The sequence below is a fragment of the Notothenia rossii genome (genome assembly GCF_949606895.1).
Source record: "Notothenia rossii genome assembly, chromosome: 3".
Classification (NCBI taxonomy): domain Eukaryota; kingdom Metazoa; phylum Chordata; class Actinopteri; order Perciformes; family Nototheniidae; genus Notothenia; species Notothenia rossii.
In genome coordinates this window covers 31,699,897-31,769,956 of record NC_136901.1, presented here as the reverse complement: position 1 = coordinate 31,769,956, position 70,060 = coordinate 31,699,897, and the positions used below count along the sequence as shown (strand labels likewise).

General features: G+C 42.9%; 3 protein-coding genes, 2 long non-coding RNA genes and 1 pseudogene across 7 annotated transcripts; 4 read left to right on the top strand and 2 right to left on the bottom strand.

Moving 5' to 3' along the window:
• The first annotated feature begins 1,954 nt into the window (after window positions 1–1,954).
• Window positions 1,955–4,928, top strand: LOC307034425 (uncharacterized protein). Its single transcript, XM_079673272.1, has 7 exons — window positions 1,955–2,396; window positions 2,506–2,570; window positions 2,718–2,896; window positions 3,294–3,538; window positions 3,729–3,793; window positions 3,883–4,031; window positions 4,122–4,928. Exons 1-7 carry the CDS (start codon window positions 2,313–2,315, stop codon window positions 4,205–4,207), a joined length of 873 nt encoding a protein of 290 aa, XP_079529398.1. The 5' UTR covers window positions 1,955–2,312; the 3' UTR covers window positions 4,208–4,928.
• A 2,178-nt stretch (window positions 4,929–7,106) lies between these two features.
• LOC307034394 (claudin domain-containing protein 1-like) lies at window positions 7,107–9,254 on the top strand (annotated as a pseudogene). The gene is made up of 3 exons (XR_013810620.1): window positions 7,107–7,315; window positions 8,706–8,813; window positions 9,010–9,254. The product of XR_013810620.1 is annotated as a claudin domain-containing protein 1-like (transcript).
• A 7,688-nt stretch (window positions 9,255–16,942) lies between these two features.
• On the bottom strand, window positions 16,943–19,060 carry LOC307033274. Its single transcript, XR_013806444.1, has 2 exons — window positions 18,947–19,060; window positions 16,943–17,261 (listed from the first exon to the last, which is right to left on the bottom strand). It is a non-coding gene; the product is annotated as an uncharacterized lncRNA (long non-coding RNA).
• Window positions 19,061–24,964: 5,904 nt separating this feature from the next.
• On the top strand, window positions 24,965–31,238 carry LOC307031937 (uncharacterized protein; the record flags this gene model as incomplete). Of its 2 annotated transcripts, XR_013806120.1 has the most annotated exons (3): window positions 29,591–29,705; window positions 29,919–30,922; window positions 31,119–31,238. XR_013806120.1 is itself a non-coding variant. In XM_079669526.1 (2 exons), exons 1-2 carry the CDS (start codon window positions 25,041–25,043, stop codon window positions 30,765–30,767), a joined length of 915 nt encoding a protein of 304 aa, XP_079525652.1. In that variant the 5' UTR covers window positions 24,965–25,040. The 2 variants fall into 2 exon arrangements, 1 of the variants encoding a protein (XP_079525652.1); XM_079669526.1 differs by lacking the exons at window positions 29,591–29,705; window positions 31,119–31,238 and adding an exon at window positions 24,965–25,106 and having other exon boundaries at window positions 29,919–30,767.
• A 1,216-nt stretch (window positions 31,239–32,454) lies between these two features.
• LOC307031936 lies at window positions 32,455–34,168 on the top strand. Its single transcript, XR_013806119.1, has 2 exons — window positions 32,455–32,556; window positions 32,940–34,168. It is a non-coding gene; the product is annotated as an uncharacterized lncRNA (long non-coding RNA).
• A 13,665-nt stretch (window positions 34,169–47,833) lies between these two features.
• On the bottom strand, window positions 47,834–52,013 carry LOC307032257 (uncharacterized protein). The gene is made up of 7 exons (XM_079670111.1): window positions 50,391–52,013; window positions 50,217–50,281; window positions 49,891–50,069; window positions 49,271–49,515; window positions 49,011–49,075; window positions 48,772–48,920; window positions 47,834–48,678 (listed from the first exon to the last, which is right to left on the bottom strand). Exons 1-7 carry the CDS (start codon window positions 50,472–50,474, stop codon window positions 48,593–48,595), a joined length of 873 nt encoding a protein of 290 aa, XP_079526237.1. The 5' UTR covers window positions 50,475–52,013; the 3' UTR covers window positions 47,834–48,592.
• Between the last annotated feature and the right edge of the window lie 18,047 nt (window positions 52,014–70,060).

Here is a 70,060-nt window from a genome sequence, read left to right as displayed (position 1 = left end):
CAGCACCCACAACTGCTGCACCTACAACTGCAGCACCCACAACTGCAGCACCCACAACTGCTGCACCTACAACTGCTGCAACCACGACTGCAGCACCCACAACTGCTGCACCTACAACTGCAGCACCTACAACTGCTGCACCTACAACTGCTGCACCTACAACTGCAGCACCTACAACTGCTGCACCTACAACTGCTTCACCCACAACTGCTTCACCCACAACGGCAGCACCTACAACTGCTGCACCTACAACTGCTGCAGCTACAACTGCAGCACCTACAACTGCTGCACCTAAAACTGCTGCACCTACAACTGCTGCACCCACAACTGCTGCACCCACAACTGCAGCACCTACAACTGCTGCACCCACAACTGCTCTACCCACAACTGCTTCACCTACAACTGCTGCACCCACGACTGCTTCACCTTCAACTGCTGCACCTTCAACTGCTGCACCCATAACTGCAGCACCAACAACTGCAGCACCTACAACTGCTGCACCCACAACTGCTGCACCTACAACTGCTACACCCACAACTGCAGCACCCACAACTGCAGCACCTACAACTGCTGCACCTACAACTGCTTCACCCACACCTGCTGCACCTACAACTGCTGCACCCACAACTGCTGCACCTACAACTGCTGCACCCACAACTGCTGCACCTAAAACTGCTGCACCTACAACTGCTGCACTTACAACTGCTGCACCCACAACTGCAGCACCCACAACTGCAGCACCAACAACTGCTGCACCTACAACTGCTGCACCCACAACTGCAGCACCCACAACTGCAGCACCCACAACTGCAGCACCAACAACTTCTTCACCTACAACTGCTGCACCTACAACTGCTGCACCCACAACTGCAGCACCCACAACTGCAGCACCAACAACTGCTGCACCCACAACTGCTGCAACCACAACTGCTGCACCCACGACTGCTGCACCCACAACTGCAGCACCTACAACTGCTGCACCCACAACTGCAGCACCCACGACTGCAGCATCAACGACTGCTGCACCCACGACTGCCGCACCCACAACTGCTGCACCTACAACTGCTGCACCCACGACTGCTACACCCACAACTGCAGCACCTACAACTGCAACACCCACAACTGCAGCACCCACAACTGCAGCATCCACACCTGCTGCACCCACGACTGCTGCACCTACAACTGCTTCACCTACAACTGCTGCACCTTCAACTGCATCACCTACAACTGCTGCACCTACAACTGCTGCACCCACAACTGCTGCACCTACAAATGCTGCAACCACAACTGCTGCACCCACAACTGCTGCACCCACAACTGCTGCACCTACAACTGCTGCACCTACAACTGCTTCACCTACAACTGCTGCACCCACAACTGCTGCACCCACATCTGCAGCACCTATAACTGCTGCAACCACAACTGCTGCACCCACAACTGCTGCACCCACAACTGCTGCACCTACAACTGCTGCACCTACAACTGCTACACCCACAACTGCTGCACATACAACTGCTTCACCTACAACTGCTGCACCCACAACTGCTTCACCTACAACTGCTTCACCCACAACTGCTGCACCCACAACTTCTGCACCTACAACTGCTGCACCCACAACTGCTGCACCCACAACTGCTTCACCCACAACTGCTGCAACCACAACTGCTTCACCTACAACTGCTGCACATACAACTGCTGCACCTACAACTGTTGAACCCACAACTGCTTCACCTACAAGTGCTGCACCTACAAGTGCTGCAACCACGACTGCTGCACCTACAACTGCTGCACCCACAACTGCAGCACCAACAACTGCTGCACCTACAACTGCTGCACCCACAACGGCTGCACCCACAACTGCTGCACCCACAACTGCTTCACCTAAAACTGCTGCACCTACAACTGCTGCACCTACAACTGCTTCACCTACAACTGCTTCACCTACAACTGCTGCACATACAACTGCTGCACCCACAACTGCTGCACCTACAACTGCTGTACCTATAACTGCTGCAACCACAACTGCTGCACCCTTAACTGTTGGCCCGTCAACTGCTGCACCCACAACTGCTGCACCCACAACTGCTGCACCCATAACTGTTGGCCCGTCAATTGCTGGCCCATCAACTGCTGCACCCATAACTGCTGGCCCATCAACTGCTGCACCCACAACTGCTGGCCCATCAACTGCTGCACCCATAACTTCTGGCCCATCAACTGCTAAACCTACAACTGCAGCACCTACGACTGCAGCACCCTCAACTGCAGCACCTACGACTGCTGCTGCTCCAACATACGTCATCACAGCAGCCATGGAGGGCGAACCATTTATTGATGCTTATAATGACAACACAAGCCAGGAATACATAGAGTTAGAAAAACGACTTCTATCAACGGTGAATGTTTTTTTGTTATATCACCTCGATTTGAGTATCTCTGAATTTGTATTTTAAGTATATTTTGACAAAAGTGACTAAAAGTCTTTCAATGTTGCTTTTTTTGCAGTGTTCTAAGATATACAAACCCGAATTTGGAAACAGATTTTCCCACTGCAAGCTGAAAAAGCTCAGGTAAAAAAGGTTTCACTTCAATTGGGTCTCAAAAAGACAAATGCTTTAGTGTTGATAGTGACACATGTAAATCAGACGACACAAGGCAACAGACAGAGTCTTTCATATCATAATTGTTCTCTTTTTTCGTTTGACGTTATAAAACAGCGCTTTAGCAGCAAGGGCGACCGGAACTGAAGCAGAAATGGGAGTTGTGTTCAACAGCACTACTCCTCTTGCAGATCTCCCACAGAATAGTGAAGTGGTTCAAACCTTAGTAGAAGCTGTGAATAATACCAACAGTACCTTCGACGTGAGCATAAGTCCTGATTCAGTCAAAGTTGAATGTAAGTAAAGACAACACAATGTTTCTCTCCAATAAGTTTCTAAACCATTTTGAATAACATTTACTGTGCATGCTTGGTTTATAAATAATTTACTAACAAAAGTATGTAGCTAAAGAACAAATGTAGGTAAAGACAAAATTAATGAACACTACTTTAATAATTTTCAGTTACAGTTGTGTCTTGTTTAATGTCATATCTTGTAAATAAATAGTTATTTGTTGCAAGAATACTTTTTCCTATGAAATTTCAGAACAAATATATTTTTGTAAGCCCTTCATCATTGATCTTATTTCTGTAAAACTGGCACCAGGGTTTTACCAAAAAAAAAAAAACATAAATCCTCTTGGTTTGGGCATTGATAAATATTAACATAATGTTTATATGTCTGTTTTTACAGCAGGTCCAGTCCCAGCTACAACTACAGCACCTACAACTGCTAAACCTAAAACTGCAGCACCTACAACTGCTAAACCTAAAACTACAGCACCTACAACGGCAAGACCTGCGACTGCAGCACCTACTACTATAGCCCTTATAACAAAAAGGGTGACTTTCAGATCTGTTCAAGACACATTTACGAGTGACTTGCTGAATCCATCTTCTGCTGCTTATAAAGGTCGAGCTATAACGATAAAGAATCAGGTACGTTTTTTTTGTCCACCCACTCAAAACATGTGAATTATGGGCCTACTCCACAGTTACCACACTAGGATTAGGAATTATTAATTAATGAAAGACCAATAAAGATCAAATCAAATAAATGAGTCAAGCTCTAAATAAAATGCAAAGGTTTATGTGAAAAAATATATGTTTTTGTTTTGTGTTTCTACAGCTTACACCTGTTTTCCAAAAGGCATTCCCTTCGTCCTTCAAATCACTAGATGTTGTTGCATTCAGGTAATTTTTTAAGACCATTCAAGTTTTATAATAAAGACTGGGATCCTATATCTGATATTTCAAACAATATTTGTTTTCTTTTTCTGCAGTAACGGATCAATCATCAACTTCATTGATGTCTCGTTTGGAAGCACATCTGCTCCTAATAGCACTCAGATTGCGAACACTTTGATCAACGCAGCTTCAACAGTCGATGGATTCGACATTGAAGGCAGCTCCATTGGCGTAAATGGCATATGTAAGTAAATACTGAGTGCTACTTAATACAACAATTACATTTTGTTTACATTTAAATTAATGTTTGGTTTACTTTTTTCCTCCTTTGCAGCTTCCAGTGGAGTAAGCCACAAGATCAGTCTTGTCACCGCACCCTGCCTATTTCTGTTTTCATGGCTACTGTTAAACCAGCAATAGTATTATGGCTGTTTTTACACAGTAATCACAACATGGCTGCCAATGCTGGTATGAAAAAGGATTTATTTTTGTTGTTAAAAATCCCAGATTTTTTGAGTGGAAGTCTTCTACAGCTTCTGATGAACTTGCTTTTATAATTAACTTTGCATTGACCGGACCAATCAAGGACAGTGGAATATTTATTTTTGTCGTATTCATGATTAAACTTTAAGCACCTAGTCCATTAAAACATCCATAAAGTTATACACACAAACACACACACACACACACACACACACACACACACACACACACACACACACACACACACACACACACACACACACACACACACACACACACACACACACACACACACACACACAGACACACACACACACACACACACACACACACACCCACACCACACCACACCACACCACACCACACCACACACACACACACCAGATGGCTGTGCCTTGGTGTTCAGTATCTTGCCAAAGGACATGTGGGTCATAGGAGCAGAGGAATGTACTGCTGTTCTTCCGATTACCACACAACCGTTTATAGCTTATCCTTTTATACCTGAAATATATGTAAAAACAATGCACTGTAATTTATTTGTATTTATAGTAAGTGTTTTTATGTTATCATGCGTGGACGTATTCTTTGAGATGTCTTTGTACAATTGCTGTCACAAACTTTACAATGATCAGAATACAAAATATTTAAAGAAACAAAATGGTCTCTTGTGTGATGTTTTGCAGGAAGGACAACATGTTCCGTTATTAAATTCACAAAGAATGCAACCACCTAGCCACTTCTTTTATCATAGGGGCAATACATATCAGTCTTACTGCATTCAAATTGTTACTTAAGTACAAGAACAAAAGTATTAGCATCAAAATATACTTAAAGTACCAAAAGTAAAAGTACTCATTGTGCAGATCGGCCCCTTTCATGTATATGATATGTTTTGATTATAATTATTGATGCATTAAGTGTTATCAAAGCTGGTAAAGATGCAGTTTTAATGAGTTTGTATACTGCAGGGTAGCTTGTGAATTTACTCCAGGTGTGACTAAAGTCTAATTTAAGACTTGATTATATTTCACATCATTACAGTTTTTCTCGATTGCTGACACACGTTTTTTTTTTTAAATGCTCAGTTTCTCAGAACACTAAACACAATTCACAAAACCACACACCCAAAGTGCAAAACACCTAATTTCTCCTGCTAAGTGAAGAACTGCACTCAAAACGACATAAACACTTACCAAATGCAAACTTTTGCACCAAATATAACACACTTCATTCATAATACTGGATGGTTTGACCACCCAACTACTGTACACACTGCTGAGCATAATCTAAAGCACTTTCATATTTTATGTGCTATGCTCTGTATGTAGAGGTTTCTGCAGAGAAAGATTGCTTGAGTATACAGAAATACAGTAAATGAAGAAATACAAATTACTTGTTGAAAAAAACTCATATTTTATTCAAAAATAACATTGTGCAACATGCATCTCAGCACATACTGTAGTTACTATGCTTTGGATCTCTCTACTTTAAGTGTGATGGCATTGTTTGCCAAAACCCAGTTTGTAGCTGCTGCTTCCTGTGCCTCATTGAAAATCCTTGGCCTTCCACCTACACCTCTTCTTTTCTCAGTCCTTCAGATAAACAACAAAGATATAGTGGTTGGTCAGTCTCTGCGTTGCATAAAAGTAAGTTTACCACAGTCAATTGTGCAGGATTGTTGTACAGTTATAGTATGCAACTTGCCAACAATTAAATTACAGTAATGAATATGTTTCACACAACAGATATAAGCACTGATATATCATGAATTATGCAGAGCTAAAAACTGGTAACCAACCTGTTTTCAAGTCTAAGTGTCCGGATTACAGAGGGAACAGTAGATCGGCTTAGATTATGCTGAACCCTCTGTCCAGCCTCTCTCATTGTCAAACCATGGTTGATAACATTTCATTTCATTAGAGAGTACTCTTCCTCCTCCTCTCACTCTCAGCCCAGCCCTTCCTCTTCCTCTTGCTCTTGCTTCCATGTTGGCTTTCATTGTTGCTGAAAGAAAGTACTCACCTCTGGTCTTTTTAAAGTGCTAAAATCCTGATTGATGAGCCAACAATTATGCTATCAGGTGTTTGGTCAGGTGGAACGTGTTTCTTGATTATTGGTCCATGTGTGAGGCATTTTGCATATCAGTGTTTTAAACCCGCTAACACGTGACTTTATGTCAGATTCCTGTGTCTTACGTGGAGAAACGTGTGCAGTGGTTTGCAAAAAGTGCCATGCTGATTTGCACATTGTGTGAAAAGCTGAAAACGTGTTTAGAGTTTTGGAGATTTGAGCCGATGTTTTGCTCTTTGAGTGTCAGTTAAAATAATTGTGCTTTATGTATAATTTTAGTGTGTTAGCAATCGAGAAAAACTGTAATCCAAATCTGCAAAGTAACTAGGTATTAAATAAATGTAGTGGAGAAAAAGTACACTATTCACCACTGAAGTGGAGTAAAAGCACAAAGTAGCATACAATGGAAATAGTCAAGTAACATACGTATCTGTATATACGTATACGTAAGTATCTCAAAATTGTACATGAGTACAGTGCTTGAGTAAATGTACTTAGTTACTTCCTACCTCTGTGAGTACTACATCTCAAAGTCTGTGTTAACTGTCCAATGCAACTGTTCCTTTCACTGACAATACAGCCTTTAGAAGAAAAAAAACATGGGAAAAATAGAAACTCATATCCCACGTGGCAAAGGTGTCATGTCACAGATTGTGTGACAGAATATTTTATTTTTATTTGATATATATCAATCCATTAGTCGACCGAACATAATCTCTTCTTGCTGCCCTGTGGTGAGCAGCTTTTATAACAACTGAGGTCGACATCAACTATTCATTTTGAGCATTCAGTCAATATGATATTCTAATAGTGTTGCTCTTCTTAGTTATTACTGATCAAACAGGCTGTATGAGGAGTTCATGGGTCGGGAGTTTGATGAGAAAACCTACAGCGACACCCTGTTCCGCCTCAATGGGACTGTGGGCCTCTGGTGGCGGTGTGTGATCGTCTCTGCTCACTGGAACAAGGAGCAAGGTATGTCCTCATCTCTCAAGTCAGATGAGTCGTCCTGGTAGTATCTCTGTGAAGTTTCACAAACAAAGATACTCTTTGACTTGAAGCCTCACCTTGTTTCAGGTAGATGCCACTTGTGTTGCTCATTCCCAAACAGGTCGGAGCTGTATCACATTTGGAATTTTGATTACATAAGTAACGTTGTGTAGCCTACCATCACCTTGTGTCACATAATTAAGCTTTAAACAAAATACAAATTGTCTGTCTTTGAGAAATCTTTGAAGGTTTTAGGGAGTTTATTTCTATTAGGGGATTCTCTTTTTATGGTTTTCATGTTGATACCGATACCCAGACAGGTTTGTGACAGCCTACAGAACAAAAAGAAGTTACTAAATTAAAGTTGCTAAATTAAATTAATGAAATATGTCCTCATCTATTTGACAAAATCTTCCCAATTTTCAAATGTTCCCTTGCTCCCTTAACAACATTACTAAAGTCGGGACCTCAGAAGCTTTCTAGCTAACAATGTTGAATGGAAGAAGTCTTCACACTTCCTGGTTCCACTGTCACAAACTGTAAATTAAACTGGATTACATTTATTTTTGAAAGCCAGTGAAAAAGAAAGAAACCCCTGAATAATAATTGTCATGGGCGGTTCTAAGCGGGGGCCAACAGGGGCCAGTGCCCCTGTAACATCCAGCTTGGACTTCTCTGTGGCTTCCCTCCAAGAAGATACATCTATGATAATGCAATGTATTTATTTTATGTAAGTGTTCCAGCAAAAACTGGGCTTGTACCTGGGCCAAAGTGAACTGGGATGGGGTTTCTTTCAGTAATGTAATTTAATAACTTTAAACTAAGTTACTGAAACAAGTTTGTGACTAATACAATACCAAGAAACATTAAGAAATACAATCAAAACACATTTTGGCTTTATAAATAAGGAATGTATTACCCCAAACACCTTTCAATGTTCTGTATCTTGGGCAAAAGTAACAAAAAAAGGGTAACTCAACTAAAATTGAATCTAAGTCATTGACTTAAATTTGACCAGAACCGCCACTGATCATAATTGATCATATAGCAAGATGGATTAGGCAATGGTTCCTTATACTTGGAACATTTAATAATAAAGGCGAAGATTTTGTGTAGTCTGGAAGAATGAAAGTGAACTCTGTGTATGACCCTCGAATTGTATCAAATAATGTCTTGCATTGATCTAATTACCACAGATTTTCTCAATACAGGCCTCCCACATCTCGTATGTGATTGAGTATACTTGGAGTTTCGGTAAAAAAGCTCTGTGTATGTTGTAATCCACCCAGATGCTGTCAGATCTGAATGTTTATGACTTGTATTACACTTTATAATACATGCTCATACTTGCTCTTTGCGTCAAAACCTCTTTCAGATGCCAAGATGATGCTGGAGTGTTGAAGCTTCAGCCTACCTCAGCAGTTCACTCCCAAGTATAAAGAACCAGGCAACCACAACAGTGGAGAGGACATGCTGCACACCTGTGAGTTCATTCTTGGCATGTTCAACTAAATGTTTAGGTCGCCTGAAGCTGTAAAAACTAGAATCACATTCATTCTCGAGTAGTGCGTTTATTCGGACCCATTGGGCATGTTTAATATTACAGTGTCTCCAATCAGGGCTGTTTTTTCTAGAAGCTGAGTGAATTATGACTCATATATTTTTGTGTCTATGTGTAGATTTGTGGAGATGCCAGTTTCTGCTGCCACTGGTGTCCTTGGGTCTGGTGGTGTTGGCGGGCCTGACTGGGTTCTGTGCCTGCCTCTGCCGAAGCCTCACCCCCATCCTTGGCATAGGAGTACTTCACCTGCTGGCTGGTAATACCCATTCAAAGATACCAAACCACTCATTAGTAAATGCTAGCTTTTACCGTATGAATCACCCAATTGGTTAATTTGTGCGGAAGTACATCTGGAATTTGAGAGTTGTTATTATGTGACTGTAATTTGAGATTGAACTGATGTCCAATATTTTGGTTTTGAGGAGTCACAGAGGCCCCAGTTTGAATCCCCTTCCGAAAAAAGATTGGCTCAAAACTGATTTGGTTTGAGTCTAACTAACCAGCAGTGTTGGGTGTAACCAGGGGCGGCGCAAGGGGGTAGCTTGGAGTTGCTATAGCAACTCCAACAATTGGCCTAGCAACGGCTTAGCAACCCCATTGTTTTGTTATGAAAATGTATCTATATATATTTATATGCATTCTCGCGAGATCTATCAGGGGTCGTTGTCAGTTAAAGCGCAAACTGCTACTTGGCTAATGTTGTTAGAATTCTCAGTATGTGAACACAGATCGAACATGGAAAGATTTCTCACAAGTCAGCGTAAACGACCGCGATCCAGCCGGACAACCCTGTGTGTGTGTGTGTGTGTGTGTGTGTGTGTGTGTGTGTGTGTGTGTGTGTGTGTGTGTGTGTGTGTGTGTGTGTGTGTGTGTGTGTGTGTGTGTGTGTGTGTGTGTGTGTGTCTATCTGTCTGTTTGCGGTGTGGTGATGTACTTGTACGCTCAGGGTGTAATGGTATTATACAAAAATATTGTAGGAGCACAGAAACAGTGTTCAAATTCTGCTTTTACAAACGTATTTAGGTTGTGCTTACCTTGCAAAGTAATGTTATAAGTGTCAAAAGAATGTTTTAATGTAAATATTAATGATGATATTTTAGCGTGTCCAAGTTAATAGTTATTTCAGTTATCAGATGTGCACAGTTTAGTACATTTGTAAAGTTATTTAGGCAATATTGTTGGTGGGAGTTAGGGAGAGACCGCCCCTTCCAGGTGTGTGTGTGTGTGTGTTTTCCGGTGTGTGTGGAGGGAGTACGAGACGGTAGGAGTTGTGTTAGAGTGTGGGGAAAAGTCATAATGAGTGTTATAGCCTACTATTGATTGGTTCTGTAAGGCGTGGCTGTTGCCGTCAATACCAGAAAATTAAGAGAACGTTTTCGACATTGAAGGCTCGTGATCTGTGATCTTGAATAGCGGTGAACGCTACAATATGAACAGGCTCGTGCTTGGCCCACTGGTATTGTTTGTTTATTTATTTTGAAAATTAACTAGCAACGCCGTGCGTAAGGGATAATGTGCAGCGACGCGGTCATTATTCCTTATTATTCATTATTCCGGTCATTACACCTTCATGCCGATCTAGATCCCTCCGCTTCGCATCGGGCTCCTGATCAGCCTGTCTGTGTTCTTTTCCCCATAATGACCAAGTCAGTGCACATTATCCCGCTTATTACATGGCCACATTCTCAACAAAGTAACGATATGACTCCCAATATTAATTGAAATGCCTTTGTGGATTTGGAAAATGATTTTATTGATTTAAAAAATTGTTGTATTGATTTAAATTGACATGCATCCGCTAAGAAAAATAGTCCGTTGTTACTGTTTGAACTAACGTAGCAACGGCAGGAACTGCTTCGATAGCGTTTTTGAGGAGCTTTTTGATTACAGATTTGAAAACATCGCTGCTTGCTTTAAGTGAAGCCCCAAGGTCCCCGCCGGCGGGGACCCTGGTTTTTTTTTTCAGGACACTGTGTCTCAGGGTATCTTAATATTTAAGAACCTATTAATGTGTTATACCAGATTAACGGAAATAATCTCAGCTAACTGACGATATAAACAATTTTTACCAAAACAAAACACAAGTCTCATAAGAAGCATCTAAATGACCCCTTAGCGAAAAATGCTAACGGACATTGGCACAGAACTCAAGATAAAAGTACCCTTATTACTTATCGTAGCTGCACATACAAGATCTCCGATTAAAGCTGAGGTTCCACAGATTATTTAGGTATATAGTATCATCACTGAGTGATCCGAACTTGTGACAGGGGAAGCAAAGACAGACATCACAACACGTACCTTTACGTAGCTTCTAGGGAGATCGTCTCACCGTAGCTGTTAATCTGATCAAAAGACATGTTCAATGGCATTAAAACGAGAAAAAACGCGGCTGAATCGGTTAATCCATAGGTTGATAAAGTTCCTGGGCAATAATTGGAATGATTTATAATCCATAATTCCATTTTTATGTAAAAATCGCAGAGCAAAAGTTAGCTGCTAATGGTAGCCACCAGAGTGGCTGCTGCTTCCGGTCTTGGCTATGCGGCAGTATAATACACACACATGACCAAATAAGGACTATGTGGGAGTTCCCCTCGATTCCATTGGCTCTGAACGGTTAGAAAGAGATGTCACATGTCAAAATCCAGCAGGGAGAGCCAGAGATATGAAAAATCCACCCAAATGGCCCCAGAAGAGTTTTTTTTGTGCTAAATCTGTCTAAAAATGTCAAATATCACTTGTTTTGCATCAATCTTGATACAGGGTACTTATTATATGTTGTACTTTGGATTCCTAAAGCTTTTAGTCTACTAACCCATCATCCAAGGTTAGTTTTCACTATAAGTACAAAATATGTTTTGGACGGACACTATAATTTACAGTTTTTTACCATGTTCAATCTGAATTTTCTTTAAAATAAAAAACATCTATATTGAATCTGACTTTTCTACATCCAACTGACAGGTTTATCATTACTTTGAGAAAAAAAGATTATTAATTTAACCCTTTTAGAAGGGAAGATATGGTCATTTGTTCTGGAAATGTCCTTTTCGAGCCTGAAACCTGAAAAACAGGCTCAGGGTTTAACAGGTTTTAAAAGTAGCATAATTCATTATGTCAAACCTTGGAAAGTATCTCGATATCCATGCCCTAATGCCAAAGGATCTGCACACTGAATATGTGTCGCCGTTTGATGTCTATGTCTGGACCGCTGCATAAAAAGGAGTGTTTCTGCCCGTTACTTCTCCGCTGTTTTCTTGTCGCTCTTGTCTTGTCAGTTAGAAAAGCAAACTGCATGCAGTTTGCTTTTCATTAAATCGAACTGACTTCTTTGTGCAGATGTGAGCGTCCTTAACAACGGTCAATATATCCTTGACACCGGTCTGTCTGTTCTGGATTGAGAACGTGTCACGTGTTCTGAATTGACCAATCAGAATCGAGTATTCAACTAAGCCATGTAATAATGTCATATAGCAACTGTTAAACTACTGCAGCAAAAAAATCCTGGCGCCGCCCATTGGTGTAACGCGTTACAAATGTAACGAAGTTACAGTAATATATTACTTTTTGCTGTAACAAAGTAATGTAACGCATTACTAATGAAATGTGGGTAATATACTACCTGTTACAATGTTCAGTAACGCAGTTACAACACATTTTAACACAAAATTAAATGCTGTTTTTGTTTTTTAAGAATGTACTAACATCGCGAGACATTCCGACACCAGAGACAAATTGTGCGGGTAGATTAGTAATCCTGGTGTGTTTACCCATCAGGCTTCGGGTTGGGATCTTCGGGGGTGCATAGGCATGCATTGCACCCCCAGTTGAATGTTATGCACCCTCTATTAAAAAAAGAGAACGGAGCGAAAAATACAAAGAAAAATTGTGTCAGGTGCGCGTGACCTGCTCCGCTGCGCGTGCATCATTTACAAAGTGCTTCCACAGCAGTGACACACATCTGTGGATAATCATTAATACGAAAATGGTTAAAGCAACCATCACTAAACACCAGCAACACTGCATCTGCTGCAGACAGTAGCAACAGGTCAGATGAGGACATCAGGTTACCCTCCGTTGTGGACACTAGCTTACTCCCGCCTGACTCGCCACCCTCGCCTCCGGAGCAGCAGTCTTTGTCGCCCGAAACTACGCGGCCCGCAGGTGCCAGGATACCACGGCAAAACAGAGCCTGCCCAGGTATATCTAAACGAGTACCCGCCAGTACAGTGGGGTAAGGCGGTCATTTTGCAGCTCGTGGCATAAAAATAGACAATGGCTAGAATATTCATGTGAAAATAGTGCCATATTCTGCATTCAAATAATATTTGCCTTGATTTACAATATGTTCTCATTTATTTTATCAGTACAGGTTTGAAGCTTTTGTGCTTTTCTTTGCCATAGTCCACTTTGAACTATATGAAATATTTCAGGATTGCACTTTTAACTCACTTGAAATGTTCTCCCTTGCTTGGTTTCAAAACATAACAAATGCCATAATCTGTTCATTGGGGACCATCAATGCTATTTTTCATTGCTTTTGCCGGCCACTATTGCTCATGTAAACCTACTACTGCTGCACCCCCTGTAATCTCAGATGCACCCTGAGGGGCAACCCCAACAAAAAGCCTTCTGGGGCGCATTGGAAAAGGCGAAGAAAGAGGCAGGAGGAAACACACCAGGAAAACAGAGGTATGTCTGATGACTGTTTTGTGTTTATTGGCATTTCTCAAGCAAATGTTTAAATCTAGCCAGACAGCTAAACGCAAGGAAAACAGGTGTGAGCTGCTAACTACCTGTCGTCATAGCTAGATAGGTAGCTAACTAGCTTTACCTTACCTTTAATACTGATATTATTATTAACGCTATCTATTTTGGAGAAAAAGGGGGAGGAAAACCGAGTATGTCTCATGACTGTTGTGTTTAACAATATTGAAATGTTTCAAGCAAAGTTTTAAAGCTAGCTAGCTATCGTTAGCTAACGATATAGACATGTGCTGTTAGCCAACGATAGCAGCTGACATATAGTATGATAGAAGCTGGCAGATGGCATATGCTTTACCATCTAGCTAGATAGCTATTTTTACTCCACTTGCACTCTGTGGGTTTTCTTGTATTCATTATATATATTTATTATCACTAACCCTTTAAGTGCCAGCACCACCATTTGTACAGTAGAGCACATTTTGTTTCTTGATATCTTGTTGAAAAATAAATAAAAAAGTTTAACTGATTCAGCCAGCTTTACCCTTTGGTTGACATGTTATGCACAAAACAACCTCTAGATGTCACTGTGGTTCGAACAGAAAGCCCTTCAGCCGGGCTGCTAAATCCTAAGAACTGCTACAGGATTTGATTTGTTTTTGATCTGTATTTTTGAAAATTATGTAACTTTTTTAGTTTTTATCTTTTTTTTAGCATATTGTTTATTATATAATAAGTTAGTACTTTTTTAGCATATTGTTTATTATATTATAACTCAGTACTTTTTTAGCATATTGTTGTGTTGTTTGTTTATTATATTGTAACTTAGTACTTTTTTAACGCATTTCAGATATGCAACACTAAGCTGTCTGTGGCTCTTTCCTGCTGTAACGCTGCAAATTTCCCCTCTGTAGGATTAATAAAGGTATTCTGATTCTGAATTATGTTTTGGAAACTTTTTTCCCTATCTTTTATGAATATATCTGGTTGTATATATTGCTAATTTTCCATAAAAGAAACACATGTATTTGAGTTTGTGTTTTATTTGAGTTTGATGCATACAAATACTGTACTGTATATGATGACTATTGAAAATGCACTTTTACCATAAAAGGCCAGCTCGACCAGTTCGTAGAGGCCAAGCGGCAAACTCTGTGGAAGAGCCGGGGAGCCAATACGGAAGTTGCACACACTGCAGTTCATATATTAGCCGATAGGGACTGACTGCAGAAAGGAGCAATTTCCATAGACCCCCATGTTAAAATGCCCAACTTTACAGCAGAAAAAAACATGTTTTTACCCATGGATGCAATAAATATTATTATGAATATAGTTAGATTCCACCTTCATGATTATGGATCTGTGAGTGAATTGTTTTCTAACACGACCCTTTTATTTATATTAGGTCTTAACGTTTTTGCATAAATTAGGTCGTCGTCACATTGAGTGACGGCTCTGTGAAAAGACTGCTGCTGTTAGCTTCTTGTCTCTCTGCTACCTGCTCCTTGAAGCTAGCTACAGGCACTCTGCCTGTTCAGCTCATCCAGGGAACACAACTTGCCCCCGGCCGTGTTTGTTTGTTCTTCATGCTTATATATCTGACTATTGTGACTCGCTCTGCGGTTGAAACAGACGGTGCATGAATGCGGTTTTGCGGTAAGTGAAATTTGAGTACTTATTTATGTGTTAATGATTTTAATCAGCTACGTACTGAATCTTAAGGCTTGGGTTAGCGTGTAAGCGAGTGGTAGCTACATCGGTGCTAACGATGCTAATAGTAGCCTCCAAGTTAAAATCATAGACTATATTTATAAAGGTTAAAACAAAATAGACAAGTGTTAAGTGGGATAATACTGTACAACAAACGGCTTCTGTTTGAGGTTGATAAAATAAGATCATCATTGTAACTTAGAGAGATTATTATTATGTAGGTAGGAGCTGTATGCATTGCTAAGGTTAATTTAAATTGGCTATGTTCAAGTATGTAGACAAGCTAATGTCGAAGTAGTGTATGTGAAATCAACCTCACAATAAGATGTGTGTATATTACAATTATTAATGTCATATTTCAAGATGATTACTTAGATATTACAATATGGTTGGTTGAGCTGGAGTTAATTATTGAGCTTACACATTAACATCACTGTCATCTGAAGAACAAACCCAAACCTTGTTGTTTTTATGAATTGCATTACCAAATTGGTATCAAATAAACAGTAAGCATTGGTAACACAACTTCCAAAGTTACAGTAGAATAAAAAGGACCCTGACTCGGACAATACACAATCCAACATGTTCAACAGAAGATAATCAGTTATATTGTTTGTACACATGGTACTTTACATATATCTGTTTGTTTAAGGTGTCCAGGTGATGCAGACAGGCTGGACCAGAGAGTGAGAGACAGAACTGGACTCCTCACAGCAGTGAACTTCAGCTCAGGTACAAATACTCTTTTTTTCATGCTGTACGAAGAATCAAGAAAGATATTGGTTTAAGTAAATGAAGTATTGACTTGAATACACTGATATACATTCCATTAAACAATACTAGATCACCTACACATCAGTGAAGTTGAGGGTTCTTTCCATGCAAAAAGTTACATTTAGATGTTAACAAGCAATGTGATTTTGTCAGCTTTCTAATGTAATGTATTGAAGGCAAAGATATTTAACACATAGTGAGAACTGCTACTATTTATCTCTCAATATTGTCTGTAAAAAACGTGGTAAAAGTTATTATTTCAGTGAGACAACAGAGCAAGCTTCTACAGTTGCACTACGTTTTGATTACAGTTATTTTGATAATAACATATATTTCAATGTTGATGAACTTCATACTTTTCATTCATAATCTGATTGTCTTTGTAGCTCACTGTTGAAATAAAAAAAAAACATTACAATTACAAAATAATTATATCTACAGCCCCTAAACACACAAACACACCGCTTTCATAAATAACACACTTGTTCTGCAATAACATGTTTTATGTTTCCTGTAATTTTTGTTAGGAAAGGACATGCCTGAAAGACACAACATTTTCTCCTTATCTGAGGGTCAAGAAGAACATCCAAGAGAATCATTAAAAGCTGATATTATGATATTTTAAGACCAGTACACTAAGAAACTACTTTTATTGTAAAAACAGTCAGCTGATCGAATGCACCTATTTCCACATCGACACTCCATCAGCTGATTATTTGTATTTGCCTCGCTTTATGAGCTTCACATCACTTGTGCCTTGTACCACAGAGTTTGCAATGTCACAAATAAATGGGGCCAATCTTCAGTCAGATGTGAATGTGTAATCTAACATTTTCAGTAAGAATAATGGACAAAAGGAGTGCAAATACAAATACAATTTATTGAAATGTGAACCAAAACTTAATCAAACATGTTTTAAATAAAAAGCACATATGGACAGAAGGTGTAAACCTATTAAATGTATAAGTAAACACATTTAGTCAAATAAAGTGACAGACTAGGCCTGTGCAGTTGGTATCAGCTTTGCCCTGCATGGGCTCCTCCATCAGGCCTGGTCCTCCTCGCAGAGGAAAGACCCTCAGTCCTCTCCAAACCAACAGACAGGTGTCCATCACACGGAGGTTTCTCCCTGAAGTCTCTGCAGTTTTCTGGACACCACGCTGTCTCAATCCGTCCACACTGAATATGAGAGGGGGAAAATGAAAATAACAAATGCTTTAGACCAGCGGTTTTCAAAGTGTGAGGCGCGCCTCCACTGGGGGGCGCCAGAGAGCTTCAGGGGAGGCGCAGCGTGAGACACAAAAGAACAAGAAAAAGACGAGTAAAGTGACACTTGCCCACTTGTGGCTGTCTGTGGAGACCGAGTTCCCCCACCTCGCTAAAAAGGCTGTAAAAGTGCTCATTCCCTTCACCTCCACCTACCTGTGTGAGTGCAGGTTTTCCGCATTGACTTTGATCAAAAGCAAGTACCGGTAAAGGCTGCAGCCAGATTATGATCTGCGTTTATTCCTGTGTGCATCAAAGACGCAGACTCATTGTTCCCACTAAAGTAGGGGTGAGTGTAATAAGGAGGCAAAGTTGACGTTCAGTGTGTTACCGGGCGCATATAAGGATTTATCCACCAGGTTGAAAATGTTAAAAAAAATATCTCTTGAGAACACGGCGTGCGGAAATATACGGGTCGTGCTGCAGCTAGATGTGCCTGTCCTCTGTAAGAAGGTGTCGGCGACTGACATGCAAGGAAGAACGGCTGTCCACAGGCTGTTCCAACTTTAACAACTGTATTAACTTCCAGGGTAGTGAATTGAACTTGCAATTGTAATTGGGTGTGTGGTATATTTTCATGCACGGACACGCATGTTCCACAACACACAAACTGAACAACACTCAATTTTCCGATCGCTACCAGTGTCCTTGCGATCTTGTTATAATAAAGTGCACGTTACTGATGCAATATGGTTGAGACCATTCGGGCTTATTCTAGAGGTGCAAGGAATAGTCCAAGTAGTGGGGGAGTTTTATACAATATGTTTAAAACATAAAAATTAATTTTTTTAAAAGGTTATTGTTTAATGTTTTAAGGAGGTGACACTACTCAGCCAATCAAATCAGTGCAGTCAGCACGATAGATTCAAACACACACACACAGAGACGAGACAAGAGGAGAGAAACAGTCGGAGTAATTTCAAATGGCGGAAGGTAGACAGCGAAAACAGAGCATCTAATTACATTTTCTCTTAATGGACCTCTTTGAAATGCAATCGAATACCCCTGCATTATAGCAACAATAATAATAATAATAATAATAATAATAACAGCAATAATAATTGGGAGGGGGGGCGCGGCTGTTCTTATGTTCTCTGAGGGGAGGCTCACCTACCCACACTTTGAAAACCCCTGCTTTAGACAATAAGAAACATAAAGTTGACTGTTGAGTTGCTAAATTTCTTTAGATTGTCAATACTATTACTGTATAACTAATATATCAGGTTAAGAGGCACATTAAAATAAAGATTGATCTTTAAATACATGTTGTCTTTTGAATTGTTTGTCTAAAGTCAAGGATCTAGAACTGGTACTTAGTTTTGATGATACAGTCTGGTTATTATGCTGTTTGGAGGAGGCCTCACAGGTAAGAGCACTAACTAGCTACCATCAATGTATTAAACGTATAATTAAGTGATATCAAAATATAAATAACTAATGGCATGCTAACATATTAATATTTGCTTGATTCCAGTGTTGAATTTAGCACAATTGCATACAAACGTTAAGGGATTTTAAGATTCTGAAGTATTATGCTAAAAAATCAATAACTTAGATTATTATTTTTATATTTGCTGAATAGTTTAATGTCGGCTTACCTTAGAAACTTAAAATGCCACGGCAGTGTGCAGATGGGGAGCATGTTAGCTTAGCTTGGTAGCTTCAGCTAGCTCTGAAACTTTCAGCACGGTGGCAGCAGGTCCCGCCTCGGCTCCGCCTCTTTGCCCTTATTTGGAGCAGGCTGGAGAAGGCGGGAGTTGAACTCTGACGTCACTGTCGAGCCGTTAGTGGCCGACTCCGCCTACTAAGGGCTTCTTGGCAACTCTGCAGAATCCTATGGGTGACATCACGGACCCTACGTCCATTTATATATACAGTCTATGGAGCGGAGGAGCCGAGGGGAGGGGAGCCGAGGAGAGAGGAGGGGAAGCAGCAGGCGGTTAGAGAAATGAGAACTCCTCTCCTCTTAGCGGTCATTTTAAAGAGACGTCCATTAATGATGACAGGAGACACAGCAGCTCTCTGTCTGATGGACAGATGTGTTCATGACGACTTATATATTTACTTTTAATTCATTCACAGTGCGGTATAATGCGACAATACAGATGCGGACACACACACGCACACATACACACACATATATATATGTATATATTTATATAAATATATACAATTTCAGAATCAAACAGAGCACTCTCATAATAACGTAACACTATCAGAGACTGGATATAGCAAAAGGCAAGACAAACTGACACTGAACACTGGGAGACAGGGGAATTTAAACACATGACAACAAGACACAGGTGAAAACAATCAGGGGCGGGGCTGACGCTGATGAGGGCGGGAGACACACACCAGGATAGGAAGTGGGAGACAAGACAGAAAATGGTTAAACAAAACATGACTAGACTCAACATTTCTGTCGGTGCACAACAGTACCCCCCCCCTCCAGCAGCTTACAGACCTTGTAAACCTCACCATCCTCAAAGAACTGGAGCAGTGGAGGGGATCCGGAGGACGGGTCCGGGACGACAACCCAGAGGCAAAGCACAGTCCATGATGGGTGTCTCGGGCGGACGGCCCAGGGGCAAGGCAGAGTCCATGATGGAGTTCTCGGGTGGACGGCCCGGGTGCAAGGCAGAGTTCATGGTGGAGTCCTCGGGCGGACGGCCCGGGCGCAAGGCAGAGTTCATCGTGGAGCCCTCGGGCAGGAAACTCAGGAGACCGGGCTCGAGGGCGAAAGCCGCTGGGAACTCAGGAGGCCGGGCAAAAGGACGGGCAGGAGCTGGTGGAACCCCTGTCGGGTCAGGCGTAGACGAGACCCTGGACGGAACCTGGGCTGGTGTCAGTGGGACCCACAACGGAGCAAGGGCTGGTGTCGATGGGACACGAAACAGCACAGGACATGGTGTTGGCAGGACCCCCGGCAGAAGAGTAGTCGGCGGGGCCTCCAACGGCACAGGACACGGGGTTGGCAGGACCCCCGGCAGAAGAGCAGTCAGCGGGACTCCCAACGGGACAGGACACAGGGTTGGCAGGACCCCCGGCAGAAGAGCAGTCGGCGGGACCCCCAACGGGACAGGACACAGGGTTGACAGGACCCCCGATAGAAGAGTAGTCGGCGGGACCCCCAACGGGACAGGACATGGAGTTGGCAGGACCCCCAGCGGAAACTCCAACGGACCACGACATTGGGTAGGGACTTGAGAGGGAACTCGAGAGGAGACTCGAGAGGAAACTCGAGAGGTGACTTGAGAGGGTACTCGAGAGATGACTTGAAAAAGGACTCCAGAGGGAAATTGAGAGTCAACTCGAGAGGAGACTCGAGAGGGGACCTGAGAAGGAACTTGACAGGGGACTCGAGAAGAGACTCGAGAGGAGACTTGAGAGGGGACCTGAGAAGGAACTTGAGAGGGAACTCGAGAGGTGACTTGAGAGGGAACTCAAGAGGAGACTTGAGAGGGAACTCGAGAGGAGACTTAAGAGGTGACTTGAGAGGGGACTGGAGAGAGGGGACTGGAGAGGGGACTGGAGAGGGGACTGGAGAGGAGACCTGAGAGGTGACTTGAGAGGGAACCTGAGAGGAGACTTGAGAGGTCACTTGAGAGGTGACTTGAGAGATGACTTGAAAAAGGACTCAAGAGGGAACTTGAGAGGGAACTCGAGAGGAGACTCAAGAGGGGACCTGAGAAGGAACTCGAGAGGAGACTTGAAAGGGAACTCAAGAGGTGACTTGAGAGGGGACTCGAGAGGAGACTGGAGAGGAGACTTGAGAGGGGACTGGAGAGGGGACTGGAGAGGGGACTGGAGAGGAGACTCGAGAGGGGACCTGAGAGGTGACTTGAGAGGGAACCTGAGAGGAGACTTGAGAGGTCACTTGAGAGGTGACTTGAGAGATGACTTGAAAAAGGACTCCAGAGGGAACTTGAGAGGGAACTTGAGAGGAGACTCAAGAGGGGACCTGAGAAGGAACTTGAGAAGGGACTCGAGAGGAGACTTGAAAGGGAACTCGAGAGGTGACTTGAGAGGGGACTCGAGAGGGAACTTGAGCGGGGACTCCAGGGAAAAACTGAGAGGTGGCTTGAGAGGGGATCCGAGAAGAGACTCGTGAGGGGACCTGAGAAGGAACTCGAGAGGAGACTTGAGAGGTGACTTGAGAGGTGACTTGAGAGGGAACTCGAGAGGAGACTTCAGAGGTGACTTGAGACGGTCGGTAAGCCGACAGGACACAGGAAGCTGTCATCGGCCGAAGAGCCAGTACTGGAGCCGAAACTGGAGTCGGGACCATGGCTACTGGGGCCGGTAGTGAAGCCGGAACCATGGTTGCTGGGGCCGGTACTGGAGCAGTCCGTAGGTGAGTGAACAAATGATTCATCTGTGCAGCCAGTTGTTGCATCTATGTGGAGATGTCCTGGCGTCCTACCAGCTCTTTTATTTCCTGGGCGGCTGTGCCCAGCTGTTACCCGTGGCGATAAATCTTCTCGCCTCGTCCTGACAGGGCGGAATGAAGCGTTCTTGGGTCGGCTGGGTCCATAATGGTCAGTTCGTTCTGTTAAGAACTCAGACACTTAGGATGTAGGACCCAATTGCACGACCCGGGAGGCAGAGGTAAAGTATTGGTAAGATACTTTATTTTTTCCAAAAAACAGCAAGATGAACACAAAATAGTCACTATCGAATCTCTAGTTGAGATGACAAAAATTGAGAACAAAATGAAAGCGCTCACGTAGTGAGGATCAACACTTTACAAGAGCACAAAGAGAGCATAGACCTGACCATGGCAAGAGACAAGACAAACTGACACTGAACACTGGGAGACAGGGGAATTTAAACAAATGACAACAAGACACAGGTGAAAACAATCAGGGGCGGGGCTGACGCTGATGAGGGCGGGAGACACACACCAGGATAGGAAGTGGGAGACAAGACAGAAAATGGTTAAACAAAACATGACTAGACTCAACATTTCTGTCGGTGCACAACAGACCGGAAAAACTGTCTTCACCCAGTGAGGGTTGGCTAACTTTACATGGAAGCTGCCGCATATACACGTTCTCCTGGCGAAACCTCAAATAATTTTCGGAATATCTATCAAACTATGGATCCTACAAATCGATTGGACGTGGATTCTAAAAGTACAATATACATGTATTGCTAGAAATCTAATCAAAAAGCATTTTAATGGCCAAACTATCCTACAATTTAGGATTTTACAGAGAGGGTTATTTGTGAATAAACGACCCTCTGTAACGTTTGCAATCAACGGGAGCACTAGAGGTCGAAAACTTTAAAACGTGATTATAGGTGGTATTAAGCGCTTCAACAAACAACGTATTTGGTCTTATGAGTTGGAGGACTTTTTGGAATTTGATCGATGCAGACTGGTTTACAAACTCTTTTTCTTTGCCAAAATATGCTGGAGAGTGTTAATTCCTTGTGCGTTGTCAGGGACCAAGCAGTAACGGCCCCTATGTACGGCGGCGTGCGTTGAAGCTTCAACGCTTATGCCAATTCACTTTGAATGGGGTGACGTCACGCTTCGCCAAACTGCATTGTGGGAGCAAAGCGTAGCTTAAAAATTAGAACAATGTTCTACTTTTGAAGCTTCGACGGAAGCGTCAGCCAATCGAATCATATGCCAGTACAAGCTCTAGCCAATCAGACCGCTGCTTGTGTGTCTGGGGCGGGAGATTCATGTGATTGGCTGTTGGTCGAGCGTCAGACATGCCCGCCGGCAAGCTTCAACGCACGCCGTCATGTGTATGGGCTGTAAGGCAACAGGACACAGGAGTTATTTAATCTGTTATTTTAATCTAGGCCTATAAAAGAAGTCAACCCGAAAATACATCTTATGAATATAACAGCAACTTAACAGGTGTTAACGCAACAAACTGAACTCCTAAAAGGAAAAAACCTGTAACGACGAGACGCCGTTACTGGAGCTCACATGGACATGTGGATATAATTATTGTACTGTGTGGGGTATATTGACGACAACTTCCCTGTTCCCCATGTATGTTGTTGCTGATTGTGTGCACCTGGTGCCCTGTGTTGTCTCCTCCCCCCTCACCTGTGCCTAATTGCTCCCCCCCACCTGTGTTTTGTTGTGCTAATTACACTCTAAAAAGTATATTTTGGAAAAGTTGAAGTAAAGCACTTTTTTGAATAAATCTGATTCAGATTTCTGCTTTAGCGACGGCACTGTACTTTTGTGTATTATATCAACTTCAAATTGTGCTTTACTACATTGACCTGCTATTCTTATGCAAATGCAAGCGCTTCAATTAGGTTTTCCTGTCTAACGTCATGACGTAGACGTTGAACGTCAACGTCTTTTCCAGCAAGATTTTTCTAGCTGAAGCTGCCATTTTTTCTCCTCGTCAATCTCATCGTCCATGCGGTCAAGGTCATTCTGAAAAACGGTAAGTTTAATGCAGACAAAGTCATGTTTTACACATTTAAATTGTCAGATAACAAATGTTCTGCCTGTATGGGTCAAATGTACGTCTTAAGGGTTAACTTTAGTTAACTAACTGAACCGGACCAGCTAGTTAAGTCATGCTAACTTTAACATGTTCGATGCATTTAACTGATTTTGTGAAATGTGTTAGCCATATGTTTAAACCACTGGTGTGCTAAAGGTAATGTGGCATTTCATTTAGCATTTTGCTAGAGGACACTACCGGACTGTGAGAGTAAATGCTAGGTGAGTAACTTGTGCAAGTAATTTGCACGCGGGGCTCTCGTGGTGTAATACCGTTACTGAAAGTAGTCTTAAGTTAACGTATGTCATACTGTGTACTGGTTAAGCTGCTTATTTGCACATTAGCACGGATACATTTAAGCGTACATGTGTTTGCAACTGTGCTGCGCGCTCGCAGTTCTGTTACGACGTTTGGGTGTTTTACTGCCGTCTCCGTTAACGTATTTAGTGAGACACAGGCGATGAGAGAGGGTGCACGTCGTTCTCATGAACGCACAGTGGTGAGTCCGGCGCTTATTAAACAACACTGCTCTGCTGCTATTCCTAAAAGGAATTCCTAAAAGGAATAGCAGCAGATATAATAATAGCAGCTTCCTAAAAGGAATAGCAGCAGAGCATGTAAAAAATGTAACTCCGCCAGCCCGTAATCGCGCCCCCGTAATGCTGCCAGTCCGACGTGTTCCCATTCCGACAGTCCTGTGCGCGTATGCTAATTAGCCATGTGCGCCAAACAGAAGAAGGGCCCTATCTTCTGCCCGGCGCAATTTACTTTAGTTATACCATATATATATATGATATATATATATATATAATAGTTTTACCGTGAGTAAGTGTTTAAAAGAATGAATGAATGCGGGTGATGCTTGGTGCGCGTGTGTGTGCGCCCATCTGTCTAAACACACGCAAATTAAACACGTAAGTGTATGAGAAGGAGATCGAGTCAGTCGACCTGCGATAAGCAGCTGATTCTGAACGAACTCGTCTTCGAGATGGACGTGTTCTAACGCATTTTTAATCGATGAAATGTTAACACAACAGTATATATCTGACCATTTAATTTTCGAAATTAAATGGTCCCCCCCCACCCCCCCCAACAACTCCGCCAGCCGGTAATCGCGCCCCCCCCCCCCCCAACAAATCCACCACACATTGCTACCTGGTCTGTGGGAAACACTGCTTAATATTAATGCATTTTTAATTTGCTTTTCATGATTCTTTCCCTGATTGGTGGTGGTTACATCAGCCCTGGACACAACTCATCAAACTACCCAAAGGTAAGTTAAACTGCAGAATTAGAGTGCTAAAGACAGTGATTTTTTTCTGGCTTTAATGTGACAGCGTGTACAGGACAGTGTTTTGTTAATGTACTCATAGTTTTGCAAAATGTAGTATTAATGCTCACAAATTAGTAACCCATTGCAGCTTAAATCTGAAAAAACTATTTAAGAAATCCTATCTAGGCCTGAATGTGAACTGACTGTAATGAAAACTGAGCCTCAGAGATAAAAAAAATAATAATAATTTTGAAGATATCCACATTGGATTTGATGAATTCAGACCCTTGAAGTCTTGCTTTAGCTTAAGATAAAGTTTTTAACAGTTGATTTATATTTAAATTTATTTGGGAAAGTGAGCACTTTACAACCTGTACTGACAGAAAAAACAATCAAATGGCCACAAATTGCTTCCAATGGGCATGTGTGTATTTCCCTTAAGACAGACTTGATAACTGTAAACCTATCCCTTAAGGCACTGTTCGTCAATCTTTAAAAAAAAAACAATTCAGCATCGTGAATACAGAGATGTTATTGCCAAATAACCATTGAAATATGTTCTGTAATATTTAAACAATACCTGCATGTTATGGCATTTATTCTCAATTATATTAAGGTGAATGGTAGGCTATTACAAACTACATTTACACTGTTGCTGTCTTTGATGCCTCAGTCAGATAGGAATGCAGTTTCATATTTATCATACCATTTACAACAATCACCTTTTATGCAGTCAGTGTGAATAAATATTAATTTGCAGCATTTCAATGACTATTTACGGGCACTATGGCCGTTGCATGAAGTTTGCAAAGGCTGCTACACATTTCGAGTTTATTGTGATTTATAAAATGAAACTGGGGCTACTCCAGGGGCTTCATTTAAAAAAAGGGCTTATGATTCAAGTCAAAAGGTGGAATACGGATGAAACACCAAAGTTCTTGTGCATCAATATATTTCAGATTTATATAACACGTGGACACTCTACGCTGGTTTGACTTCATAAATTACAATCAACTCTAAATGTGTCGCAACCTTTGCAGTTTCATGTAAGGCCCATAAATTGTCAGTGAAACACCCCAAATTAGTATTTGTTTACACTGACTGCAAGGTCAGGATTTGCCATGATCACTCAAGGTGATCGTGGCAAATGCTGTTAGAACACACTGTGAACGTATAGCCACTTTCAAAACGGTTCGTGCTTTAGAACAAAAGTACACGTTGAAGACGCATATAAAACGAACATGAAGCCATAAAAATGAACACAATATGTGAAAAATATGAAACTGCACACCTATATGCCTGACTGAGGCATCGAAAACTGCATCATTGTAAACGTAATTTGTAATGTGCTGTTCATGTTAATATTAATGAGAATAAATTCCATAACATGCAGGTATGGTTTCAATATTTCAGAACATATTTCAATTGTTCTTTTGCAATAAGATATGTTTGTATTCATGATCGCTGAGTCCTGTTTTTTGGTCATTCCCTGTGAAATGTATTGGGTTTTTATTTATTCATAAGAATGGATTCATCCGTTTTTGCAAAGTAACTTATGTTTGACACATGACGTGATATTTGTATACATTTTACACAAAAACGTAGTTTCTCGCGTTTTCGTCACCATTTGTAATTTCTGTGCGTACGCCTGGATCAGTGTCCGTGGAGAACTGCACATTCTCCCGTCAAGTTTGTTTTTTATAAATCCAAAAGTGCTTAGAGTGGCGTGCGCCATCTTCTATAAATGAGGCCCCTGGTGTGAGAAACTGCCTTAAGGTTTATTCTGAGAGGGCTGGCTACATTAACAGACTGTTGTGTTTAAACAATTGGCTCCACCACCACTATCTCCTTAAAAATTCAACCTACAAAGGAACTCCCAATAAAGCCAGTTTCTTTGTTTTTTTTTCAGTTTTCCGCTTCATGTGGAGATGCAAGGACTGTGGGATTGTGTTAAGAAGAAGATCTGAGCTGCTCAAGCATTACAAACTGAATCATAGGCACTATGGACGGGGCCATTCATATCCATGTACCTATTTAAATTGTACATGTAGATTCAAGACTTGGAATGCCCTACTAAGTCATTTATCAAGGAATCACCCTGCCCAACAAACTATCAACAAAGCTGCATCAACGTTCACATGCCATATTTGTGTTCATAATCAACTCTGCACTGAGAGGGAATTTTTTCAACACATCTTTAATCATCTTAAAAATAAGGAGACTGTTACATGCGTGTTCCAAGACTGCGAATATAAAACCAATATATATGAGAACTTCAAAAGCCATAAATACAGGAAACATTCTGGGACGGGGAATATCTTTAAGCCTGGTATTAATTCTGTTACAGAATCCTTTGCCAGTCTTGCCAGTGATATTTCAGATGGGGAACGTATAGAGAGCAATGACAATTTAGATTCTGCTTTTGTCGATGGGGTTTCTGAGAACTTGGAGAAGGATATCGAGCTTAAACTTGCGTCAGTACTTCTTAAGTTAGAAAACATCTTTCTTGTGTCAAATGCTGCGGTAGATGAACTTCTGCAGGAGTTTAACTATTTGATTGGTTCTCTTTCTCTGCCAATCACTCAAAAGACTATTAACCAAGTATTACAAGATAATGGTTGCCAGTTTGACCAGTCAGTGGTTAAAAAACTAGCCAGTGCACTCTGTGATAGAAACCCTGTTAAAAAAGCAATTGGAGATAAAGGCACACTTTCCAGTGCTTGGAGGCGAAAGGCTTACTATAAGAGACACTTTAATGTAGTGGAACCAGTGGAATATATACTAGACCAAAAGAATGGAAAGTCATTCCAATATATTTCAATTTTAAAGTCTTTGGTACAAATTCTTGACTGCCAGACAATCTTAGATCAGGCTGTTAATTTGAATACTTTAGATAAAGAATCACAGGGAACTTGTGCACAGATATACAGATCTTTCTTTGATGGTGCCTTGTTCAAAGAAAATGGACTTTTGTCTAAACAGGAAAGCCTTTCCTTGATATTATATATTGACGATTTTGAAATATGTAATCCCCTTGGTACATCCAGAAGGAAGCATAAAATCTGTGGTTTGTATTGGATTCTGGGCAATTTACCACCGGGCTGTAACTCTGCTTTGTCCTCCATCTATTTGGCAGCTTTAATTAAAAGTACTGATCTGAAGTGCTATGGCTATGATAAAGTGTTAGAACCTTTTCTTAACGATCTTGTCATTTTGGAACAGAAAGGGATATTTGTGTCAAAGTTGGGCAGAACAATAAAAGGCACAGTTCAGTGTGTGGTTGCTGACAACCTTGGGGCACACGGTATTGCTGGATTTGTTGAGAATTTCTCAGGGTCATATGTATGCAGATTTTGCACTGCAGAAAAAGCAGACATCCAGACTCAAGAAGTTAGAAGCGGCGTCTTTCCTTTGAGAACCAAAGACATTCATGCCGATCATTTAAGAACAATTGAGGAAAATGGGTTGCCCAATTATTATGGTGTGAAATCAGAGTGTATTTTATCAAAGCACCTCTCCTATTTTGACGTTACCTCTGGGTTTCCTCCCGATATCGTGCATGATCTTTTCGAAGGTATTGTTCCTTTTGAACTTGCACTTTGCCTGAGTGTATTCATTAAAAAAAAGTATACCACATTATCTACATTAAATGATGCAATATCATCTTTCAACTTTAAGTGGGCTGACAAAACTAATCGACCTCATCCTGTGCCTCTCAGTTTTGGGTCCAGAAAAACTGTTGGGGGAAATGCGCATGAGAACTGGAGTCTAATCAGATTTTTGCCTTTGTTGATTGGGCGGAGAGTTCCCTGTGAGGAACCAGCTTGGCAGATCTTAACAGACCTGAAGGACATTGTGGATCTAGTAGTCAGTCCCATTCAATCCCAGGACTCCATTGCATATCTTGATTTTAAGATCTCTGAGCACCGAATTAGATTCCAAGAGGTTTTCCCAGACTGTCCCCTTAAACCAAAACACCATTTCTTAGAACATTACCCATACTTGATCCATCAATTTGGTCCACTAGTTTCCCTATGGACGATGCGTTTTGAAGCAAAGCATAGCTTTTTTAAAAGAGTTGCCAGGAATATCAGGTGCTTCAAAAACGTGCTACTTTCCCTTTCAGAGAGACATCAGTATCAGATTGCCCATCATTTGCATGCATGTAGCTTTACCAGACCTCTATTGGAAGTGACAAATGTTTCCACTGTACACATCGATGTTCTTAACAAGGACATTTCAAATGCTCTGAGACGGAAGTCTTCAGATATGGACACAGTGGGCTTGGCCAAAAGCGTGACATATGATGGACTAAACTACAAGTGTGGAATGATCTGGATCCAAGGCTCACTGGGAGGACTGCCAGAGTTTAGTGAAATCATCCAAATGGTGATACTGCAGGACAAGTTGATCTTCATTGTGAAGAAGCTCATTGGATGGTATATTGAACACTATAGAGCTTTTGATCTCAAATCATCCCCAGTCGAGGAAGTGGAACTTATTGAGCCACAAGAACTACATGATACATACCCACTGGCGGACTACAAAATTGGAGGGATGCGTCTTGTCACATTGAAAAGATATATCCATGTTTAAAGGGTGAGCTCTCTCCATGTAATGTTGTTTTATTTTGTTCTCAATACAAGCCAAAGGTGGTCCACTTACAGAAGGTAAATTACAGGACATGAATTATGAGAACCTTTTAACTGCATGTGGGTGTTTTTTGTTTTTTTATTGATTGCCCTTAAGGGATAGTTAAGTATTTTTTAAAGTGATTTGCCTCACCTTATTGTGCTTTTGCTCTCTTTTCAGACTGCCATGGCTCATTCCACGACTGCCAGACTTAAAGTGATTTTGGGGGACAACAACATTGAAAAACTGACACTTCCCAATGGCATACCAGAGTCACTAGATGACCTTATCGGCACGATAAGGAGTACATTCGGATTAAAGTGCAGCTTGAAACTGCAGTACATGGACCAAGATTTTGGCAATGACTTTTTCAATCTGAACTCTACTGCTGAACTTCAGAATTTGGGGACAATCAAGGTGATCCAGCAAACAACCTTGATCAGTGCCACTGCATCCTCTGCTTCTGTTTCACCCGAGTCGGATGACTGTGTCTCACTGGCATCAAACGATACTATACTGCTTTCATCCCCCGAGTCTCTGTCATCTCGAACCAAGCAGTGGCCAGAAGAATTTCCAATTCCTCAATTTTCCTACGACACAGAGTTGCAGTTAGTGAAAGGTAATTCTGAGTGCCAGGTTGGAAACAAGTTGTTGACCTTGAGCTCCAGAATGAAATCAGATATCTTGAATAGAGTAGTTGAAGAAATTTACCAATATAAGGCCTACCCGGAGGATGCACATTTCTGCACAGTTGCAGAGGCCTTAATCAAAAAGCACCCTTGTTTAAAAGAGCCTGGCTCATTCAATGGCTGCTATGGCTGGAAACAGCGACTGAAGTACAAAATGGGGAACTACCGGACTCAACTCAAAGTGCAGGGGTGTCCAGAGCTGTCAGTAAATTCCCTGAAATCGAAATCAACGTCAGATGCTTTCCCTGCTAAAAAGGTGAAGAGGCCAAAACGATCCGAAGCCAACTTCTATCCTTCCCTACTGGAGAAACTGAGGACAGCATGGAAAAAGAGAGAATAGAACTTCTGACGGATGTCAAGATGAGGAACAATGAAAGGGTAATCACGAACAAAATGGCTTGCACGTTTGCCTACAGGCGACAAGAGGTGGTCAACCAAGAACCCAGCATTGAAGACTTTAAAGACAGGTGGCCTGCCCTGTTCCATCAGAAAGAGGTATGGTAACAATGGAACTGAAATGACACAAATTGAACAGTTTATTGACAGAATTTACATATTCAAGTAAACTTTTCGTTGCATTGACATTTTGCCTGTTGTGTATGCAGGCTTCAGTGTTTACGTTGTTAAAACTGAGATTGTATGTGAGGTAATTTGCATGTCCTTTTTATTTATTCATTGTCATCTGTTTTAGATCAATGCAGAGTTCCTGAGGCTCATGGCTGTTCCTCTTGAGGATAAGTTCTTTGCCCAGTTAGACATCCAATCAAGTCAGCTAATCAAAGTCATCCGTGCCAAAGGTGGAGCAACACGCATCTAGAGCATCAAAAGTAACAAGTTTCCTTGGTTGCTTAGAGGGTGTCACAGTACCCCTATCTATTAAAGATGCATCATCCGGGTTAGCTTAGCTCCAGCGCCGGTAGCTAAGGGGATCAATAGCGTGCCTCCGCTGGCAGCAAGAAGATGAACTAAACGACTCACTAAACGCTTCTGTTTATTTACCAAGTTATGTTATGCTCGTTATTTCTGGCACGTGTTATTTTATAACCAAATGCATACTGGTAGGAAACCGCATGGGATGTAAACAAGACGTCAGTGACTATAAGGAGCAGAAGAGAGGTTGCTGTGAAGATCCAGAACTGTATAGATTTGAACCAGAATAAGCAGAGGAGCACCTAGATGTTTTGGAAGGGGAGCTGGTGAGGAGAGAGGCTGAGGCTGATGTACTGAGTGGATACGTGGGAAAGTTTCAATAACTGCCGGTTGAGTGACAGATTATTGATAAACAGATTGTTTTAACACAATCTGTTGTACTGTCCTCTCGCCTGATATATCAAACCTTCCAATTGATGGCAGCTCCCGGTGTACTCAAAGGCACTGGTTTGCTGTCGGCAGGTGGACAAGCCCCACATCGACACCGCTAATGACTCTCTCCTCGTCCCCAGGCTGTTAACCAGCCTCTCCTCTCCCGCTCTCCTTCCAAAACATGTAGTTTCTCCTCTGTGGTTCAAATCCATACAGTTCTGTATCTACGCAGCAATCTCTCTTCTGCTCCATATAGTCACCAACATCTTGTTTACAAACTGAAAAGCCCATCTGCGTGAGTTTGTGTATGCCCGCTGTGCTCTTTCCTACCGGTATGTATGTATGTATGTATGTATGTATGTATGTATGTATGTATGTATGTATGTATGTATGTATGTGGTTCTAAAATGACACAACGTGCCAAAAATCACGAGCGCAACATAATGTGGTAAATAAACGAGCACAAGTGTTAGGTGATTGGTTTAGTTTTATCTTCTTGCTGTAAGTGGAGGCAGGCTACATGTTCCCCATAGCTACCAGTGCTAGAGCCAAGATAACCCGGATGAGCGACCTATGCCCCTAACTTCATTAAAAATGCACGCACAGTTAAAGGGAAGGTTTCTGTTGCCTTGCAAAGTGCTAAAAATTAAAAATATTCCTTTAAGTTTTAGGAGTAGGGACACCTGTCTTCAGAGATTTTGAAGATTAAATTAATCAAGATTTTATTGTCCAAGACTGAGGACATTCATCTTCGAAGGGAGTGTGTCCTGAAAGCCCTCATCTTCTTCCTTGGCGAGGATGCAGATGACCTGATCAAGGAATATCGTGTAAGTTTCCACAGCAATTTGCATGTCTGCTCATCTCATATTAATCCTGTAAAACATACAGACATTTTTGTCAACTATAATTACTGAAACCTGGTTGGATTGACTACATGTTGTATTTATAATATATGTAGTGATTCTTGCGTAGAGCTACTGGTGAAAAGGTTAGTCTAGAGTCCTGCAAAACATCAAGACACACTTTGACCCTTTCACGATACCAGGCTTTGCCAATAATGAGATGTGTGGCTGAGCCTTTAAAAGGCTCCAATCCATATAGCACTATTCAGTGAAATGAAGTCGATGTGATTTTGCAGTTGTCTTTTTAATGTGAGGCGTGAATAAAAGTACAAAGTGATGACAGTGATGTTTTGTGTCATGTACTTTAGGACTCTGGACCAGAGGACGTTCAAAGGGACCTGGAGCATCTCACTGTGGCAGTGTTTGTCATTCGAAGGGACGGGGAAGGACCGCAGGAGCCACCTGAAGACATGGGCATCGTCATCGAGGGCGTGAAGGTGTTGCATGGACTGACTTCAGTTGCCTCAGCTTGTGCCCTGCTTCTAGGTTTGCTATATGCACTTAACCTAGCTTATCCCAAACCCCTTCGTTTTACTTTCGAAGTGCTCCAGAAAATCATCATGGAGCTTGATCAACACAAGATGTCCCCCAAAGTCCAAAATCTGTATGGCAGTCTTCAAAGCTCGCAGTAATGACACGCATCACAATTGATTCCCTTTCTGGACCCAAAAATGGCCTAGGGAGGAACAATGTTAAGACTTGAAACTGAAGCCTCTTTGGGTGTTTTTGCCTTTGTGTGGTTAAAGAGACAATCGAGAGACAAATATTCTTCAAACCACAAGATATACTTGATTTTGTTGCAGGTTTTTGGAGGTGCAGGAGTTTTTCTCCAAACATGTTTCCTTCATTTTCTGGGGAAATGTTGAGCTTAGAGCTCAAATACCTTACTGAGGTGTTAATGTGTTATCAAGTGTTATCAATTGTGCACACTGTTGTGTGTCCGATTTTAAATCGTAAATTTAGTGCCTTTCATCTATACTTTTATTTCTTTTTTTTTGAAGTAAAAAAAACGACCTGTAAGTCATATTGTGAAACTAACTTACAGGATTTTCTTTTTTCAAAAACTGGCGGCTGCCAGAAGTACGCTACAAACGCTTTTGTACGGTTGCCGAAACTGAAGAAAGGCCTTTTATTTATTTTATTTTTATATATTTTTTTTGTTACTACTGTGTCTACGAGCTTATGCTGGTAAAAACTGGTTCTATATGGGAAAGATTTTGCTTGCCCAAACTGTTATGCACTTTTTATGCATTAGTCTTGTGATTGTTAAAATGCATATTTGTTCAAATGTAATTGTCCTTTAAGCTATCCTGGATGAGCAACCTTTGTTGACCGCTACATCAAAAATGCATGCAGTTACAGGAATGGTTAGGCAATTCAAAATGTCTAAAATCTACATTTGTTGTCTAAACTGTAATGCATGTTGTGCATATGTGTTTAAAGAAAAAAGTAAACTGTATGCATTTAATGTGTTGGAAGATGTCGGCATATTGCGTTTTATACTTTCATATAATAAAGTATTCACAAACAGTGAAAATGTGATATTTTTTTGAAAGCCAACTTAAATTTTTAATTGTAAAAAAAATATTTTATTATGTTGAGCAAACTTACATTTCACATTAAGGTTACTATAAAAATATTCTTAACCTTAAGGCAGAATATTGGGTTCTAAGGAAGCAGTATTTTACTTTAGGATATAGCAGAAAATTTAGTTGGAAAACAAGGACATTTTAATTTGTTGTGCATTCATTTTAAGTTTGATTGATGCAAATTGTTTATTTGAAAACTAACATATTAGTAATTCGATCTGACTTAAAATAATTGGGTCAGTCTAACTTGCTATTTTTATTTGAATAAACTTAATTAATTTATGTGTTACCAATTGAAGTAATTCAATTAAGTTGATCCAACTATTTTCTTTTTACAGTGTAGTGTAAAGGTATTTAGGCTCTGTTTTCCCTGTCTGTGGGAGAGGCTGATAGTGGGTGTGAGATCTTTGTGGCTGTGCAGGATGTGTTCACGGAGAACAGCAGGATTGAGGCTGTGAACTTTGTGCACATTATTTTAATAAATGCCCACGTCGGGTTATATTTTTGGACGTTCTGCCTCTGCCTCCTTGCTTGGTCGGGCCGCTCAACGGTCAGTCTCACAATTGGTGTCAGAAGTGGGATCCGACCAAGTGAGGAGGTAAAATTGACGAGAGGAAAGAAGAGGGACCAAAGAGAGACAAGCAGCAGGAGACGAGAGACAAGCAGCAGGAGACGAGAGACAAGCAGGAGGAACGTGCACCTCGAGTTTGGAGGGAGTGCAGGCCCGGGTGGCAGAATTGAAGGAGGAGTTGGAGGACAGAGCTGGGTGCCGTCGCCGCGATCAGGGGAGGGATATATTGGGTCCATGGCCTCGGGGAGGGATATATTAGGTCCATAGTCTCAAGGGAGGGATCTAGTGTGTCCATAGCCTCAAAGGAGGGATCAAGTGTGTCCATAGCCTCAGGGGAGGGATCTATTATGTCCGTTCTAGTCCAACACACGTCTCACAGTACCTGTCCCTGCAACCCTATGACTTTACTGTCCAGTGTCGGGCCAGGAAAGCCAACTTGGGGGCAGACTGTCTATCCCGGGTACATGAGAATTGAGGTACTGTGCGCTTTAGGAGAAGAGGGGGGGAATGTAACGACGAGACGCCGTTACTAGAGCTCACATGGACATGTGGATATAATCATTGTACTGTGTGGGGTATATTGACGACAACTTCCCTGTTCCCCATGTATGTTGTTGCTGATTGTGTGCACCTGGTGCCCTGTGTTGTCTACTCCCCCTCACCTGTGCCTAATTGCTCCCCCCCACCTGTGTCTTGTAGTGCTAATTAGTGTATAGGTATTTAGGCTCTGTTTTCCCTGTCTGTGGGAGAGGCTGATAGTGGGTGTGAGATCTTTGTGGCTGCGCAGGATGTGTTCACGGAGAACAGCAGGATTGAGGCTGTGAACTTTGTGCACATTATTTTAATAAATGCCCATGTCGAGTTATATTTTTGGACGTTCTGCCTCTGCGTCCTTGCTTGGTCGGGCCGCTCAATGGTCAGTCTCACAAAACCCGATTGGCTTCTTGCAGTATTTATCCGTCCTCAGCCACGCCTTTGCAGAACCAGGAAGTAACCTTCCCCAACGACCACGGTAAGACAATGAAAGTCATTAACACAAACAAAAACTTCTTAGAATATGTGAGAATAAACTAAATGAAGTCAGGTTACAAAATAAAGAGTTTAACATTTAAATCAAATGTGTGGTGTCAATTGTTGGCATGTTTTACTGCAAATTAAATGAAGCAAGTCTACTGGCGGTGAGGGTGCAGTGTAATGGTTTTACCCTGTGTGGCTGTGGTCATCACATGAGTATACGGTACACACTCTAAAGCCCCCCTTAATGGAGTTCTTTGTGAGTAATGACATGAATCAGATATGACACCTTATTGAGATATATATGCATCTATATGGCCCAACAACAATGACAAGTCAGAAAGATATCTATTAATCATCTCTTAACACTGTCATTGTATTCTCCCTTTTTTGGTCTGCTGCTGCATGACGCTTTCACAATCTACTACTGCAGATTATAGTTAGTTTAAGTGTGCCAGTTGGTTAAGTCAAATTAATGAATCATATCAAAATAAATGTAAATGTAGCCCAATAAATGTAATTTGAAAAGGGACTAGTTGAATATAGTCTTATATTTGGAAAATACTTTACAGTCCAACTTTATGAAGGAACAAAACCAGCAATGATTGAATTTGAGTGTGTTTGGTCACAATCCTCCTGTGATTATTTTTGCTGTCTTCTTGAGTACTACAATACAAAGGCAATTCGACTATGTTTTGTCTTTTTTGATCAACAACATAGAAATAAGCATTGTGAGCATTTAATCCAATTTTAGCCAACCTGTTTGGCAGTGGTATCTAAGACGTGTCTGAATACCTACAACTGTTGTGTATCTGTAGCTTCAATGACACCTACAAATGATCCAACAAAGCCATCATCTGATTATCCCTACGAAAATAAATAGATAAGTGATTTATATAGTCATTATAATGATTCAAGTGCTTCCTTTAACAAATATAATTAATTTTCATAAATAAAACCCCTTTATTGGCATCACAGAGAAGTTTGGTAAAATGACTGTGGCCCACCATTTTAGATTATAAAAATATAATATATAATCAAAATAAATATGGATATATCTATATATATATATATATATATAGATATATATATCTGTATAATAAAATATGGTTAATAATAATAATAATAATAATAATACATTAAAGCAATGATCCATTCCCTGTCAGTTTATCTATTCATTTGACATTTTTGCCTTAAGCCTGCACATAAACAACTTGTCTTTCCAAAATGATTGTCACTTTAGTTAATGCACACATCAAGCTGACAGCTGAGACTATTTATTTATTCATTTAAACCAGGGCCATTGTGAATCGACATGCAGCCATTTTATTTCTGGAGAATCCTGAATAACTTATATATAACCATATTGAGAATAACAGATTGGAAAAAAAGGTTTTTAGAAACAATAAGACAGCGTTTCATTGTTTGTACTTATCTTCAGTGCCTTTTAATGGAAGCATTTTCAACTTACTGAGAGACACCGTGTTTTTATTTTCGGATGCTAAAAACGTAACATAACATACAATATATGTTGTGTTCCGATCATCAAGAAGACCTTGTTTTTTTCAAAAATACAGGTAAGCTCGCAGGATACACATAAGTTATTTATGAATATATAAAAAGATAGAAATAAGAAAAGTTACTGGATAATAATACAAGGCACTGTGTTAACCGCAGTAGGGGCTGAAGTTTTAGGTGCAGGAGTAGTTGTAGGTTGCACCGTTGTCGGAGCAGCATTAGTTTTAGGTGCTGCTGTTGTTGTTATACCAGTAGTAGTTGCTGCGGTTTTATGTTTAGCAGTAGTTTTAGGTTGAACTGTTGTCGGAGCAGCAGTAGTTGTAGGTGCTGCTGTTGTTGTTGCAACATTATTAGGTGCGGCTGTTGTAGGTGAAGCAGTAGTTGTAGGTCGCACTTTTGTCTGAGAAGCAGTAGTTGTAGGTGCTGCTGTTGTTGTTATACCGGTAGTAGTTGCTGCGGTTGTAGGTTCAGCAGTAGTTTTAGGTTACACCATTGTCGGAGCAGCAGTAGTTGTAGGCGCAGCAGTTGTTGTAGGTTGCAACGTTGTCGGAGCAGCAGTAGTTGTAGGCAGGCGCGCCGGATTCATTTTAGAATTGGGGGGGCCAAAAAAAGTGCGTGTGTATGGCCCAATCCCAAACTACGCCCTAGACACTCCCCCTCCGTGACGGAGTGAACTCCGTGGAGTGACACATGAGGCTCCCTCCTGTCAGATGGAGGGAGTAAATACAGCGGCAAGCTTTGGGACAAACTCCCCTCTCTCCGGCAGAAACAGGAAATGCCGTAACGGCTACAACGGTTTCAAATCAGCATCTCTTTGACAAAAAATGTAAATGAATAACTCAAATAAAACTCCAAACATCTTTAATTGTGTTACTTTTTTGTAAAGCTCTTAGTTTTAAACCTGATGTTTATAAGCTTCTTAGTGTTTGCAACAGTCTACTGTAAATATACACAATTTTATAATAAAATGCACACATTCACCTTTTTCTAGACTAAACACAGGTATGATCCTAAGTAAAAAAAAAAATGAGGTTATCATGAGGTTGTTAACATCGCAATTTATCACTATCGTTTAGTGGTTTTGCCAAGAATTAACCACTCTGTTTTTGTACCATTCTGCGTTGAAGTACCTTCTCTTTGCCCAAATAATCTACTAGCGGTCTCCTTTTTTCTGATAGTTAGCTGTACAGCTTTAACCGCCTCAATGTCCCGACAGCAAACCTCCATGCAGTTGGAACCAGCCTGTTTCGGTTCAACAACTGCGGCGGTGGGGTCGGCGGCGGTTTTGACAGTTTCTGCGGCCGCAGACTAGAGCTGCTGCTTTTGGGTTCATCTGGCTTCGCTGTTTGAAGAAGGTCCAGCCTCCGGAGATGTGGTAGTCAGGGATGTGACCTTCCAGTTGTTAAATTTAAGTTTAGATTGACCGTATTTAGTTTTCTTCTGCGCTGGTTCTTCTGACATGTTTGCAAGTGTATATATTTTTTATATCTCTAGGTTAACGGCTGACACACACAGCAGAACAACGTAACAAATAAAGTAAACAACGTAACAAATAAACAAATCTAAGCTTTTTTATTGGTTGTAATTTACATGGATACATTTGAATGGTGTGACAATGTCCTATTTGATTGGGTTAAAATGTATATATTCTTCCTGTTATGTCTGCCTGCTTTATTTTACCTAATGCAAAGTGACCTGCTCCATCGAAATCGTTCGCATTGACCCGAAGACACATTTTTATTCCTAGCTTTCTAATGAGATCAGGATTGTTTTTGTACTCCAAATATTAAGCAAAATATGTCACATTATATAATGACTGTTACAGAGTCATCGTTTTGAGAAAAAGGCCTTTAAAGTGTTTCTCTTCTCTGGAATCCATCGATCTGATTGATTATTAGCGGAGCAAATGATCAAAAATACTACGGAGGGAAGATATTTTCGTTTGGATTACTGCACTCACGGGAAACACCGGCTGTTGTTATGCCTGTTGTGACGTTAAATTACTCAGTTCTCCGCTTGTAATTATGCCATTACAAACTTCAAACCTGTATTTATCATCTGCATTTGCCGAAACAAGTTTAATATTCTGAAAGCCAAGACTTTGTTTATTTGAAATCAGATGAAAACGAACTGTAACGGACCCTGCCGTGTTATCTATGATTACTATGCCTTACATTCATAATTTCAGCGGGAGGGAGGGGGAGCGGTGCTGCGGAAGAGCAGAGTGGCCAGTGAGAGGCGAGCTGTGGTCTTCCCTTTACAAGCTTAAAAAATGCGTGTAGCTAATGAGATTGAATATATATAACAATACAACATAACAAAATATACACAGCTAGATCAGATCGCGTTTTAGATGCGACTTTAGAGTAGAGGGGAATTATATAAACGGGATTTGTACAGTGTTCCGCGCCGCGTGTATATACGTGTGTGTTTGTGTATTTTTGAGTTTGTGTGTATTGTGTTTGTTTCCCGGGGAAAAGACTCACGAGAAACACCGGCTGTTGTTATGCCTGCAGTGACGTTAAATTACTCCGTTCTCCGCTTGTAATTATTCCGTTACAAGCTTCAAAGTTGTAGGCCTATTTATCATCTGAATTTGCCGAAGCAAGTTTAATGTACTGAAAGCCAAGACTTTGCTTATTTGAAATCAGATAAAAACAAACTAAAGGACCCTGCCGTGTTATCTATGATTACTATACACCTTACGTTCATAATTTCAGCGGGAGGGATGGGGAGCGGCGCTGAGGAACAGCAGAGTGGCGAGTGAGAGCTGTCATCTTCCCTTTACAAGCTTCAAACATGCCTGAAGCTAGTGAGACTGAATATAACAATCAAAAATAACAAAATGTACACAGCTAGATCAGATCGCGTTTTAGATGCGACTTTAGAGTAGAGGGGAATTATTGAAACGGGATTTGTACAGTTTTCCGCGGCATCTGCTGCTGCGAAAATGTGGGGTAGGGCTGAAAAGTGGGGGGGCCAATGGCCCCCTGGCCCCCCTGCTTCCGGCGCCCTTGGTTGTAGGTGCTGCTGTGAGGCTGCTCTGCTGCGTTGTGAACAGGAAAACCCGGTGCTTTTCAAGCTCCAGCTCCGAACCGTCTCTGAAACACTGTTGGTGTGAATGAGGTAAAAGTGGCTCCCTTACCTTTGCCTCAGGGCTCTCAACCTCACATATTTTCCTGTCAGACTTGCAACCTGGCTGGTGCACTAGTAATAAAGTGTGGGAAGATCATTACCAAGAATAACTGGGTATGGCAATGTTGGGGCTAATGCTACAGCCAAAAGAAAGGTTTGGCCTCCTACAGTCAGATAGACCTCTGCTGTGGGGTAAACATGTTGATCACCATGAATGCAGCTCATGGTTGAAGTACCCTGACTCCACTTTTCCCTACGGACCAAACTTGACAAAACAACTGACTGAAAATATGCTGTATCAAGCAAAGCTTCTACTTGCTGCCCATCGATCAAGACTTGTACTTTCCTGTCTTTCTCACCTAATCACTCAACCCTGTCTGGCCTAGAAACTGCACACAGGAGAGATGGCTTGGTGTGACCTAAATCTGGGCAATATTGCTTGGTGTGACCCAGAGCATTGCATTGATAGCACCTCATTTCTTATTCAAAGGTTTTTGAGCTTGGTCTGGGGATTGGGTTATGAACTGTCTATCACTCGAGAAATATCTACCTGGTGACTGACCAAACCCTCGGTCACCCCCAATGGAACTACTCAAATGGGTCTGGTTGTTCTCCCAACTGCAGGTGGCATCCCAGCTCCCTTTTCTGGCTGATGTGTAGACCTCTGCCAGGCGTGCTACCTCCGCTGCTATCTTGGGGTCATGCTCTCCTTTCCAAATGTCTCGCTCCGGATGGAGCATCCTCAGGAACTGCTCTAGGATAATGGCCCCGGTCATTTCTTCCAACGTCGATTTTTCTGGCTTGACCCATTTGACGAAGAGATCTTTCAGACGAACATACAACTCTTGTGGAGTCTCGCCAGACTCGATCTTCAGTGACCGGAATCGTCTTCTGTAAGTATCCGGTGTGATTTCATACTTTGACAAAATTGCTGCTTTAACTTTCCCATAATTGTCAGTCTTTCTTGTCCATCATCACGACGAGCTTTACTTTATATTATTATGTGCAGGCATGATTAGTGGTTTATTAGCCATCTGTTAATTTCACCCAAGAACAACATTATAACTGACCAGAATATACATATAAATACATTCCCAACTAAAACAAACCCTTAAGCCCATCTGTTACTTGTTTCATCCCGGAACCTTCTTTAGTCAGTATTTGTTTCCCCCGAGGATCTTTTGGCCAAACACACTGGAGCGGACACAGGACGAAACAGCATGGGTAAGCGATGGACATTGTCACTACCCGATCTGCAGCCCTGCCCGATCTGCAGTGCGCATGTGCGAGATGGTCCGCCATATTGGACAACTCCGGACGGCAACCCAAGTAGGACACTTGACACAGTGGCTTTTGGCAAAGCTCAAAAAGAAAACTTGAGAGAGATGAGTTATTGTTATTACAATGTGACTTCACTATTATTTAACAACTCTTTTTATTTAACAACTCTTTTTATTTAACTTCTTGTATTTGGGGTTAAGTACATTGTTAGAATAAGTGATAACCCTGTGATAGGTCAGGGTCATGCCATGGGAAGCCAGCCGGCCTCTCGCTTTCGACCAATCAAATTGCATCAACGCTATTAATATACACAATAAGAGTCTGGTAACCAACATTGAAAAAAGATTATTAATACATTCATGTGCCAATCCATTATATTCTTAAAGGGAGGGAATCCTCATGACACGCATTTAAAAAGAAAATATCATCCGATAAAACAGACCAGTCTCTGCCGGTCTTCTTTTTTTATTTTTTTATCCGATGACGTTATCAGTGATTTTAAGCTGATTAATTACCAAAATAACATCAACCCTGTGGGCAGCGCCATTTTGACGAGTCACATGACTTATTTTACCGGACGTGACGTTAACTATGCGTTTGGTGTCGAGGACAAATTGACGTATGTGTTTTGTTCATGTTGTTTACTGTAGTTACTCTCACAATTATATTTAAATATGCCTCTGTGGTGACACCATATTGGGGACCATAATTCACCTTGTTTGTGTTGTTGCTACAGGGACCCTTTATGGGAAACACCGGTAGCGTTAGCTAGTCATTCCTGCTAGCTTGTCAATGAGAGCAGTTCATGTATTAACCTCCGAGTGTTTAATGGATAATAAAGTGTGGAAGTCCATTCTTAATACACCGCCTCCGACTCCCTTTTCACGGCACTACACCTCATTGTATCGCGAAACATTGCCACAATTCGGATAGGAACAATCCACGGAAGGCTCGGTTCCATCTATTGCCAACGGGGAAGTACGTTCGGAGGCAGTGGCTAGCGAAATGTGCTCGGCCCGAACCGAAAGATCCACAGGCGCATGTATGCAGCGAACATTTCAAGTTTCCGGACGACTACTCTGAGAGTATGATGAAACATAAAATGGGATTTATTAATCAACCATTACTTAATGGGGATGCAGTGGCATTATTTTAAGGTGTCCGAAAAAGACAGTAAAATAGCGTAATGCAACGTGTGCTTCGGTGAGCGGAGCGAAACACACAAGAGTTAGACCTACACTTCGCTATTTTATCTACCTCTGGAACAAGCTAAACTAGTTATAAATATATTTATTATTCACTGTCAGGTCACTCATTACTGGATCAGTGAGCTGCGTGAGATACTGACAGGCTGTCAGGAGAGGGAGAGAGAGGGGGATTCCCCTTTGTGCAATCCAAGTCGTCTGTGAACAGTTTATTTTCAAGCTCTTCAAGCTCATGACAACATATGTTCATCAGAGGATTGTCCATGGCTACTCACCGATCGCAAGTACACCATTCATGTACAGGTCTCCCTACCCGAAATCAATTGCACGAGTAAAGGGATCGTCTCCAGCAAGATCACTGTGCTGTTCATCCTCATCGTCACTGTCCCTGGATTCCTGACGGTTCTGGCCACTTGGCTCGAACCTGTATGGCTGAATTCCCCCATCCAATCTCTCCACATTGCTCAAAACTTCTTCCTCGGCCTACGAGTCCGAACTCATATACTCCGCCATGTTTTCGTCGAATGAGCTGTTCGTGTGTTTCATAGACTGTATATAAAGGGTGTGTTTACAAAGTGAACGCATAGATGACGTCACGACCTAGTTTTTCGGATCACGTGACTACTGAAAATGTTCAAAATGGCAGCTGCCTGACGGAATATACAGGTTTTGATCAAAAAGAGCTATAAAATCATTATTTAACGGGGAATATCGCTGATTTCTTCAGGGTATGGTTTAAACATACTGTTTCACTAAATACTGAAGTTTTGATTAAATATCTAATGAGTGGAGCCTTCCTTTAATATGCGATGATTGACATCTAACCAAGGTTAATTATAGGGTGTACCGGTACAGCTATAACAATAGTTTTGTTTATATAGCACGTTAAAGTTTACGTGCAAGGGTCAAAAGATTTATAGAACACTGAATAAGTGTGTTGTATGACAAATAAAACAGACAAACCGCTTTCTATCCTGGGAAACTATAATTATTATAGTTGTATTATTAATATACACAAGAAGAGTCTGGTAACCAAGATTGAATTGGTGTGAAATGATAACAAAATATTTCCCAGCTACCTACATATTGGCCCAATCTAAATTATTATTGTTGTATATGAAGGATTTGTATGTGGGTGCAGTGATCATTTAAAGGAAACAAATGGATATCAGTTAAATAGTAACCGGCAACTATTATTTATTTTAGGCCATCTTGTAAAAAGAAGTTATAAGAAAATTGTCAGGCGTCAATTATTGTCACAGTTTAAGGGCGCACCCTGTTATTTTGGCCTGCAGCATCTATTGCATTTCATCTATGTGAATGAGGTCAACTTGCATGACAATTTGTCAGAACAAACTATTGCATTAAAATAAAATAATAATGATGGCATATTTTAACAAAAAATTAACCCATAAGAACCCGGATTACTTTTGGCAAAAGTATGGGGAACATAATTTAAAATAAAAAGACCATGCAGAACACATTTCCGACAAGTAACCCCCCTAGTGTCAAAGATCTGAAATGTGACAAATATGTCCCATTGGGCGTTAATGGTAAAGTAACTCTTATTTATAACTTAATTAATGAGGATTATTTTAGTTTTAACATTCTTTGAATTGAAGAATAAAGAATATATTAACTAAATATAATTGAATCAGCTAAATGAACTGAGCAGATCATAATATTTCTAATTGTGCATATATGTCACTCCAGATTTTCTGAGAAATGTTAATGTTAATGTCCCGGTGTGACAATGTCACAGCGATATTTATCCTGTTTCATGTTTTTTTTCAAAACAGGTTAAATGTAATAAAGGACACATTCTTAAATGGCTTGAATTGTACCTTTAGCAACAAAAAACTATCTTTTTAAATGTAGCTAGTTGTTATGTTAATGCTAATGAGATAACTAAGTCAATATAATGAGATAGCTAAGTCAATATAATGAGATAGCTAAGTCAATATAATGAGATATTAAGTCAATATAATGAGATATTAAGTCAATATAATGAGATAACTAAGTCAATATAATGAGATAACTAAGTCAATATAATGAGATAGCTAAGTCAATATAATGAGATAGCTAAGTCAATATAATGAGATATTAAGTCAATATAATGAGATATTAAGTCAATATAATGAGATAACTAAGTCAATATGTAAGGGATAATGTGCTGCGGCGCGGTCATTATGGGGAAAAGAACACAGACAGGCTGATCAGGAGCCCGACGCGAAGCGAAGGGATCTAGATCGGCATGAAGGTGTTCTTTTCCCCATAATGACCAAGTCGCTGCACATTATCCCGCTTATTACATGGCCACATTCTCAACAAAGTAACGTTATGACTCCCAATATTAATTGAAATGCTTTTGTGGATTTAGAAAATGATTTTATTGATTTAAAAAATAGTTGTATGTATTGATTTAAATTGACATGCATCCGCTAAGAAAAATAGTCCGTTGTTACTGTTTGAACTAACGGAGCAACGGCAGGAACTGCTTCGATAGCGTTTTTGAGGAGCTTTTTGATTACAGATTTGAAAACATTGCTGCTTGCTTTAAAAGTAGAACAATTCATTATGTCAAACCTTGGAAAGTATCTAGATATCCCTGCCCTAATGCCAAAGTAACTGGCAACTGTTAAATATGTTCTTTATTCTCGCGTCCAGGAGAGAAGCTTTAAAATGAGACTAAATGGAGTCTCTGAAAAGATTCAAATGGGATACTTTAATTAAAAAAGGCGCGGTAGTGTTACAGACAGAATATTGTTCCGGCAGAAAACAGCTGTGATCTGGTTCTCCTGAGCAAGAAGAAGACAGCGGATCTCTCCTCCGACGCTGCTATATATATCCTCTGCTGGCTCCTCCCCGCCAGCCGGCTCACCTCGTCTCCAATGTCCGTTATTGCATTTAAACAGAGGATAGGTTCTTTTCACATTCAATATATGCTTAACACGCCGTTTCTCCTCATATTCTCTTTCATCACTTTTCATTTAACACATTCTAAACGCTGTAATCAATACTCTAAACAATACTTCTCGGCTCGTTTGGTTTCCGGTCATTCCGGATGTTGTCACATGCTACTCTCGTCTGTAAACAATAATGTATTCAAATAAACTGTACTTTCATTTAATATTCAACATGGTAGTATCTCGACATCTATCGTTGTAGTGTTAAATCAGTAGGCTTCGGTTTTCACCACTCCAAGTCATTTCGCTTCTCAATTCACCTCTTTAGGAAATCGTATATTAGCCACATGCTAAATGCTAACCGTAGATGAAGGACTTTCAGAATAAAAGCTTAACTGCTTGTGCACAAGAATTTCTGGTTTTTCAGTATAAAAGAGCGTTTAAACTGACGGTATGTTTAAGCTACATTATAGCATCAAAACATTGATTTTAATTTCTAACACAACTGAATATGTGTCGCCGTTTCATGTCTATGTCTGGACCGTTGCGTAAAATGGAGGATTTCTGCCCGTTACTTCTCCGCTGTTTTCATGTCGCTCTTGTCTTGTCAGTTAGAAACGGCCAAACTGTATTTAGTTAAATCGAACGGACTTGTTTGTGTATGTGAGCGTCCTTAACAACGGTCAATAAGTGCTTGACAGCGGTCTGTCTGTTCGGTATTAACAACGTGTCACGTGTTCTGAATTGACCAATCAGAATCGAGTATTCAACTAAGCCATGTAATAAAATGAGATATTAAGTCAATATAATGAGATAGCTAAGTCAATATAATGAGATAGCTAAGTCAATATAATGAGATATTAAGTCAATATAATGAGATAACTAAGTCAATACAATGAGATAACTAAGTCAATATAATGAGATAACTAAGTCAATACAATGAGATAACTAAGTCAATATAATGAGATAACTAAGTCATTATAATGAAATAGCTAAGTCATTATAATGAAATAGCTAAGTCATTATAATGAGATAGCTAAGTCATTACAATGACTTACAATGCTTCGGGAGCTAGTTTGTTAGCCAACATATCCATTGACTGATGTTGTGGACGACCTGAAGCTGGTGGCAAGTCCTACGAGATGGTAATTGACCACTTCGCCACTATGCAAGACAGGAGAATGGCCTTGCTCTACAGACAGGGTGAGTATGAAATGCACACCCCCTTCTCTCTGTGTGACGCTACTGTTTACTGTACTGCCTGTTAGCCATCTTTGTAGTTTATGATGTGGTGCTGTTGCTTACTGTGTGCTGCTGGCCTGGATTTAGCTTCATGTGCTAGTCAGTCGGAAGTTGTGGTTTTATTAGTTTTTCTTTGCTCCCTTAAAGTCAGTTCAAGCTTCTGAGATGATTTTAGGTGGAGAGCTTTGCAAAAATTGGCTAAATGCTTTAAATCTTTGGCAAGATAACTGCCTATAAAATGATATATTTTTTGAAAAAAAGGCAATACCGAAAATGTACTCTGACAATGGTTGATGCTGGTGGTTACTCTGACTATGGGCTATAATAGGTTGCTCAAGGAATGATGTATTTCTAAAAAAGTGTGTCTGGAAAGTGTTTTAATAAATACTCATTAAATATTCAAAATGAACTATGCACTACTAGTACTCTCTTGAGTCTCTTCCCGTTAAGTGGGTATGACACATTCATAGTTTGTTAAATGTTAAGAAGCCCTCAGACGCTGTTTCTTGCAAGGTGTTGCCGGCCGGCGGGGGCACCGGGCTTAACAGGTTCTGATTCACTGGCACTACAAAGGCTGAGAAGGCATATTGTAAGGTGCTTTGGTGAAATGTAATTATAGAAAATCACATTGATTGTTCCTAAACATCACTGGTGCTTTATTTAGGGTTGATTAAACCTGATATCATACACTGATACAAAACCTATGATAATTGATACATAACACACAAAAGACAAATACACTTCTTTTAGAGATTTTGTATTCTGTAAATCTTCGGACAGAATATATACAAACAAGACATTTTACAAAAATACATTTCATAAATAAAAAGATTGACATTTAATTGTTTAGACATGTATTTGTGTACAATTATTATAAAGCTCTTCATTGGTTTCAGGGTTGTTTTTTTCTGTTCTTGGAGAGGGATCCCTCCATAGCCTTTTCCTGAGGTTTCTTCTACTTGTCCTTCGTTTGTTGAGTTTGGGTCAGTTTTTTTTAGGGTAATACGAACAGAGGGTTTCATATAGGCTGCACAGATTGTAAAGCCCCCTGAAGCTGATTTGTGATATTAGGCTGTATTTGTACATTATTATACATCATTTATACATTTAAATGGATAAGACGATTGGATGATGTGTTTCTTCATTTTATTCTATGACATTTTTTCTAAACTTAAACAAGATAGCATTAGTTACTGTCACAAAATTAAATATTCTTATAGCAAATTGATCAGTGAAGATTAATTTGTACATTATTAGTGCAATTATTTTTACATTCCTGCGGTAATGTTACATGTCTGGCCTATTGGTCTAATGATGATTGAATGGACGCATTACTCAAAGTTACATTTTATATCAAGTTCATCTGAAGCTGAACAAGACTGAAGACATCATGAATCCTTTTTCACCAACAGAGTATTTCACCATGAATAAATCATTTTTCATTCCAGTGATGGAAGTCATGTTGTGATTACAATTCAAATTTTAAGAACAGCCCTAATGCTATTGCTGGTTTGATAGTATCCATGACAACAGACAGAGGCAGGATACGGTGACAAGACTGATCTTGTGTATTACTCCACCGGAAGCTGTAAATGAGAACAAAAAGAAACAAAACATTAAATCAACAAAAAGTAGAATTTTCTTTTTGTTGTATTAAGTAGCAATCAGTATTTACTTACATATGCCATTTACGCCAATGGAGCTGCCTTCAATGTCGAATCCATCGACTGTTGAAGCTGCGTTGATCAAAGTGTTCGCAATCTGAGTGCTATTAGGAGCAGATGTGCTTCCAAACGAGACATCAATGAAGTTGATGATTGATCCGTTACTGCAGAAAGAGAAAACAAGATATTGTTTAAAACATCAGATATAGAATCCTACTTTTTATTATAACACCTTAATGATTTAAAAAAATTACCTGAATGCAACAACACCTAGTGATTTGAAGGACGAAGGGAATGCCTTTTGGAAAACAGGTGTAAGCTGTAGAAACACAAAAACATATATTTTTCACATAAACCTTGGAATTTATTTGACTTGATCTTTATCGGTCTTTCATCAATTAAGAATTCATAATTATATTGTGGTAACTGTGGAGTAGGCTTCTCATATTTTGAATGGGCGCTAAAATATTGCTGTAGATATACCAGCAGATTTTATTTATAGGGGTAAACTTACCTGATTCTTTATCATTGTAGCCCGAGCTTTATAAGCAGCAGAAGATGGATTCAGCAAGTCACTCGTAAATGTGTCTTGAACAGATCTGAAAGTCACCCTTTTTGTTATAAGGGCTATAGTAGTAGGTGCTGCAGTCGCAGGTCTAGCCGTTGTAGGTGCAGCAGTTTTAGGTTTAGCAGTTGTAGGTGCTGCAGTTTTAGGTTTAGCAGTTGTAGGTGCTGTAGTTGTAACTGGGACTGGACCTGCTGTAAAAACAGACATATAAACATTATGTTAATATTTATCAATGCCCAAACCAAGAGGATTTATGTATTTTAGGTAAAACCCTGGTGCCATTTTTACAGAAATAAGATCAATGATGAAGGGCTGACAAAATTATATTTGTTCTGAAGTTTCTTAGGAAAAAGTATTCTTGCAACAAATAACAATTTATTTACAAGTTGTGACATTAAACAATACACAACTCCAAACTGAAAATCATTAAAGTAGTGTTCATTAATTTTGTCTTTACCTACATACTTTTGTTAGTAAATTATTTATAAACCAAGCATGCACAGTAAATGTTATTCAAAATGGTTTAGAAACGTATTGGAGAGAAACATTGTGTTGTGTTTACTTACATTCAACTTTGACTGAATCAGGACTTATGCTCACATCGAAGGTACTGTTGGTATTATTCACAGCTTCTACTAAGGTTTGAACCACTTCACTATTCTGTGGGAGATCTGCAAGAGGAGTAGTGCTGTTGAACACAACTCCCATTTCTGCTTCAGTTCCGGTCACCCTTGCTGCTAAAGCGCTGTTTTATAACATCAAATGAAAAAAAAGAACAATTATGATTTGAAAGACTCTGTCTGTTGCCTTGTGTCGTCTGATTTACATGTGTCACTATCAACACTAAAGCATTTGTCTTTTTGAGACCCAATTGAAGTGAAACCTTTTTTACCTGAGCTTTTTCAGCTTGCAGTGGGAAAATCTGTTTCCAAATTCGGGTTTGTATATCTTAGAACACTGCAAAAAAAGCAACATTGAAAGACTTTTAGTCACTTTTGTCACAATATACTTAAAATACAAATTCAGAGATACTGAAATCGAGGTGATATAACAAAACAACATTCACCGTTGATAGAAGTCGTTTTTCTAACTCTATGTATTCCTGGCTTGTGTTGTCATTATAAGCATCAATAAATGGTTCGCCCTCCATGGCTGCTGTGATAACGTATGTTGGAGCAGCAGCAGTCGTAGGTGCTGCAGTTGTAGATGAAGCAGTTGTGGGTGCAGCAGTCGTAGGTGTTGCAGTTGTGAGTGCAGCAGTTGTAGGTGCAGCAGTTGTGGGTGAAGCAGTTGTGGGTGTAGCAGTTGTAGTTGCTGCAGTTGCGGGTGAAGCAGTTGACGGTGCAACATTTGTGGGTGCAGCAGTTGTAGGTACAGCAGTTGTAAGTGCTGCAGTTGTAGGTGAAGCAGTTTTGGGGGCTGCAGTTGATGGTGAAGCAGTTGTAGGTGTAGCAGTTGTAGGTGAAGCAGTTGTGGCTGCAGCAGTCGTAGGTGTTGCAGTTGTGGTTGCAGCAGTTGTATGTGCTGCAGTTGTGGGTGCACTAGTTGTAGTTGAAGCAGTTGTGGGTGCAGCAGTCGTAGGTGCTGCAGTTGTAGGTTCAGCAGTAGTAGGTGCTGCTGTTGTTGTTGCAACAGTAGTAGGTGCTGCTGTCGTAGGTGAAGCAGGAGTTGTAGGTGCTGCTGTTGTCGTAGGTGTAGCAGTAGTTGTTAGTTGCACCGTTGTCGGAGCAACATTAGTAGTAGGTGGTGCTGTTGTTGCAACAGTAGTAGGGGCTGCAGTTGTAGGTGTAGCTGTAGTTGTAGGTGCTGCTGTTGTTGTTGCAACAGTAGTAGGTACTGTTGTCGTAGGTGCAGCAGTAGTTGTAGTTTGCACTGTCGTCAGAGCAGCAGTAGTAGTAGGTGTTGATGTCGTAGGTGCAGCAGTAGTTGTAGTTTGCACCGTTGTCGGAGCATCAGTAGTTGTAGGTGTTGCTGTTGTTGTTGCAACAGTAGTAGGTACTGATGTCGTAGGTGCAGCAGTAGTTGTAGGTGCTGCTGTTGTTTTTGCAACAGTAGTAGGGGCTGCAGTTGTAGGTGAAGCAGTAGTTGTAGGTGGCACCGTTGTCGGAGCAGCAGTAGTTGTAGGTGCTTTTGTCGTGGGTGCAGCAGTAGTTGTAGTTTGCACCGTTGTCTGAGCATCAGTAGTTGTAGGTGTTGCTGTTGTTGTTGCAACAGTAGTAGGTGCTGCTGTCGTAGGTGCAGCAGTAGTTGTAGTTTGCACTGTTGTCGGAGCATCAGTAGTTGTAGGTGTTGCTGTTGTTGTTGCAACAGTAGTAGGTGCTGTTGTCGTAGGTGCAGCAGTAGTTGTAGGTGCTGCTGTTGTTGTTGCAACAGTAGTAGGTGCTGATGTCGTCGGTGCAGCAGTAGTTGTAGGTGCTGCTGTTGTTGTTGCAACAGTAGTAGGTGCTGTTGTCGTAGGTGCAGCAGTAGTTGTAGGTGCTGCTGTTGTTGTTGCAACAGTAGTAGGTGCTGATGTCGTCGGTGCAGCAGTAGTTGTAGGTGCTGCTGTTGTTGTTGCAACAGTAGTAGGTGCTGTTGTCGTAGGTGCAACAGTAGTTGTAGGTGGCACTGTTGTCGGAGCAGCAGTAGTTGTAGGTGCTGCTGTTGTTGTTGCAACAGTAGTAGGTGCTGCTGTCGTAGGTGCAGCAGTAGTTGTAGGTGCTGCTGTTGTTGTTGCAACAGTAGTAGGTGCTGCTGTCGTAGAGGCAGCAGTGGTTGTAGGTGGCACCGTTGTCGGAGCAGCAGTAGTTGTAGGTGCTGCTGTTGTTGTTGCAACAGTAGTAGGTGCTGCTGTTGTTGTTACAACAGTAGTAGGTGCTGCTGTCGTAGGTGCAGCAGTAGTTGTAGGTGCTGCTGTTGTTGTTGCAACAGTAGTAGGTGCTGCTGTTATGGTTGCAACAGTAGTAGGTGCTGCTGTTGTTGTTACAACAGTAGTAGGTGATGCTGTCGTAGGTGAAGCAGTAGTTGTAGGTGCTGCAGTTGTTGTTACAACAGTAGTAGGTGCTGCTGTCGTAGGTGCAGCAGTAGTTGTAGGTGCTGCTGTTGTTGTTGCAACAGTAGTAGGTGCTGCTGTCGTAGGTGAAGCAGTAGTTGTAGGTGCTGTAGTTGTTGTTAAAACAGTAGTAGGTGATGCTGTCGTAGGTGCAGCAGTAGTTGTAGGTGCTGCTGTTGTTGTTGCAACAGTAGTAGGTGCTGCTGTTGTTGTTGCAACAGTAGTAGGTGCTGCTGTCGTAGGTGCAGCAGTAGTTGTAGGTGGCACTGTTGTTGTTGCAACAGTAGTAGGTGCTGTTGTCGTAGGTGCAGCAGTAGTTGTAGGTGCTGCTGTTGTTGTTGCAACAGTAGTAGGAGCTGCAGTTGTAGGTGAAGCAGTAGTTGTAGGTGGCACTGTTGTTGTTGCAACAGTAGTAGGTGCTGTTGTCGTAGGTGCAGCAGTAGTTGTAGGTGCTGCTGTTGTTGTTGCAACAGTAGTAGGTGCTGCTGTCGTAGGTGAAGCAGTAGTTGTAGGTGCTGCTGTTGTTGTTGCAACAGTAGTAGGGGCTGCAGTTGTTGTTGCAACAGTAGTAGGTGCTGCTGTCATAGGTGAAGCAGTAGTTGTAGGTGCTGCTGTTGTTGTTGCAACAGTAGTAGGTGCTGTTGTCGTAGGTGCAGCAGTAGTTGTAGGTGCTGCTGTTGTTGTTGCAACAGTAGTAGGTGCTGTTGTCGTAGGTGCAGCAGTAGTTGTAGATGCTGCTGTTGTTGTTGCAACAGTAGTAGGTGCTGCTGTCGTAGTTGCAGCAGTAGTTGTAGGTGCTGCTGTTGTTGTTGCAACAGTAGTAGGTGCTGCTGTTGTAGAGGCAGCAGTGGTTGTAGGTGGCAACGTTGTCGGAGCAGCAGTAGTTGTAGGTGCTGCTGTTGTAGTTGCAACAGTAGTAGGTGCTGCTGTTGTTGTTACAACAGTAGTAGGTGCTGTCGTAGGTGTAGCAGTAGTTGTAGGTGCTGCTGTTGTTGTTGCAACAGTAGTAGGTGCTGCTGTTATGGTTGCAACAGTAGTAGGTGCTGCTGTTGTTGTTACAACAGTAGTAGGTGCTGCTGTCGTAGGTGAAGCAGTAGTTGTAGGTGCTGCAGTTGTTGTTACAACAGTAGTAGGTGCTGCTGTCGTAGGTGCAGCAGTAGTTGTAGGTGCTGCTGTTGTTGTTTCAACAGTAGTAGGTGCTGCTGTTGTTGTTGCAACAGTAGTATGTGCTGCTGTCGTAGGTGCAGCAGTAGTTGTAGGTGCTGCTGCTGTTGTTGCAACAGTAGTAGGTGCTGCTGTTGTTGTTGCAACAGTAGTAGGTGCTGCTGTTGTTGTTAAAACAGTAGTAGGTGCTGCTGTCGTAGGTGCAGCAGTAGTTGTAGGTGCTGCTGTTGTTGTTGCAACAGTGGTAGGTGCTGCTGTTGTTGTTGCAACAGTAGTAGGTGCTGCTGTCGTAGGTGCAGCAGTAGTTGTAGGTGGCACTGTTGTTGTTGCAACAGTAGTAGGTGCTGTTGTCGTAGGTGCAGCAGTAGTTGTAGGTGCTGCTGTTGTTGTTGCAACAGTAGTAGGTGCTGCTGTCGTAGGTGAAGCAGTAGTTGTAGGTGCTGCTGTTGTTGTTGCAACAGTAGTATGTGCTGTTGTCGTAGGTGCAGCAGTAGTCGTAGGTGCTGCTGTTGTTGTTGCAACAGTAGTAGGTGCTGCTGTCGTAGGTGAAGCAGTATTTGTAGGTGCTGCTGTTGTTGTTGCAACAGTAGTAGGGGCTGCAGTTGTTGTTGCAACAGTAGTAGGTGCTGCTGTCGTAGGTGAAGCAGTAGTTGTAGGTGCTGCTGTTGTTGTTGCAACAGTAGTAGGTGCTGTTGTCGTAGGTGCAGCAGTAGTTGTAGGTGCTGCTGTTGTTGTTGCAACAGTAGTAGGTGCTGTTGTCGTAGGTGCAGCAGTAGTTGTAGATGCTGCTGTTGTTGTTGCAACAGTAGTAGGTGCTGCTGTTGTAGAGGCAGCAGTGGTTGTAGGTGGCAACGTTGTCGGAGCAGCAGTAGTTGTAGGTGCTGCTGTTGTAGTTGCAACAGTAGTAGGTGCTGCTGTTGTTGTTACAACAGTAGTAGGTGCTGTCGTAGGTGTAGCAGTAGTTGTAGGTGCTGCTGTTGTTGTTGCAACAGTAGTAGGTGCTGCTGTTATGGTTGCAACAGTAGTAGGTGCTGCTGTTGTTGTTACAACAGTAGTAGGTGCTGCTGTCGTAGGTGAAGCAGTAGTTGTAGGTGCTGCAGTTGTTGTTACAACAGTAGTAGGTGCTGCTGTCGTAGGTGCAGCAGTAGTTGTAGGTGCTGCTGTTGTTGTTTCAACAGTAGTAGGTGCTGCTGTTGTTGTTGCAACAGTAGTATGTGCTGCTGTCGTAGGTGCAGCAGTAGTTGTAGGTGCTGCTGCTGTTGTTGCAACAGTAGTAGGTGCTGCTGTTGTTGTTGCAACAGTAGTAGGTGCTGCTGTTGTTGTTACAACAGTAGTAGGTGCTGCTGTCGTAGGTGAAGCAGTAGTTGTAGGTGCTGCAGTTGTTGTTGCAACAGTAGTAGGTGCTGCTGTCGTAGAGGCAGCAGTGGTTGTAGGTGGCACCGTTGTCGGAGCAGCAGTAGTTGTAGGTGCTGCTGTTGTTGTTGCAACAGTAGTAGGTGCTGCTGTTGTTGTTGCAACAGTAGTAGGTGCTGCTGTCGTAGGTGCAGCAGTAGTTGTAGGTTGCACTGTTGTTGTTGCAACAGTAGTAGGTGCTGTTGTCCTAGGTTCAGCAGTAGTTGTAGGTGCTGCTGTTGTTGTTGCAACAGTAGTAGGTGCTGCTGTCGTAGGTGAAGCAGTAGTTGTAGGTGCTGCTGTTGTTGTTGCAACAGTAGTATGTGCTGTTGTCGTAGGTGCAGCAGTAGTCGTAGGTGCTGCTGTTGTTGTTGCAACAGTAGTAGGTGCTGCTGTCGTAGGTGAAGCAGTAGTTGTAGGTGCTGCTGTTGTTGTTGCAACAGTAGTAGGGGCTGCAGTTGTTGTTGCAACAGTAGTAGGTGCTGCTGTCGTAGGTGAAGCAGTAGTTGTAGGTGCTGCTGTTGTTGTTGCAACAGTAGTAGGTGCTGTTGTCGTAGGTGCAGCAGTAGTTGTAGGTGCTGCTGTTGTTGTTGCAACAGTAGTAGGTGCTGTTGTCGTAGGTGCAGCAGTAGTTGTAGATGCTGCTGTTGTTGTTGCAACAGTAGTAGGTGCTGCTGTCGTAGGTGCAGCAGTAGTTGTAGGTGCTGCTGTTGTTGTTGCAACAGTAGTAGGTGCTGCTGTTGTAGAGGCAGCAGTGGTTGTAGGTGGCAACGTTGTCGGAGCAGCAGTAGTTGTAGGTGCTGCTGTTGTAGTTGCAACAGTAGTAGGTGCTGCTGTTGTTGTTACAACATTAGTAGGTGCTGTCGTAGGTGTAGCAGTAGTTGTAGGTGCTGCTGTTGTTGTTGCAACAGTAGTAGGTGCTGCTGTTATGGTTGCAACAGTAGTAGGTGCTGCTGTTGTTGTTACAACAGTAGTAGGTGCTGCTGTCGTAGGTGAAGCAGTAGTTGTAGGTGCTGCAGTTGTTGTTACAACAGTAGTAGGTGCTGCTGTCGTAGGTGCAGCAGTAGTTGTAGGTGCTGCTGTTGTTGTTTCAACAGTAGTAGGTGCTGCTGTTGTTGTTGCAACAGTAGTATGTGCTGCTGTCGTAGGTGCAGCAGTAGTTGTAGGTGCTGCTGCTGTTGTTGCAACAGTAGTAGGTGCTGCTGTTGTTGTTACAACAGTAGTAGGTGCTGCTGTCGTAGGCGAAGCAGTAGTTGTAGGTGCTGCAGTTGTTGTTGCAACAGTAGTAGGTGCTGCTGTCGTAGAGGCAGCAGTGGTTGTAGGTGGCACCGTTGTCGGAGCAGCAGTAGTTGTAGGTGCTGCTGTTGTTGTTGCAACAGTAGTAGGTGCTGCTGTTGTTGTTACAACAGTAGTAGGTGCTGCTGTCGTAGGTGCAGCAGTAGTTGTAGGTGCTGCTGTTGTTGTTGCAACAGTAGTAGGTGCTGCTGTTATGGTTGCAACAGTAGTAGGTGCTGCTGTTGTTGTTACAACAGTAGTAGGTGATGCTGTCGTAGGTGAAGCAGTAGTTGTAGGTGGTGCTGTTGTTACAACAGTAGTAGGTGCTGCTGTCGTAGGTGCAGCAGTAGTTGTAGGTGCTGCTGTTGTTGTTGCAACAGTAGTAGCTGCTGCTGTTGTTGTTGCAACTGTAGTAGGTGCTGCTGTCGTAGGTGAAGCAGTAGTTGTAGGTGCTGCAGTTGTTGTTAAAACAGTAGTAGGTGCTGCTGTTGTAGGTGCAGCAGTAGTTGTAGGTGCTGCTGTTGTTGTTGCAACAGTAGTAGGTGCTGCTGTTGTTGTTGCAACAGTAGTAGGTGCTGCTGTCGTAGGTGCAGCAGTAGTTGTAGGTGGCACTGTTGTTGTTGCAACAGTAGTAGGTGCTGTTGTCGTAGGTGCAGCAGTAGTTGTAGGTGCTGCTGTTGTTGTTGCAAGAGTAGTAGGAGCTGCAGTTGTAGGTGAAGCAGTAGTTGTAGGTGGCACTGTTGTTGTTGCAACAGTAGTAGGTGCTGTTGTCGTAGGTGCAGCAGTAGTTGTAGGTGCTGCTGTTGTTGTTGCAACAGTAGTAGGTGCTGCTGTCGTAGGTGAAGCAGTAGTTGTAGGTGCTGCTGTTGTTGTTGCAACAGTAGTAGGTGCTGTTGTCGTAGGTGCAGCAGTAGTTGTAGGTGCTGCTGTTGTTGTTGCAACAGTAGTAGGTGCTGTTGTCGTAGGTGCAGCAGTAGTTGTAGGTGCTGCTGTTGTTGTTGCAACAGTAGTAGGTGCTGCTGTCGTAGGTGAAGCAGTAGTTGTAGGTGCTGCTGTTGTTGTTGCAACAGTAGTAGGGGCTGCAGTTGTAGGTGAAGCAGTAGTTGTAGGTGCTGCTGCTGTTGTTGCAACAGTAGTAGGGGCTGCAGTTGTAGGTGAAGCAGTAGTTGTAGGTGCTGCAGTTGTTGTTACAACAGTAGTAGGTGCTGCTGTTGTTGTTGCAACAGTAGTAGGGGCTGCAGTTGTAGGTGAAGCAGTAGTTGTAGGTGCTGCTGTTGTTGTTGCAACAGTAGTAGGGGCTGCAGTTGTAGGTGAAGCAGTAGTTGTAGGTGCTGCAGTTGTTGTTACAACAGTAGTAGGTCCTGCTGTTGTTGTTGCAACAGTAGTAGGGGCTGCAGTTGTAGGTGAAGCAGTAGTTGTAGGTGCTGCTGTTGTTGTTGCAACAGTAGTAGGGGCTGCAGTTGTAGGTGAAGCAGCAGTAGTTGTAGGTGCTACTGTTGTTGTTTCAACAGTAGTAGGTGCTGCTGTTGTTGTTGCAACAGTAGTAGGTGCTGCTGTTGTTGTTGCAACAGTAGTAGGTGCTGCTGTTGTTGTTACAACAGTAGTAGGTGCTGCTGTCGTAGGTGAAGCAGTAGTTGTAGGTGCTGAAGTTGTTGTTGCAACAGTAGTAGGTGCTGCTGTCGTAGAGGCAGCAGTGGTTGTAGGTGGCACCGTTGTCGGAGCAGCAGTAGTTGTAGGTGCTGCTGTTGTTGTTGCAACAGTAGTAGGTGCTGCTGTTGTTGTTGCAACAGTAGTAGGTGCTGCTGTCGTAGGTGCAGCAGTAGTTGTAGGTGCTGCTGTCGTAGGTGCAGCAGTAGTTGTAGGTGCTGCTGTTGTTGTTGCAACAGTAGTAGGGGCTGCAGTTGTAGGTGAAGCAGCAGTAGTTGTAGGTGCTGCTGCTGTTGTTGTTGCAACAGTAGTAGGTGCTGCTGTCGTAGGTGAAGCAGTAGTTGTAGGTGCTGATGTTGTTGTTGCAACAGTAGTAGGTGCTGTTGTCGTAGGTGCAGCAGTAGTTTTAGGTGCTGCTGTTGTTGTTGCAACAGTAGTAGGTGCTGCTGTCGTAGGTGCAGCAGTAGTTGTAGGTGCTGCTGTTGTTGTTGCAACAGTAGTAGGTGCTGTTGTCGTAGGTGCAGCAGTAGTTGTAGGTGCTGCTGTTGTTGTTGCAACAGTAGTAGGTGCTGCTGTCGTAGGTGCAGCAGTAGTTGTAGGTCCTGCTGTTGTTGTTGCAACAGTAGTAGGTGCTGCTGTCGTAGAGGCAGCAGTGGTTGTAGGTGGCACCGTTGTCGGAGCAGCAGTAGTTGTAGGTGCTGCTGTTGTTGTTGCAACAGTAGTAGGTGCTGCTGTTGTTGTTACAACAGTAGTAGGTGCTGCTGTCGTAGGTGCAGCAGTAGTTGTAGGTGCTGCTGTTGTTGTTGCAACAGTAGTAGGTGCTGCTGTTATGGTTGCAACAGTAGTAGGTGCTGCTGTTGTTGTTACAACAGTAGTAGGTGATGCTGTCGTAGGTGAAGCAGTAGTTGTAGGTGCTGCAGTTGTTGTTACAACAGTAGTAGGTGCTGCTGTCGTAGGTGCAGCAGTAGTTGTAGGTGCTGCTGTTGTTGTTGCAACAGTAGTAGGTGCTGCTGTTGTTGTTGCAACAGTAGTAGGTGCTGCTGTCGTAGGTGAAGCAGTAGTTGTAGGTGCTGGAGTTGTTGTTAAAACAGTAGTAGGTGCTGCTATCGTAGGTGCAGCAGTAGTTGTAGGTGCTGCTGTTGTTGTTGCAACAGTAGTAGGTGCTGTTGTCGTAGGTGCAGCAGTAGTTGTAGGTGCTGCTGTTGTTGTTGCAACAGTAGTAGGTGCTGCTGTCGTAGGTGAAGCAGTAGTTGTAGGTGCTGCTGTTGTTGTTGCAACAGTAGTAGGGGCTGCAGTTGTAGGTGAAGCAGTAGTTGTAGGTGCTGCTGTTGTTGTTGCAACAGTAGTAGGGGCTGCAGTTGTAGGTGAAGCAGTAGTTGTAGGTGCTGCAGTTGTTGTTACAACAGTAGTAGGTGCTGCTGTTGTTGTTGCAACAGTAGTAGGGGCTGCAGTTGTAGGTGAAGCAGTAGTTGTAGGTGCTGCTGTTGTTGTTGCAACAGTAGTAGGGGCTGCAGTTGTAGGTGAAGCAGTAGTTGTAGGTGCTGCAGTTGTTGTTACAACAGTAGTAGGTCCTGCTGTTGTTGTTGCAACAGTAGTAGGGTCTGCAGTTGTAGGTGAAGCAGTAGTTGTAGGTGCTGCTGTTGTTGTTGCAACAGTAGCAGGGGCTGCAGTTGTAGGTGAAGCAGCAGTAGTTGTAGGTGCTGCTGCTGTTGTTGTTGCAACAGTAGTAGGTGCTGCTGTCGTAGGTGAAGCAGTAGTTGTAGGTGCTGATGTTGTTGTTGCAACAGTAGTAGGTGCTGCAGTTGTAGGTGAAGCAGTAGTTGTAGGTGGCACTGTTGTTGTTGCAACAGTAGTAGGTGCTGTTGTCGTAGGTGCATCAGTTGTTGTAGGTGCTGCTGTTGTTGTTGCAACAGTAGTAGGTGCTGCTGTCGTAGGTGCAGCAGTAGTTGTAGGTGCTGCTGTTGTTGTTGCAACAGTAGTAGGTGCTGTTGTCGTAGGTGCAGCAGTAGTTGTAGGTGCTGCTGTTGTTGTTGCAACAGTAGTAGGTGCTGCTGTCGTAGGTGCAGCAGTAGTTGTAGGTCCTGCTGTTGTTGTTGCAACAGTAGTAGGTGCTGCTGTCGTAGAGGCAGCAGTGGTTGTAGGTGGCACCGTTGTCGGAGCAGCAGTAGTTGTAGGTGCTGCTGTTGTTGTTGCAACAGTAGTAGGTGCTGCTGTTGTTGTTACAACAGTAGTAGGTGCTGCTGTCGTAGGTGCAGCAGTAGTTGTAGGTGCTGCTGTTGTTGTTGCAACAGTAGTAGGTGCTGCTGTTATGGTTGCAACAGTAGTAGGTGCTGCTGTTGTTGTTACAACAGTAGTAGGTGATGCTGTCGTAGGTGAAGCAGTAGTTGTAGGTGCTGCAGTTGTTGTTACAACAGTAGTAGGTGCTGCTGTCGTAGGTGCAGCAGTAGTTGTAGGTGCTGCTGTTGTTGTTGCAACAGTAGTAGGTGCTGCTGTTGTTGTTGCAACAGTAGTAGGTGCTGCTGTCGTAGGTGAAGCAGTAGTTATAGGTGCTGCAGTTGTTGTTAAAACAGTAGTAGGTGCTGCTGTCGTAGGTGCAGCAGTAGTTGTAGGTGCTGCTGTTGTTGTTGCAACAGTAGTAGGTGCTGCTGTTGTTGTTGCAACAGTAGTAGGGGCTGCTGTCGTAGGTGCAGCAGTAGTTGTAGGTGGCACTGTTGTTGTTGCAACAGTAGTAGGTGCTGTTGTCGTAGGTGCAGCAGTAGTTGTAGGTGCTGCTGTTGTTGTTGCAACAGTAGTAGGTGCTGTTGTCGTAGGTGCAGCAGTAGTTGTAGGTGCTGCTGTTGTTGTTGCAACAGTAGTAGGTGCTGTTGTCGTAGGTGCAGCAGTAGTTGTAGGTGCTGCTGTTGTTGTTGCAACAGTAGTAGGTGCTGCTGTCGTAGGTGCAGCAGTAGTTGTAGGTGCTGCTGTTATTGTTGCAACAGTAGTAGGTGCTGCTGTTGTAGAGGCAGCAGTGGTTGTAGGTGGCAACGTTGTCGGAGCAGCAGTAGTTGTAGGTGCTGCTGTTGTAGTTGCAACAGTAGTAGGTGCTGCTGTTGTTGTTACAACAGTAGTAGGTGCTGCTGTCGTAGGTGTAGCAGTAGTTGTAGGTGCTGCTGTTGTTGTTGCAACAGTAGTAGGTGCTGCTGTTATGGTTGCAACAGTAGTAGGTGCTGCTGTTGTTGTTACAACAGTAGTAGGTGCTGCTGTCGTAGGTGAAGCAGTAGTTGTAGGTGCTGCAGTTGTTGTTACAACAGAAGTAGGTGCTGCTGTCGTAGGTGCAGCAGTAGTTGTAGGTGCTGCTGCTGTTGTTGCAACAGTAGTAGGTGCTGCTGTTGTTGTTGCAACAGTAGTAGGTGCTGCTGTTGTTGTTACAACAGTAGTAGGTGCTGCTGTCGTAGGTGAAGCAGTAGTTGTAGGTGCTGCAGTTGTTGTTAAAACAGTAGTAGGTGCTGCTGTCGTAGGTGCAGCAGTAGTTGTAGGTGCTGCTGTTGTGGTTGCAACAGTAGTAGGTGCTGCTGTCGTAGGTGCAGCAGTAGTTGTAGGTGGCACTGTTGTTGTTACAACAGTAGTAGGTGCTGTTGTGGTAGGTGCAGCAGTAGTTGTAGGTGCTGCTGTTGTTGTTGCAACAGTAGTAGGTGCTGCTGTCGTAGGTGAAGCAGTAGTTGTAGGTGCTGCTGTTGTTGTTGCAACAGTAGTAGGGGCTGCAGTTGTAGGTGAAGCATTAGTTGTAGGTGCTGATGTTGTTGTTGCAACAGTAGTAGGTGCTCTTGTCGTAGGTATAGAAGTAGTTGTAGGTGCTGCCGTTGTTGTTGCAACAGTAGTAGGTGCTGCTGTCGTAGGTGAAGCAGTAGTTGTAGGTGCTGCTGTTGTTGTTGCAACAGTAGTAGGGGCTGCAGTTGTTGTTGCAACAGTAGTAGGTGCTGCTGTTGTTGTTACAACAGTAGTAGGTGCTGCTGTCGTAGGTGAAGCAGTAGTTGTAGGTGCTGCAGTTGTTGTTACAACAGTAGTAGGTGCTGCTGTCGTTGGTTCAGCAGTAGTTGTAGGTGGCACTGTTGTTGTTGCAACAGTAGTAGGGTCTGCAGTTGTAGGTGAAGCAGTAGTTGTAGGTGGCACTGTTGTTGTTGCAACAGTAGTAGGTGCTGTTGTCGTAGGTGCAGCAGTAGTTGTAGGTGCTGCTGTTGTTGTTGCAACTGTAGTAGGTGCTGTCGTAGGTGAAGCAGTAGTTGTAGGTGCTGCTGTTGTTGTTGCAACAGTAGTAGGTGCTGTTGTCGTAGGTGCAGCAGTAGTTGTAGGTGCTGCTGTTGTTGTTGCAACAGTAGTAGGTGCTGTTGTCGTAGGTGCAGCAGTAGTTGTAGGTGCTGCTGTTGTTGTTGCAACAGTAGTAGGTGCTGCTGTCGTAGGTGCAGCAGTAGTTGTAGGTGCTGCTGTTGTTGTTGCAACAGTAGTAGGTGCTGCTGTTGTAGAGGCAGCAGTGGTTGTAGGTGGCACCGTTGTCGGAGCAGCAGTAGTTGTAGGTGCTGCTGTTGTAGTTGCAACAGTAGTAGGTGCTGCTGTTGTTGTTACAACAGTAGTAAGTGCTGCTGTCGTAGGTGCAGCAGTAGTTGTAGGTGCTGCTGTTGTTGTTGCAACAGTAGTAGGTGCTGCTGTTATGGTTGCAACAGTAGTAGGTGCTGCTGTTGTTGTTACAACAGTAGTAGGTGCTGCTGTCGTAGGTGAAGCAGTAGTTGTAGGTGCTGCAGTTGTTGTTACAACAGTAGTAGGTGCTGCTGTCGTAGGTGCAGCAGTAGTTGTAGGTGCTGCTGTTGTTGTTGCAACAGTAGTAGGTGCTGCTGTTGTTGTTGCAACAGTAGTAGGTGCTGCTGTCGTAGGTGCAGCAGTAGTTGTAGGTGGCACAGTTGTTGCAACAGTAGTAGGTGCTGCTGTTGTTGTTGCAACAGTAGTAGGTGCTGCTGTTGTTGTTACAACAGTAGTATGTGCTGCTGTCGTAGGTGAAGCAGTAGTTGTAGGTGCTGCAGTTGTTGTTACAACAGTAGTAGGTGCTGCTGTTGTTGTTGCAACAGTAGTAGGTGCTGCTGTTGTAGGTTCAGCAGTAGTTGTAGGTGGCACTGTTGTTGTTGCAACAGTAATAGGGGCTGCAGTTGTAGGTGAAGCAGTAGTTGTAGGTGGCACTGTTGTTGTTGCAACAGTAGTAGTTGCTGTTGTCGTAGGTGCAGCAGTAGTTGTAGGTGCTGCTGTTGTTGTTGCAACAGTAGTAGGTGCTGCTGTCGTAGGTGAAGCAGTAGTTGTAGGTGCTGCTGTTGTTGTTGCAACAGTAGTAGGTGCTGTTGTCGTAGGTGCAGCAGTAGTTGTAGGTGCTGCTGTTGTTGTCGCAACAGTAGTAGGTGCTGTTGTCGTAGGTGCAGCAGTAGTTGTAGGTGCTGCTGTTGTTGTTGCAACAGTAGTAGGTGCTGCTGTCGTAGAGGCAGCAGTGGTTGTAGGTGGCACCGTTGTCGGAGCAGCAGTAGTTGTAGGTGCTGCTGTTGTTGTTGCAACAGTAGTAGGTGCTGCTGTTGTTGTTACAACAGTAGTAGGTGCTGCTGTCGTAGGTGCAGCAGTAGTTGTAGGTGCTGCTGTTGTTGTTGCAACAGTAGTAGGGGCTGCAATTGTAGGTGAAGCAGTAGTTGTAGGTGGCACTGTTGTTGTTGCAACAGTAGTAGGTGCTGTTGTCGTAGGTGCAGCAGTAGTTGTAGGTGCTGCTGTTGTTGTTGCAACAGTAGTAGGTGCTGCTGTCGTAGGTGAAGCAGTAGTTGTAGGTGCTGCTGTTGTTGTTGCAACAGTAGTAGGGGCTGCAGTTGTTGTTGCAACAGTAGTAGGTGCTGCTGTTGTTGTTACAACAGTAGTAGGTGCTGCTGTCGTAGGTGAAGCAGTAGTTGTAGGTGCTGCAGTTGTTGTTACAACAGTAGTAAGTGCTGCTGTCGTAGGTGCAGCAGTAGTTGTAGGTGCTGCTGTTGTTGTTGCAACAGTAGTAGGTGCTGCTGTTATGGTTGCAACAGTAGTAGGTGCTGCTGTTGTTGTTACAACAGTAGTAGGTGCTGCTGTCGTAGGTGAAGCAGTAGTTGTAGGTGCTGCAGTTGTTGTTACAACAGTAGTAGGTGCTGCTGTCGTAGGTGCAGCAGTAGTTGTAGGTGCTGCTGTTGTTGTTGCAACAGTAGTAGGTGCTGCTGTTGTTGTTGCAACAGTAGTAGGTGCTGCTGTCGTAGGTGCAGCAGTAGTTGTAGGTGGCACAGTTGTTGCAACAGTAGTAGGTGCTGCTGTTGTTGTTGCAACAGTAGTAGGTGCTGCTGTTGTTGTTACAACAGTAGTATGTGCTGCTGTCGTAGGTGAAGCAGTAGTTGTAGGTGCTGCAGTTGTTGTTACAACAGTAGTAGGTGCTGCTGTTGTTGTTGCAACAGTAGTAGGTGCTGCTGTTGTAGGTTCAGCAGTAGTTGTAGGTGGCACTGTTGTTGTTGCAACAGTAATAGGGGCTGCAGTTGTAGGTGAAGCAGTAGTTGTAGGTGGCACTGTTGTTGTTGCAACAGTAGTAGTTGCTGTTGTCGTAGGTGCAGCAGTAGTTGTAGGTGCTGCTGTTGTTGTTGCAACAGTAGTAGGTGCTGCTGTCGTAGGTGAAGCAGTAGTTGTAGGTGCTGCTGTTGTTGTTGCAACAGTAGTAGGTGCTGTTGTCGTAGGTGCAGCAGTAGTTGTAGGTGCTGCTGTTGTTGTCGCAACAGTAGTAGGTGCTGTTGTCGTAGGTGCAGCAGTAGTTGTAGGTGCTGCTGTTGTTGTTGCAACAGTAGTAGGTGCTGCTGTCGTAGAGGCAGCAGTGGTTGTAGGTGGCACCGTTGTCGGAGCAGCAGTAGTTGTAGGTGCTGCTGTTGTTGTTGCAACAGTAGTAGGTGCTGCTGTTGTTGTTACAACAGTAGTAGGTGCTGCTGTCGTAGGTGCAGCAGTAGTTGTAGGTGCTGCTGTTGTTGTTGCAACAGTAGTAGGTGCTGCTGTCGTAGGTGAAGCAGTAGTTGTAGGTGCTGATGTTGTTGTTGCAACAGTAGTAGGTGCTGTTGTCGTAGGTGCAGCAGTAGTTGTAGGTGGCACTGTTGTTGTTGCAACAGTAGTAGGTGCTGTTGTCGTAGGTGCATCAGTAGTTGTAGGTGCTGCTGTTGTTGTTGCAACAGTAGTAGGTGCTGTTGTCGTAGGTGCAGCAGTAGTTGTAGGTGCTGCTGTTGTTGTTGCAACAGTAGTAGGTGCTGCTGTCGTAGGTGCAGCAGTAGTTGTAGGTCCTGCTGTTGTTGTTGCAACAGTAGTAGGTGCTGCTGTCGTAGAGGCAGCAGTGGTTGTAGGTGGCACCGTTGTCGGAGCAGCAGTAGTTGTAGGTGCTGCTGTTGTTGTTGCAACAGTAGTAGGTGCTGCTGTTGTTGTTACAACAGTAGTAGGTGCTGCTGTCGTAGGTGCAGCAGTAGTTGTAGGTGGCACAGTTGTTGCAACAGTAGTAGGTGCTGCTGTTGTTGTTGCAACAGTAGTAGGTGCTGCTGTTGTTGTTACAACAGTAGTATGTGCTGCTGTCGTAGGTGAAGCAGTAGTTGTAGGTGCTGCAGTTGTTGTTACAACAGTAGTAGGTGCTGCTGTTGTTGTTGCAACAGTAGTAGGTGCTGCTGTTGTAGGTTCAGCAGTAGTTGTAGGTGGCACTGTTGTTGTTGCAACAGTAATAGGGGCTGCAGTTGTAGGTGAAGCAGTAGTTGTAGGTGGCACTGTTGTTGTTGCAACAGTAGTAGTTGCTGTTGTCGTAGGTGCAGCAGTAGTTGTAGGTGCTGCTGTTGTTGTTGCAACAGTAGTAGGTGCTGCTGTCGTAGGTGAAGCAGTAGTTGTAGGTGCTGCTGTTGTTGTTGCAACAGTAGTAGGTGCTGTTGTCGTAGGTGCAGCAGTAGTTGTAGGTGCTGCTGTTGTTGTCGCAACAGTAGTAGGTGCTGTTGTCGTAGGTGCAGCAGTAGTTGTAGGTGCTGCTGTTGTTGTTGCAACAGTAGTAGGTGCTGCTGTCGTAGAGGCAGCAGTGGTTGTAGGTGGCACCGTTGTCGGAGCAGCAGTAGTTGTAGGTGCTGCTGTTGTTGTTGCAACAGTAGTAGGTGCTGCTGTTGTTGTTACAACAGTAGTAGGTGCTGCTGTCGTAGGTGCAGCAGTAGTTGTAGGTGCTGCTGTTGTTGTTGCAACAGTAGTAGGTGCTGCTGTCGTAGGTGAAGCAGTAGTTGTAGGTGCTGATGTTGTTGTTGCAACAGTAGTAGGTGCTGTTGTCGTAGGTGCAGCAGTAGTTGTAGGTGGCACTGTTGTTGTTGCAACAGTAGTAGGTGCTGTTGTCGTAGGTGCATCAGTAGTTGTAGGTGCTGCTGTTGTTGTTGCAACAGTAGTAGGTGCTGTTGTCGTAGGTGCAGCAGTAGTTGTAGGTGCTGCTGTTGTTGTTGCAACAGTAGTAGGTGCTGCTGTCGTAGGTGCAGCAGTAGTTGTAGGTCCTGCTGTTGTTGTTGCAACAGTAGTAGGTGCTGCTGTCGTAGAGGCAGCAGTGGTTGTAGGTGGCACCGTTGTCGGAGCAGCAGTAGTTGTAGGTGCTGCTGTTGTTGTTGCAACAGTAGTAGGTGCTGCTGTTGTTGTTACAACAGTAGTAGGTGCTGCTGTCGTAGGTGCAGCAGTAGTTGTAGGTGCTGCTGTTGTTGTTGCAACAGTAGTAGGTGCTGCTGTTATGGTTGCAACAGTAGTAGGTGCTGCTGTTGTTGTTACAACAGTAGTAGGTGATGCTGTCGTAGGTGAAGCAGTAGTTGTAGGTGCTGCAGTTGTTGTTACAACAGTAGTAGGTGCTGCTGTCGTAGGTGCAGCAGTAGTTGTAGGTGCTGCTGTTGTTGTTGCAACAGTAGTAGGTGCTGCTGTTGTTGTTGCAACAGTAGTAGGTGCTGCTGTCGTAGGTGAAGCAGTAGTTGTAGGTGCTGCAGTTGTTGTTAAAACAGTAGTAGGTGCTGCTGTCGTAGGTGCAGCAGTAGTTGTAGGTGCTGCTGTTGTTGTTGCAACAGTAGTAGGTGCTGCTGTTGTTGTTGCAACAGTAGTAGGGGCTGCTGTCGTAGGTGCAGCAGTAGTTGTAGGTGGCACTGTTGTTGTTGCAACAGTAGTAGGTGCTGTTGTCGTAGGTGCAGCAGTAGTTGTAGGTGCTGCTGTTGTTGTTGCAACAGTAGTAGGTGCTGTTGTCGTAGGTGCAGCAGTAGTTGTAGGTGCTGCTGTTGTTGTTGCAACAGTAGTAGGTGCTGTTGTCGTAGGTGCAGCAGTAGTTGTAGGTGCTGCTGTTGTTGTTGCAACAGTAGTAGGTGCTAATGTCGTAGGTGCAGCAGTAGTTGTAGGTGCTGCTGTTATTGTTGCAACAGTAGTAGGTGCTGCTGTTGTAGAGGCAGCAGTGGTTGTAGGTGGCAACGTTGTCGGAGCAGCAGTAGTTGTAGGTGCTGCTGTTGTAGTTGCAACAGTAGTAGGTGCTGCTGTTGTTGTTACAACAGTAGTAGGTGCTGCTGTCGTAGGTGTAGCAGTAGTTGTAGGTGCTGCTGTTGTTGTTGCAACAGTAGTAGGTGCTGCTGTTATGGTTGCAACAGTAGTAGGTGCTGCTGTTGTTGTTACAACAGTAGTAGGTGCTGCTGTCGTAGGTGAAGCAGTAGTTGTAGGTGCTGCAGTTGTTGTTACAACAGAAGTAGGTGCTGCTGTCGTAGGTGCAGCAGTAGTTGTAGGTGCTGCTGCTGTTGTTGCAACAGTAGTAGGTGCTGCTGTTGTTGTTGCAACAGTAGTAGGTGCTGCTGTTGTTGTTACAACAGTAGTAGGTGCTGCTGTCGTAGGTGAAGCAGTAGTTGTAGGTGCTGCAGTTGTTGTTAAAACAGTAGTAGGTGCTGCTGTCGTAGGTGCAGCAGTAGTTGTAGGTGCTGCTGTTGTGGTTGCAACAGTAGTAGGTGCTGCTGTCGTAGGTGCAGCAGTAGTTGTAGGTGGCACTGTTGTTGTTACAACAGTAGTAGGTGCTGTTGTGGTAGGTGCAGCAGTAGTTGTAGGTGCTGCTGTTGTTGTTGCAACAGTAGTAGGTGCTGCTGTCGTAGGTGAAGCAGTAGTTGTAGGTGCTGCTGTTGTTGTTGCAACAGTAGTAGGGGCTGCAGTTGTAGGTGAAGCATTAGTTGTAGGTGCTGCTGTTGTTGTTGCAACAGTAGTAGGTGCTCTTGTCGTAGGTATAGAAGTAGTTGTAGGTGCTGCCGTTGTTGTTGCAACAGTAGTAGGTGCTGCTGTCGTAGGTGAAGCAGTAGTTGTAGGTGCTGCTGTTGTTGTTGCAACAGTAGTAGGGGCTGCAGTTGTTGTTGCAACAGTAGTAGGTGCTGCTGTTGTTGTTACAACAGTAGTAGGTGCTGCTGTCGTAGGTGAAGCAGTAGTTGTAGGTGCTGCAGTTGTTGTTACAACAGTAGTAGGTGCTGCTGTCGTTGGTTCAGCAGTAGTTGTAGGTGGCACTGTTGTTGTTGCAACAGTAGTAGGGTCTGCAGTTGTAGGTGAAGCAGTAGTTGTAGGTGGCACTGTTGTTGTTGCAACAGTAGTAGGTGCTGTTGTCGTAGGTGCAGCAGTAGTTGTAGGTGCTGCTGTTGTTGTTGCAACTGTAGTAGGTGCTGTCGTATGTGAAGCAGTAGTTGTAGGTGCTGCTGTTGTTGTTGCAACAGTAGTAGGTGCTGTTGTCGTAGGTGCAGCAGTAGTTGTAGGTGCTGCTGTTGTTGTTGCAACAGTAGTAGGTGCTGTTGTCGTAGGTGCAGCAGTAGTTGTAGGTGCTGCTGTTGTTGTTGCAACAGTAGTAGGTGCTGCTGTCGTAGGTGCAGCAGTAGTTGTAGGTGCTGCTGTTGTTGTTGCAACAGTAGTAGGTGCTGCTGTTGTAGAGGCAGCAGTGGTTGTAGGTGGCACCGTTGTCGGAGCAGCAGTAGTTGTAGGTGCTGCTGTTGTAGTTGCAACAGTAGTAGGTGCTGCTGTTGTTGTTACAACAGTAGTAAGTGCTGCTGTCGTAGGTGCAGCAGTAGTTGTAGGTGCTGCTGTTGTTGTTGCAACAGTAGTAGGTGCTGCTGTTATGGTTGCAACAGTAGTAGGTGCTGCTGTTGTTGTTACAACAGTAGTAGGTGCTGCTGTCGTAGGTGAAGCAGTAGTTGTAGGTGCTGCAGTTGTTGTTACAACAGTAGTAGGTGCTGCTGTCGTAGGTGCAGCAGTAGTTGTAGGTGCTGCTGTTGTTGTTGCAACAGTAGTAGGTGCTGCTGTTGTTGTTGCAACAGTAGTAGGTGCTGCTGTCGTAGGTGCAGCAGTAGTTGTAGGTGGCACAGTTGTTGCAACAGTAGTAGGTGCTGCTGTTGTTGTTACAACAGTAGTATGTGCTGCTGTCGTAGGTGAAGCAGTAGTTGTAGGTGCTGCAGTTGTTGTTACAACAGTAGTAGGTGCTGCTGTTGTTGTTGCAACAGTAGTAGGTGCTGCTGTTGTAGGTTCAGCAGTAGTTGTAGGTGGCACTGTTGTTGTTGCAACAGTAATAGGGGCTGCAGTTGTAGGTGAAGCAGTAGTTGTAGGTGGCACTGTTGTTGTTGCAACAGTAGTAGTTGCTGTTGTCGTAGGTGCAGCAGTAGTTGTAGGTGCTGCTGTTGTTGTTGCAACAGTAGTAGGTGCTGCTGTCGTAGGTGAAGCAGTAGTTGTAGGTGCTGCTGTTGTTGTTGCAACAGTAGTAGGTGCTGTTGTCGTAGGTGCAGCAGTAGTTGTAGGTGCTGCTGTTGTTGTCGCAACAGTAGTAGGTGCTGTTGTCGTAGGTGCAGCAGTAGTTGTAGGTGCTGCTGTTGTTGTTGCAACAGTAGTAGGTGCTGCTGTCGTAGAGGCAGCAGTGGTTGTAGGTGGCACCGTTGTCGGAGCAGCAGTAGTTGTAGGTGCTGCTGTTGTTGTTGCAACAGTAGTAGGTGCTGCTGTTGTTGTTACAACAGTAGTAGGTGCTGCTGTCGTAGGTGCAGCAGTAGTTGTAGGTGCTGCTGTTGTTGTTGCAACAGTAGTAGGGGCTGCAATTGTAGGTGAAGCAGTAGTTGTAGGTGGCACTGTTGTTGTTGCAACAGTAGTAGGTGCTGTTGTCGTAGGTGCAGCAGTAGTTGTAGGTGCTGCTGTTGTTGTTGCAACAG

Excerpts from the sequence above, each read along its gene's own strand:
- LOC307032257 (XM_079670111.1), bottom strand. The coding sequence starts at position 50,474 with ATGGAGGGCGAACCATTTATTGATGCTTATAATGACAACACAAGCCAG. Across the intron at positions 50,282-50,390 it reads AAAAACGACTTCTATCAACG|TGTTCTAAGATATACAAACC; the intron begins GTGAATGTTGTT and ends CTTTTTTTGCAG. Across the intron at positions 48,679-48,771 it reads CATTGGCGTAAATGGCATAT|CTTCCGGTGGAGTAATACAC; the intron begins GTAAGTAAATAC and ends TCTCATTTACAG.
- LOC307034425 (XM_079673272.1), top strand. The coding sequence starts at position 2,313 with ATGGAGGGCGAACCATTTATTGATGCTTATAATGACAACACAAGCCAG. Across the intron at positions 2,571-2,717 it reads TGCAAGCTGAAAAAGCTCAG|CGCTTTAGCAGCAAGGGCGA; the intron begins GTAAAAAAGGTT and ends GTTATAAAACAG. Across the intron at positions 3,539-3,728 it reads CTATAACGATAAAGAATCAG|CTTACACCTGTTTTCCAAAA; the intron begins GTACGTTTTTTT and ends GTGTTTCTACAG.